The sequence below is a fragment of the Emydura macquarii genome, unplaced genomic scaffold, assembly GCF_026122565.2.
Source record: "Emydura macquarii macquarii isolate MOO-44397 ecotype Brisbane River unplaced genomic scaffold, CSIRO-AGI_Emac_v2 contig_1604, whole genome shotgun sequence".
Lineage (NCBI taxonomy): Eukaryota > Metazoa > Chordata > Testudines > Chelidae > Emydura > Emydura macquarii.
The window spans coordinates 54115-124676 of record NW_027131741.1 but is presented as its reverse complement, the minus strand read 5'-3'; the positions used below and the strand labels follow the sequence as shown (position 1 = coordinate 124676).

The 70562-nt window shown below is 47.0% G+C and overlaps 5 protein-coding genes and 3 non-coding genes across 9 annotated transcripts; 1 reads left to right on the top strand and 7 right to left on the bottom strand.

The window, feature by feature from the left end:
* Positions 1-4587: 4587 nt before the first annotated feature.
* Positions 4588-5508, bottom strand: LOC137157850 (olfactory receptor 51G2-like). The gene has a single exon (XM_067555287.1). It carries the CDS (start codon positions 5506-5508, stop codon positions 4588-4590), a length of 921 nt encoding a protein of 306 aa, XP_067411388.1.
* An 8018-nt stretch (positions 5509-13526) lies between these two features.
* On the bottom strand, positions 13527-14486 carry LOC137157849 (olfactory receptor 51G2-like). The gene has a single exon (XM_067555286.1). The coding sequence runs from the start codon at positions 14484-14486 to the stop codon at positions 13527-13529; it is 960 nt and encodes a 319-aa protein (XP_067411387.1).
* A 5627-nt stretch (positions 14487-20113) lies between these two features.
* LOC137157861 (olfactory receptor 52B2-like) lies at positions 20114-25573 on the bottom strand. Of its 2 annotated transcripts, none has more exons than XM_067555299.1 (2): positions 22055-22969; positions 20114-20122 (listed from the first exon to the last, which is right to left on the bottom strand). In XM_067555299.1, the coding sequence occupies exons 1-2, from the start codon at positions 22967-22969 to the stop codon at positions 20114-20116; spliced, it is 924 nt and encodes a 307-aa protein (XP_067411400.1). The 2 variants fall into 2 exon arrangements, with proteins under 2 accessions (XP_067411400.1, XP_067411398.1); XM_067555297.1 differs by lacking the exon at positions 20114-20122 and adding an exon at positions 25555-25573 and having other exon boundaries at positions 22019-22962.
* A 15660-nt stretch (positions 25574-41233) lies between these two features.
* RPS11 (ribosomal protein S11) lies at positions 41234-46328 on the bottom strand. The gene is made up of 5 exons (XM_067555293.1): positions 46202-46328; positions 45494-45625; positions 44694-44769; positions 43009-43138; positions 41234-41405 (listed from the first exon to the last, which is right to left on the bottom strand). Exons 1-5 carry the CDS (start codon positions 46214-46216, stop codon positions 41282-41284), a joined length of 477 nt encoding a protein of 158 aa, XP_067411394.1. The 5' UTR covers positions 46217-46328; the 3' UTR covers positions 41234-41281.
* Positions 42392-42486, bottom strand: LOC137157867 (small nucleolar RNA SNORD35). Its single transcript, XR_010921249.1, has one exon. It is a non-coding gene; the product is annotated as a small nucleolar RNA SNORD35 (small nucleolar RNA).
* On the bottom strand, positions 44169-44259 carry LOC137157868 (small nucleolar RNA SNORD35). Its single transcript, XR_010921250.1, has one exon. It is a non-coding gene; the product is annotated as a small nucleolar RNA SNORD35 (small nucleolar RNA).
* LOC137157869 (small nucleolar RNA SNORD35) lies at positions 44942-45035 on the bottom strand. The gene has a single exon (XR_010921251.1). It is a non-coding gene; the product is annotated as a small nucleolar RNA SNORD35 (small nucleolar RNA).
* A 16865-nt stretch (positions 46329-63193) lies between the features above and the next one.
* LOC137157860 (olfactory receptor 52P1-like) lies at positions 63194-64132 on the top strand. Its single transcript, XM_067555296.1, has one exon. It carries the CDS (start codon positions 63194-63196, stop codon positions 64130-64132), a length of 939 nt encoding a protein of 312 aa, XP_067411397.1.
* Positions 64133-70562: the final 6430 nt, after the last annotated feature.

Sequence of the window (70562 nt, the reverse complement as noted above, 5' to 3'; positions counted from 1 at the left end):
ATGCCTCGGGAAGCTGCAGAAAGCTCATGGAGTGCATATCACCCTTACAGAAGTCACAGTGCACTCTCCCATTGGCGGGGAACCACAGGCAGGTTATTCAGTGTTTGCCACTCTCCCGGTACTTGCACCATTTCCTTGTAAGTGTTTGGTGCTAGCGACTGTCAGTCAGGCTACCGGTCCAGATCGATCACAGTTCAGGTGTGGTATGGCAATTCCTATGTTCCTTGTTACCAGACACAGCCCCAGGCAGATATCTGGTACTCATGATAGGAAGCACTATTTCAGAAGTGCCATGGGGAGCTAAGAAGACAAACTGACTTTCCCTGGGACTTGTGTTCCACACTCATGGAAGGGCTTCTGAAAATTCCAGCCTACATGGGTGAAGTTTGCACCACTGGGCCCTTAGATTGCAAGCTGAGGAAACCTGTCTTCCAGGTGTTTGATCCCTATATAATGTAACTAAAAATGACGATAATAGAATTTTGTATTTTTCATTGTTTACAGATTAAACATTTAAAGCAGCTAAGACTTGTTAAGACGGCCAATTAATGTAACTGAAAGAGATGCAATAGGATCAACTCACTTACCAAAGCCACTAAAAACAGGAATAGATGATGAACTCTCTCCGGCTTCTGAGAAAGCAGATCTTGAACACTCTGGGCAGTAACATTCCCTCGTTCTGGCAGGCACACGGCCTGGAGGTGTTTATAGTACACCAGGTAAAAGCTCTTGAGGATCATGTAATCAGTTGGGAATCGCCTGGGATTGCACTTTTTCTGAATATCCCCCCCAACACACACGCACACATTTTATCTCTGCCAGCACAAATGGAAAATATGTAAAAGGCAAACGATCTGAAGTATTTCTACATATAACTCAGTTTAAACAGCTGCAGCTTCCAGGATTAAGAGGTAACCCAGAACACAAGCTGTTCTGGAATGTGCAGCAATAGTCCATTGCAGAGCTGTTGTAGATTGTGTCCCTGCAGTGGGTCAGTGGATTGGCCCTCACTTGTCTAGGTCAGGATTTGACTCTGAATTTTTTTTCTCAGAGAGAATGTAGTTCTTTTAAAGGAGTGAGACTGAGAGACCTGGGGATGTCTGTGTTTATTGAGCCAAAATTCCACAAAAGCGCACTGTCATAGAATCATAGAACCATAGGACTGGAAGGGACCTGGAGAGGTCATCTTGTCCTGTCCCCTGATTTAAGGCGGGACTAAGTATTATCTAAACCATTCCTGAAAGGTGTTTGTCTAACCTGCTCTTAAAAGTCTCCAATGATGGATATTCCACAACCTCTCCAGGCAATTTATTCCAGTGCCTAACTACCCTGACAGTTAGGAAGTTTTTCCAAATGTCCAACCTAAACCATTTTTGCTGCAATTTAAGCCCACTGCTTCTTGTCCTACCCACAGAGGTTAATGAGAACTATTTTGCTCCCTCATCCGTTGTCCCTGGAATATGCACCATACAAGGTGATGGTTGGGCATGAAATTACTCTCCTGGTAGAATAGCTGGGTGGGACAGATGTGATTGAAGGATTTGATAATCCCAGTGTGTACCTGACACAGCTGGCTGGAGTTCTCAGTACTTCCAGTCAAGCCGTAAAGCACCACTAGAGGTGGGGCATCCAGAGACAGCTGGGACCTACACTTTGCTATACCAAGATGGGGAGCTGGTTTGGGTCATGGATCACAGAAGGCAGAGAGGTTTGAGGGTGAGGTTGCAATAGAAGGACAACAGTCTGGTCAACTGAGTGTCAGAAGTGCTCTGTGAACTGCCCCCTACGGTGGGTGGAGACAGTTTATCCTACATGACAGGCTAAAGCCCTACATGGGTTCTGACCCAACCGAACAACTGACCGACTTGCCACAACAGGACCAGGGTAATAGTTGAGAAAATCCATTCAGAGAAGAAGGCAAGTCCCAGAGCATCGAAGAGGACATGGCCGAGTACAGTGCCGATGTTCTCTCCATTGAGCAGGGACAAGCCCTGCTATGGTATATCCAGGTGTGAACTGATCAGAGGGAATTGAGTCAGGCAATGAGACAGAACTGCAGAAGGTTACCCCGCCAACAGAACCGGAGCACCTAGAGCAGAGCCAGGACAGGAAAGGAAGTCACTGAGTGTGGGCTAGGATCGTCATACAAGCCAGCAAAACCCAAGGAGCTCAGCACTGAAAGGGACCCTGAGACCACAGAGGGAGCACATGATCCCCCGCTGGCACTAAAACTTCACATGGATTGGTGCCAGTTGTAAGGACACGTCCTTTTTCAGATGCCATGACAGTGAGGTGGACGGGCTAAGCAGAAAGCCACTTTTGCCACCAACCCCCTTCATGCTCACCTGTGACCCTCTGGGGTGGATATGTTAGGTGTCTCTGTCTGATTGCATCTCTTCCACCCCAGTGGGTCACAGAAGGATCACTGGTCTTTAAGGCACATTCATGTACTGCCAGGTATAGCGTTGTGTTCTCAGATGTTGTATGCGCAGTACAATACAGTTTAGCATTCCATTCCATCTCCCCCTTTGTTTTACATTTCTACTCTTTACCTAAGCAAGGTCTGAGTGTGCAGTGGCCCTCCACCGCTCAGCCAGCTCAAAGAGGGGCACTTTCTTTGCATGGGCTCTTTATTTGCATGAGTTCAACTAGATGCTCAGCATGATTGTGCTGTATCTGCATACCACACGTAGGTGCTGAGCATGATGGGCAATGGTCAGTCTGGCTGGTATGGGGGTTACAAATCACTGTAGTTTTAAGTGCAGGGGTAATGAAATGTTGTCTCCCCATTGTATAAGTAAAAGGCAGCAAAACTGTGCTTAGCCTGTTCTGATGAAAGATTCACTCTCATCTGAACAGAACTCAAACAAGGAGGCATTTGGATGCCAGAGACTGTGAAAACAAGAGGGGGAGGGTTGCCTTGCCTTGCCTTGCCTTGCCTTGCCTTGCCTTGCCTTGCCTTGCCTTGCCTTGCCTTGCCTTGCCTTGCCTTGCCTTGCCTTGCCTTGCCTTGCCTTGCCTTGCCGAGTCTGTAACAGCCCTGACTAAGGCCTGGATTGACTATCTTCTTCCATTGTTAAAAGGCAGATTTAAAGGTTTATCCTGGAGTCTTTTGTTTTGTTAAAAAGCCGCAACAGTACTCCTGTATTAGCAGAGGCTGTTTCCCATGAACTGACAGCTGAAACTCACTGCAAGCTGAAATTCCCTAGTGCTGGGAAGCCTCAAGAGACAGATAGCCAGTGGTTGAGGCTCACAGGTGGTAGAGGGGGGCTGGTGGTGCCAAGCAACTGAATGGTGCACAGTGCAAATACGACAGTGAGTAGGGCAAAAGAAAGCCAGATCGGAGAGGTGAAGGACACACTCCATGTACCCTGGGGTGGGTGGGTCCTGCTCATTGGGTTTATGAATTCTGTTTGCAAATGAATTTATGAATTCTGTTTTCTCAAATCAGTGCTGTGTTACTTCCTTCTTCTACACTCAGACTCTGTGCTTTCAAGAGGGGAAGTGTTGCCTTTTTGGGGGCGCCTAGGGGATATTGTGTGATTTCCAGGTGCCTGGGTGGGTGCTCGAGCCCGTTTGGTGTCGTATCATTGACAGAAACCAGTAGATATAGAACCCGGCCCTTGATGCTGCTGACTCTGTCTGGCAGACAGTTTACATTTACAGAAATTGACTAAACGTACACTATTACAATGTCTTTAACATTCCGTACATATCAGTGTGTTAAGTGTCTAAGAATTGTACTGTTTTTCTAATTACACAGTTCAAACAAGTAACAACTTGGCCATCTGGCTATCCATTAGTTGCAACAACCATCTCTGGTCAGTCAGGGATCTTTGCGTCTTCTTCTTCTTGTTCTGTATCTGCCATCTGTAGCATTTGCTCTATTGGCTTTTCATTCTGAGGAACAAATAGTCCATGTCGATGGTTTCTGCTGAGCTCTCCAGGGTTGGCCTTAATCTCATATGGTCTGAGCGATTAATTCTTTTTCCTGACAACAGCTGGAGTTCTCCATATTTTTTCTCCATACTGTTTAACCCAAACACAGTCACCAGGTTCTAGATCCGGCAGTTCACTATCTGAGCGATGTCTATTTTAAACGTGTTTGTAAGATCTTTTTGCCGTTTTATCAGATTTGACTACTCTTTTCATGTCTGGTCATATGATCAAAATCATATTTAGTGCAGAATAACTCAAATTCTGCTGCAGTGAAATGTGTCCGTTGTTGGTCACTAGTGGTTCTGGAATAGCAAAATGAGCAAAGGTGCATTTCAGATTCCCTGTAACACTGTGACAGGTTCTGTCTTTCAAGTATATTATTTGTATAAATCTGGAAAAATAGTGAATTACAAGCATGTAATGATGTCCTCTGAATTTCCATAAATCTGTTGCTAGTCTCTTCCAAAGTCTGTCTGGTAGAGGTGTCATTATCTGCATGGTTGAGCATTGTCCCTTGAGGTTACTTTTACTGTATCTCCTTTCAAAACTCCAGTCTCTTCAAATACCCTGAGTTTGTTCATGCTTCTCACCAGCCCATCATGCCTCTCACATTGCTGCTGAGAGAATTGTTGGTGTTTGATCCTTTCATCACATCCTCATAGTGGAATTGTTTTGGTGGAAGATCTTCCTTATCTGTTTACGAATCTCTTTGGTTTTTATGCTGTATATAATGGGATTTACCACAGGGGGGAGGAGGTAGCTGAGATAAGACAGAAAAATTTGACTCTCTGGAAGAGTCTTTTTTTTGACCCTGTGAATCACAGACAAACTGAGCAGTGAGATATAGAAAAGCAGAGTGACACAGATGTGTGAGACACAAGTGTTTAGAGCCTTGAGACGCTGCTCCCAGGTTGTGATACTCAGCACAGTCTTAAGGATCATGATGTAAGACAAGACAATAAGTCCCGAGTCTAAACCCAGAGTAGAAAGAATAATAAACAAACCATAGCTGCTATTAGGAGCAATGTCTGCGGAGGCCATTTTCATTACATCTGGATGCAAACAGTACGAATAAGAGAGAGTCCGGATCCTGCAGTAGGGCAACCTCTTTAGAAGAATGACAGCCGGGACATGCAGACCGACACCCCTGATTATTATCGCCAGCCCTATGTTTCCTATCTTTTCATGGGTTAAAATTGAGGCATATCTCAGTGGGTGGCGTATTGCAACAAAGCGGTCAAATGCCATAGCTAACAGTACAGAGGATTCCATGATGGAGAAAGAGTGAATAAATAACAGTTGGGAAAGGCAAGCATCAATGGCAATTTCTCTGTTGTTCAACAGGAAGACGCTGAACATTGTTGGCAAGGTGGAAGCAGCTAAGCCGAGATCGGTGACAGACAACATAGAAAGGAACAAGTACATGGGTTGATGGAGATTCCGCTGTGTCTTTATCACAAAGAGTATCAGACAGTTTCCTAAAATTGCAATGAGGTACAAGGAACAGAAAGGGATGGAGAACCAAGGGCCGTCAGCTTCATGCCCTGGGATGCCTGCCAGAAGGAACATTGAAAGACTGAGGTTGGTTTCACTGCAGGTTGGCATGATGTGATGGGGAGGTCCTGCTGAGTTTAATAAATAACAATCCCTACAAATAAAAGCAACACTATTAAAAACATGTGGCATCAATGATTCTTATTCAAGGTCTATTGACATGAATAGCAAGGAGCACATGTATCCTCATTTAACAGAGGGAAAACTAAAGCACAGAACAGTTCAGCAACTTTTGCCAGGTCACACAGGAGGTCAGTGATAGAATTCAGGTCTCCAGGCTTTCAGCTGGTTTCACTAGACCTCCATCTCCTGTAGATGGAACTTGGCATATGAAGACATGTATGAACTCAAAATATTAAATGGAGCATAAGAGAAGCAGATTGCACCTGAACCAAAAGAGTAGATCAGAACACCACTGCACTCTGGAATAAGGTTTCAGTCTGGATCCAGATCTCAACTATTTTGCTGGGGTCCATCTTCAAAAATTAAATTGTTGTTGCCTGATTTTAGGTGCTACATAATTTTAATAATGATTTATATTGAATGGTTTTATAAGCTTACAAATTGATCTGATCAGAAGATAATAAGGTTCTTGTCCCAGAATCAAGCTACACAGAGTTTTGCTGGGACACTCGTAATGTATGATAAGGATACTCCCACGGAGAACCAAAATATAGCCTTAAAGACTTTTATTGAGGCAAAGTAGAATAATAATCAAATGGATAATAATCATTCAGAATTACAAAGGCAATACTATTATTCAAGAGACACACGTGCTGTGATATACTATAAATTTTTTGAATTAATATACTAATGCCCTTCCTGGATAACCTGGTGGTAAGAGACAAAAGTCCAACCTTTCCCCTGTATGTTGATGTCCAGCTTCTTCAATTCTCAAGTGGGAGGTGGAAAGCTTCGAAACTGCTTAAGAGCTAAGAGCTATAGAAAGACTGTAACACTAGGACTGAGATAATACCAAAAAGAAAAGGCATAAGACACGGTAGGTTGCCCCTCTTATAACCTGTACACTACGTGTTCTTCTTCCATGTCTGAACTTAGCTTCCTCGCCCACAAAATATCAGTGTTCACTTATTCTATAGGCTGGCAAGTTAGTGTGTATTAATGACATATCCATCTCCTTTCTGGAGAGTTCGCTCATTCTCAACTCTGTTACATCTGGACTAACCATGTTCTTGTAGGTTACCTGTTAAATTATAGAGGGCATGAGCTGAGGTACCCCCTATCTTAATGCCTCCTGACTTATCTAGGGTAAAGGTTATAACCATAGATGTACTTTATCCTTTAGCTTATCATCACTTACCTAAGCTAAAGTCTCTGAACATCTGTATGCTAACTTGCCTTACTACATTATACAGGACATGGCCTATAGGTATCTTGCCTTACAGCCAAAATTCTTTTAATATTTATCTATAAACTATTATAATAAAAATCAATTAAATACATAAGAAACAACAATTTCATAGAAAAAAAATATATATGCAAGCAAGCAGGCTAGTCTTATGGGCTACATGGCTTAGATATTTTATAATCCTATGAAAGGAGAACATTTATGTTCATGGTGAATGGCCTGTGGGATGAAAAATGTTCATGCAAACTACTCAGTGATGCCTTCCAGTGACTTCTACAAAGCCATGCAACGCTGGGTCAGAGCAGTGGACAAAATCCATCTCTACTGTGTTTTATTACAGCCTTCTCCTTTTGTTGTAGATGATGTTATTTTTTGAGGAGAAGAGGACCAAAAGAAAATGCGCTGTTGAAGCCTGAGAATCTCAGCTGTGTATTATCTTCACCATGCTTGACTCCCATTGACATCCATTGGCCAAACTGCTCCTTACCCAGGCATAACCCTTACCGAAATTCAGTTTTTTTGGTGCAAAGATAAAGATCTAATTTGTCCCACTCTAGGTATTCCAGCAAACACTCCGGGATGCACTCTATCCTACACAAGCTCAATGCCTTGGGAAGCTGCAGGAAGCTCATGGAGTGCATGTCACCCTTACAGAGGCCACAGCGCACTCTCCCATTGGCAAAAACCCCAGGCAGTTATTCAGGGTTTTTCACTCTCCTGTCAGTTGCGCCATTTCCTTGTAAGTGTCTGGTGCTAGGGACTGTCTGTCAGGCTACTGGTCTAGACCGATCACAGTTCAGGGGTGGTATGGCAATTCCTATGTTCCTTGTTACGAGACACAGCCCCAGGCAGGTAACTGGTATTCATAGCAGGGAGCACTATTTCAGAAGTGCCATGGGGAGCTAAGAACACAAACTGACTTTCCCTGGGACTTGTGTTCAGCACTCAGGGAAGGGCTTTTGCAAATGCCAGCCTACATGGGTGAGGTTTGCAACAATAGGCCCTTAGATTGCAAGCTGAGCAAACCTGCCTTCCAGGTGTTTGATCCCTATATAATGTAACTAAAAATTAAAATAATAAAAATTTGTATTTTTCATTGTTTACGGATTAAACTTTTAAGGCAGCTGAGACGAGTTAAGACGGCCAATTACTGTAACTGAAAGAGATGCAGTACGATCAACTCACTTACCAAAGCCACTAAAAGCAGGAATAGATGATGAACAGTCTCTGGCTGCTGAGAAAGCAGAGCTTGAACACTCTGGGCAGTAACATTCCCTCGTTCTGGCAGGCACATGGTGTGGAGGTGTTTATAGTACACCAGGTAAAAGCTCTTGTGGATCATGTAATCAGTTGGGAATCGCCTGGGATGGCACTTTTTTTGACCATCCCCCCCCCCCCCCCCAACACACACACACACACACACGCACACATTTTATCTCTGCCAGCACAAATGGAAAATATGTAAGCGGCAAAAGATCTGAGGTATTTCTACATATAACTCAGTTTAAACAGGTGCAGCTTCCAGGATCAAGAGGTAACCCAGAACATAAGGTGTTCTGTAATGTGCAGCAATAGTCCATTGCAGAGCTGTTGTAGATTGTGTCCCTGCAGTGGGTCAGTGCATCGGCCCTCACTTGTCTAGGTCAGGATTTGACCCTGAATTTTTTTTCTCAAAGAGAATGTAGTTCTTGTGAAAGATGCCAGACTGAGAGACCTGGGGATGTCTGTGCTTTATTGAGCCAAAATTCCACAAAAGCGCACTGTCATAGAATCATAGAACCATAGGACTGGAAGGGACCTGGAGAGGTCATCTTGTCCTGTCCCCTGACTTAAGGCGGGACTAAGTGTTATCTAGACCATTACTGACAGGTGTTTGTCTAACCTGCTCTTAAAAGTCTCCAATGATGGATATTCCTTAACCTCCCTAGGCAATTTATCGCACTTAACTACCCTGACAGTTAGGAAGTTTTTCCAAATGTCCAACCTAAACCATTTTTGCTGCAATTTAAGCCCACTGCTTCTTGTCCTACCCACAGAGGTTAATGAGAACTATTTTGCTCCCTCATCTGTTGTCCCTGGAATATGCACCATACAAGGTGATGGTTGGGCATGAAATTACTCTCCTGGTAGAATAGCTGGGTGGGACAGATGTGATAGAAGGATTTGTTAATCCCACAGAGTTCCTGACACAGCTGGCAGCCATTCTCAGCACTTCCAGTCAAGCAGTAAAGCACCACCAGAGGTGGGGCATCCAGATATATTAGGGCCCTACACTTTGCTATACCAAGATAGGGATCACAGAAAGCAGGGAGATTTGAGGTCGAGGTTGCAATAGAAGGACAACAACCTGGTCAACTGAGTGTCAGAAGTGCTCTGTGAACTGTCCCCTGCGTTGGGTGGGGACAGTTTTGTCCTACATGACAGGCTAAAGCTCTACGTGGGTCCTGACCCAACTGAAAACTGACTGAGTTGCAATAGCAGGACTAGGGCAATGGTTGAGAATATGCCAGTTAGAGAAGAAGTCAGGCCCAGAGCATCAAAGAGGACATGGCCGAAGACGGTGCCAATGTTCTCCCCATCGAGCAGGGATAAGCCCTGCTATGGTATATCGAGGTGTGACCTGATCAGAGGGAATTGAGTCAGGCAATGAGACAGAACTGCAGGAGGTTACCCCACCAACAGAACCGGAGCACCTAGAGCAGAGCCAGGACAGGAAAGGAAATCACTGAGTCTGGGCTAAGATGGGCGAATAAATCAGCAAAACCCAAGGAGCTCAGACCTGAAAGGGATCCTGAGACCACAGAGAGAGCACATGGCCCCCTGCTGGCACCAAGACTTCACTTGGACTGGTGCTGGTTTTAAGGACACGTCCTTTTTCAGACAGCAGGGCAATGAGATGGATGGGTTACGCAGAAAGCCACCTTTGCCACCAACCCCCTTCATGCTCACCTGCAACACTCTGGGGTGGACATGTTAGGTGTCTCTGTCTAATTGCATCTCTTTCACCCCAAAAGGACACAGGAGGATCAGTTGTATTTAAGGCACTTTCATGTACAGCCACGTATATCCGTTGAGTTCTCTGATGTTGTATGCGCAGTACAATACAGTTTAGCATTCTATTCCATCTCTCCCTTTGTTTTACATTTCTACTCTTTACCTAAGCAAGGTCTGAGTGTCCAGTGGCCCTCCCCTACTCAGCCAGCTCCTAAGGGGGGGCCACTTTGTTTGCATGGGCTCTTTATTTGTTTGAGTTCAACTAGGTGCTCAGCATGATTGCGCTGTATCTGCACAAGCACAGCTATGTGCTGAGCTTGGTGGGCAATGGTCAGTCTGGCTAGTATGGGGGTTACAAATCACTGTAGTGTTAATTGCAGGGGTAATGAAATGTTGTCTCCCCATTGTATAAATAAATGGCAGCAAAACTGTGCTTAGACTGTTCTGATGAAAGATTCACTCTCATCTGAACAGAATTCAAACAAGGAGGCATTCGGATGCCAGAGACTGTAAAAGCAAGTCAGAGAGAGGAGTTGGGGGTCTTCCTGCTGAGTCTATAACAGCCCTGACTAAGGGCTGCCCTGGAGTGGGTGGGTTTTGCTCATTGGGTTTATGAAATCTCTGCACTGTTTTCTCGAATCAGTGCTGTGTTACTTCCTTCTTCTACACTCAGACTCTGTGCTTTCAAGAGGGGAAGTATTGCCCTGTGGGGGTGACTAGGGGATACTGTGTGATTTCCAGGTAACTGGGTGGGGACTCGAGCTGGTTTGGTGTTGTATCATTGACAGAAATCCCTAGATATAGAACCCAGCCCTTGCCGCTGCTGACTCTGTCTGTCAGAAAGTTTACATTTACAGAAATTGACTAAATGTACACTATTACAGTGTCTTTAACATTCAGTACATATCAGTGTGTTAAGTGTCTATGAATCATACTGTTTTTCTGATTACACAATCCAAACACGTAACAACTTGGCCATCTGGCTATCCATTAGTTGCAAAGACCGACTAGGTTCAGTCTGGAGTCTTTGATTCTTCTTCTTCTGTATCTGCCATCAGTAGTGTTTGCTCTATTGACTTTTCATTCTGAGGAACAAATAGTCGATGTTGATGTTTTCTGCTGAGCTCTCCAGGGTTGCCCTTGATCACATATGATCTGAGCGATTAGATCTATTTTCTGACAACAGCTGGAGTTCTCCATTCTTTTTCTCCCTCCTGTTTAACCCAAACACAGTCACCAGGTTCTAGATCCGGCAGTTCTCTACCTGAGCGACGTCTGTTTTAAAAGTGTTTGTAAGATCTTTTTGCCGTTTTATCAGATTTGACTGCTCTCTTCATGTCTGGCCTCTTTGGAGAGAATTCTTTTCCAAAATCAGACCCGTAGTCCTGAGTTGTTTTCCCACCGGGAGGTGTGCTGGACTGTATCCAGTGGCTGCTCTTGGTGTTGATCTGTAGCTTAGAAAACCAGAAAGAATGGATCTTTCTGCTCTAGGATTTTCTTGGCTGTCTGTACAGCTCTCTCAGCCTCTCCATTCACTTGTGTGTAATCTGGGCTGCTACTGATATGGTCAAAATCATATTTAGTTCAGAATGACTCAGATTCTGCTGGAGTGAAATGTGGGCCGTTGTCTGCATTAGCTCAAGGCCAGAAGAAGGGTTGGACTTGAGGGGCCAGTGAGGAGGGATTTTCTTTGTGTACTGGAAAGGGAGCTGAAGAATGAGATGCTGCAAAGTTCTTCTCAATCCCTGGGTCTGAGTAAATTGTTGCAAGATGGCCAGTGGGAGAAAAAGTAGGCAGCTGGCCTGCAAAGCTTCCCCCTACCACCAGGGCAGATGTTCGAGGGTCTCTGCCTAGGACAGCCAGATCTCAGCTGGTGTGAAGTGGCGTCCTGCACTGCAGTCAATGCAGCTATGCCAGCTTGACCCAGCTGAGGATTCAGCCCCAAATTTACCCCTCTAGCATCCTTACAGCCCCCAGCAGTGCACATGCCCAGTGTGGGGGCTGGGCAGGCTCACTAGTCACCACTATTACCCAGCACTGACAGTGACCAGGAAGACTATTTTTTCAGCTAATTCTGGCCACCAGGATGTGAGCATTTACTCTGGACGTCGGCCCTTCCTGCTGTTATGTAAACCTTTTTCCCTTTGTGACGAGACCATTGCGCTGCCCTCAGCGTGGGGCAACACAGTTGATCCATTCAGCAGCTGATGCCGGTGTGCGATGCAGTGCCTCGTTGGCTAAGCAGCATATGTGGCGCTGAGCAACTAACCTCAGTGATGTGAAATCTGCTCCAGCTGCCCATTGGCTTCTGGCTGGAATTTAAGATATTGGTATTGAGCGATGGAGGAGCTGGTATCTATGAGATCATCTGCCTTTCTCTCTCACCCCAGGCGATACTCTCCTTGCAACCGGAACAAAAGCTGGACCCCCTCTGTTTCAAAGTTGGGGGGCTAGTGGTAGGATGTAGGGACCATCGGCTTTGGAACCTAGATCCCCCCCTCCATTGCAAAGGAGCTGGAACATGGCTGGGTACCTGGCCCATTATCTCCAGCACTTCGAGATATGACTAATTCCTAGACAGGCACCCCCGAGAGAGACAGAGTGTGCATTATTAGTTATTTGATAGTCAACCAGCCAGTGATCAGAAGCTATGGCATGTGAGGTTATAAGACCAATCATTCACCAAATACTTTTGTCTAACAAAAGGTCATGACATGGGCAAACCTTGACTTTGTTTGTTTGTCTTTGTCCCTTATAGGTTGGTTTGCAAACAAACAAAGGGGAATATTTGCCAGAGAAATATTTGGAGCTAGTTATTCACCTAGCCTTGCAGGAATGGGCTCTCAATGGAAAGATAAAACAACACAGATCCAAAATTATCCGGGTGATCAGGGAAAGGCTGGAAAAGACGGCTGCAATGGACATATGACAGTGGCACCTTCAGTGGGTCTTTCTAAGAAAGTTGAGGCAGGAACTGCTAGCTGGAATTCAGTGATCTGTTATATGGAAGGTTAGATTAGATCATTACAACTGTCCCTTCTGGCCTTAAAATCTATAAAGAGGACTATGGCAGACTGTACGCAACAGTTAAAAAAAAGGCTTCGTGGTATGCAGATTTTATGAAAGAAGGGCACATTAAGGAAGCATTTCAACAAATAAGTGAATACTAATAACAATTATTTACAATTAAGTGTAAGGAAACTATGCTGAAAAGTTACATTTTATTACGGAAGCGCCAGTAGCAAAGCCTTAGATAAAGGTGAGTCAAGTTTTCCACTTAGAGCAGGGATTCAACTTCTGTAGGTAAGAAAAATACAATACATCCTCAACCAGAACTACAACACTTACTCTCTGAGTGCAGAAGTTGTTTTCAGAGAATTTACAAGTTAATCTGCTAATTACTTTACGAATGAATACACATAATCTTCCTGCCTTAAAACTCCTTCTTTCTTACATGAATGCCATTGAACACCCCTAAGTTCCTGTACAAAACAGGATACTTTATTCATGAAGGAGGAACTCTACGGGCACATGACTACAGTTTTGCTGAGCGGGATATTTGGCCATTCTTTTTTTAGAGTGAAAACTAATATCTTTCCTTTTGGGAGGCACTTGAACATCATTGGCCATACAGGCTCCCAGATACATTAGATAGGTCAACTCAGTGCCCTCAGCGGATCCTCATAGTGGAATTGTTTTGGTGGAAGATCTTCCTTATCTGTTTACGAATCTCTTTGGTTTTTATGCTGTATACAATGGGATTTAGCACAGGAGGGAGGAGGAAGTGGAGATAAGACAGAAAAATTTGACTCTCAGGAAGAGTCTTTTCTTTGAACCTGTGAATCATAGACAAACTGATCAGTGAGATGTAGAAAAGCAGGGTGGCACAGATGTGTGAGACACAGGTGTTCAGAGCCGTGAGACGCTGTTCCCAGGTTGTGATACTCAGCACAGTCTTAAGGATCATGATGTAAGATAAGACAATAAGTCCTGAGTCTAAACCCAGAGTAGAAAGAACAATAAACAAACCATAGATGCTATTAGGAGCAATGTCTGCGGAGGCCATCTTCATTACATCTGGATGCAAACAGTACGAATAAGAAAGAGTCCGGATCCTGCAGTAGGGCAACCTCTTTAGAAGAATGACAGCCGGGATATGCAGACCGACACCCCTGATTATTATTGCCAGCCCTATGTTTCCTATCCTTGCACTGGTTAAAATCGAAGCATATCTCAGCGGGTGGCGTATTGCAACAAAGCGGTCAAATGCCATGGCTAACAGTACAGCGGATTCCATGATGGAGAAAGAGTGAATAAACAACAGTTGGGAAAGGCAGGCGTCAATGATAATTTCTCTGTTGTTCAACAGGAAGACGCTGAACATTGTTGGCAAGGTGGAAGCAGCTAAGCCGAGATCGGTGACCGACAACATAGAAAGGAACAAGTACATGGGTTGATGGAGATTCCGCTGTGTCTTTATCACAAAGAGTATCAGACAGTTTCCTAAAATTGCAATGAGGTACAAGGAACAGAAAGGGATGGAGAACCAAGAGCCGTCAGCTTCGTGTCCTGGAATGCCTGCCAGAAGGAACGTTGAGAGACTGAGGTTGGTTTCATTGCAGGTTGGCATGGTGCGATGGGGAGGTCCTGCTGAGTTTACTAAATAACAATCCCTACAAATAAAAGCAGCATCATTAAAAACATGTGGCATCATGACAGAAAATATGGCCCTTCCTGCCACTGCTCTTCAGACAAGTTTCGGTCAGTCCCTAGGTTAAAAAGCCTTGTGGTACTCAACGCTTCCCATTTCAGTCATAAAACTCCATTTCTAATAATATTCTGTTCTTAGATGGAGCTTTGCATTCATAAATCTCAAAGAGCGTTATAGAAGAGCATAAGGGTCAGCGATTCTGATTCAAGGTCCATTGACACTAATAAGATGCAGGACATGTATCCTCATTTCACAGAGGGGAAACTAAAGCACAGAACAGTTAAGCAACTTATGCAAGTTCACACAGGAGATCAGTGATAGAATTCAGGTCTCCAGGCTTTCAGCTGGCTGCACTAGACCTCCATCTCCTCCAGATGGAACTTAGCCTATGAAGAATTGTATAAATTGTATGAATTGTATTAAATGGAACATCAGAAAAGCAGAATGGACCTGAACCAAAAGAGTGGATCAGAACACCCCTGCACTCTGGAACAAGGTTTCAGTCTGGATCCAGATCTCAACGGTTTTGTGCGTGTGCATCTTAAAAAATTAAATGGTTGTTGCCTGATTTTAGGTGCTTCATAATTTTAATAATGATGTATATTGAATGGTTTTATCAGCTCATCAGTTGATCTGATCAGAAGATAAAAAGGTTCTTGTCGCAGAATCAGCTTACACAGACTTTTGTTGGAACCCTTGGGATGAATGACAAGGACACTCCCACTGAGAACCAATATATAGCCTTAAAAACTTTTATTGAGGTAAATAGGATAATAAACAAACGGATAATAATCAATCAGAATTACAACGGCAATACTATTACTCTAGAGTCACACGTGGTGTGATATACTATAAAACTTTCAGATTAATATACTAATGCCCTTCCTGGATAACCTGGTGGTAAGAGACAAACGTCCATCCTCACCCCTGTTTACTGATGTCCACGTTCCTCAATTCTCTAGTGGGAGATGGAAAGCTTAGAAACGTCTTCAGAGCTAAGAGCTAGAGAAAGATTGTAACACTAGGACTGAGATAATACTGAAGAGACAAGACGTAAGATGGAAGGTTGCCCCTCTTATAACCTGAACACGACTTGCCCTTCTTCCACGTCTGAACTTAGCTTCCTTGCCCACAAAATATCAGGGTTCACTTATTCGATAGGCTGGTGAGTTCATGTGTATGAACTACATATCCATCTCTTTTCCAGAGAGCTCGTTCATTCTCACCATTCTGGATTAACCAGTTCTTGTGGGATACCTGCTAAGTTATTCAGGGCATGAGCTGAGGTACCCCCCATCTCAATGCCTCCTGAATTATCTACGGTAAAAGTTATAACCATAGATGTACTTTATTCTTCAGGTCATCATCACTTACCTAAGCTAAGGGCTGTGAACATCTGTATGACAGAAGAACAATTCTGTTCATGGTGAACGTCCTGTGGGCTAAGAAATGTTCATGGAAACTACTCAATGATGTGTTCCAGTGACTTGTCCAAAGCCACACAAGGCCGTGGCAGGGCAGCGGACAAAATCCAGCTCTACTGTGTTTTATCAGCAGGCTTCCCCTTTTGTTGTACATGATGTTATTATTGGATGGGGAATGGACCAAAAGAAAAGGAGCCGTTGAAACCTATGAATCTCAGCTGTGTATTGTCTTCACTCTAGATGCATCTTTTGCTCTGACTGGGTGAAATTCACGCCAGTGCAAAGAGCCAGCACATGGCCTGTGCACCACCTACATTCCGCAACCTGGAATTTAGCCATGTGCATAAGTTTACTGTGAAAATACCCTGTCCTCAGTGATGTGCCTGACTCCTAGTGACATCCTCTGGCCAAACTGCTCCTTACCCTCCAGGAGGAATTCCATCTCAGACAAGCTCACTGTCTCGGGAAGCTGCAGGAAGCTCATGGAGTGCATGTCACCCTGACAGAGGTCACAGCGCACTCTCCCCTTGACTAAAACCACAGGCAGGTTATTCAGTGTTTGCCACTCTCCCGGTACTGGCACCATTTCCTTGTAAGTGTTTTGTGCTAGCGACTGTCAGTCAGGCTACCAATCCAGACCGATCACAGTTCAGGGGTGGTATGGCAATTCCTATGTTCCTTCTTACCAGACACAGCCCCAGGCAGGTAACTGGTACTCATGGTAGGAAGCGCTATTTTCAGTAGTGCCATGGGGAGCTAAGAACACAAACTAACTTTCCCTGGGACATGTGTTCAGCACTCAGGGAAGGGATTTTGCAAATGTCACCCTACATGGGTGAAGTTTGCACCACTGGGCCCTTAGATAGCAAGCTGAGGAAACCTGTCTTCCAGGTGTTTGATCCCTATATAACGTAACTAAAAATTAAAATAATAAAAATTTGTATTTTTCATTGTTTACAGATTAAACATTTAAAGCAGCTAAGACTAGTTAAGACGGCCAATTAATGTAACTGAAAGAGATGCAGTACGATCAACTCACTTACCAAAGCCACTAAAACAGGAATAGATGATGAACAGTCTCTGGCTGCTGAGAAAGCAGAGCTTGAACACTCTGGGCAGTAACATTCCCTCGTTCTGGCAGGCAGATGGCGTGGAGGTGTTTATAGTACACCAGGTAAAAGCTCTTGAGGATCATGTAATCAGTTGGGAATCGCCTGGGATCGCACTTTTTCTGACCATCCCCCCCCCCCCACACACACACACGCACACATTTTATCTGCCAGCACAAATGGAAAATATGTAAAAGGCAAACGATCTGAAGTATTTCTACATATAACTCAGTTTAAACAGGTGCAGCTTCCAGGATTAAGAGGTAACCCAGAACACAAGCTGTTCTGGAATGTGCAGCAATAGTCCATTGCAGAGCTGTTGTAGATTGTGTCCCTGCAGTGGGTCAGTGGATTGGCCCTCACTTGTCTAGGTCAGGATTTGACCCTGAATTTTTTTTCTCAGAGAGAATGTAGTTCTTTTAAAGGAGTGAGACTGAGAGACCTGGAGATGTCTGTGCTTTATTGAGCCAAAATTCCACAAAAGCACACTGTCATAGAATCATAGGATTGTAGGACTGGAAGGGACCTGGAGAGGTCATCTTGTCCTGTTTCCTGATTTAAGGCAGGACTAAATGTTATTTAGACCATTCCTGACAGGTGTTTATCTAACCTGCTCTCACAACCTTTCTAGGCAATTTATTACAGCGCTTAACTACCCTGACAGTTAGGAAGTTTTTCCAAATGTCCAACCTAAACCATCCTTGCTGCAATTTAACCCCATTGCTTCTTGTCCTTCCCACAGAGGTTAATGAGAACGATTTTTCTCCCTCCTCCTTGTAACAACCTTTTATGTACGTGGAAAACGTTATCATGTTCCCCCCTCAGTCTTCTCTTCTCCAGACTAAACAAAACCAATTTTTGCAATCTTCCTACGGAGGTCCTGTTTTCTAGACTTTTAATCATTTTTGTTGCTCTTCTCTGGACTTTCTCCAATTTGTCCACATCGTTCCTGAAATGTGGCATTCAGAACTGGACGGTACTCCAGCTGAGGCCTAATCAGCACATATCATCCTCCCAGAGGGGACAAATCCGCCCCTCTTTCACACAATCCGCCCCTCCATATCACCCAGCCTGAGGGGGCAAAGGGGTCCGACACCCCCGTCTCTGCCCCCCCTCTATATCCAGTCCTCCTCCAAAAGGGATATGTCACAAGTGCACTGGCTCTTAACGCTATATCTGCACTGCAATTAGACACTTGCAGCTGGCCTTGGCCAGCTGACTCTGGCTCACAGGGCTCAGCTAAGGAGCTGTTTAATTGCGGTGTAGACGTTTTGGCTCAGCCCAAGCTCTGGGATTTTCCCACATCACAGGAGCCTAGGGCCCAGGCTGCAGTCCAAGCCCAAACGTACACACTGCAATTAAATGCCCCCTTAACCCCACGAGCCTGAGTCAGCTGGCCCTGGCCAGCCGCGGGGTCTCATTGCACTGCAGACACACCTTGAGAGGAGCTGGGCTCAGCCCTGCCCGTGAGCTAGCAGCTATCCCTCTGCTGGTCCTGATCTGACAACTGAGTTATTCTCATTAGTGATCTCAGCGGCGAGGGGTCCGAGAGGATACACAGGGAGACAGGAAAGTTCGGTCAGAGGACCCAGGAGAGAGTAGGAAGGGGAAGTCCCTCTCCCTGGGGAGGGCTGGGGGAAGGCAGGCTTGAGCAAACTCCAAGGAGCAGGTCAGGTTTCTGGGCCCGGAGACAGTGCCAGTGAGAAACAGGGAGATCCCTGCCCAAGTCCCCAGGGAGGGGAGGCATAGGGGAAAGTGTAGGAAAGAAGCAACATAGAAACATTTGGAAGGGCCTGGGAGCAGGAGCAAAGAAGTGAAAAGTTCCTTCTTGCCCAAGAGGGGCAGAATTATTGGTTGAAATATTTGTTTGGATCGTCAGTTGAATTTTCATTACCCCAGAAGGGGATTGAATTGGGAAAGTAGCTGGAGGAGTAAGCCACTGAAGACATGGTCAGGCCATTGCAGGGCTGAGGGAACGGTCAAAAGTGGATTGCAACACCGCGCTTTGATGCCACAGAGGGACATTACCGCGGTTAGTAAATCGCTCAGTTTTCCACAAGCCCATGTTGATTTGCATTAATGAATTCATCTTCCTTTAATTGCTTACTAATGGAGTCCTATAGCAGCCACCCAATTAGTTTGCCCCAGATCAGTTTCAAGCTGATAGGGCTATAATTACCTGCTCATCCCAGCTACCCTTTTCCAATATTGACACAACATTTGCTTTCTTCCAGTCTTTTGGAACTTCCCCAGCCTTCCAAGAGTTATTGAAAGTAAACATAAATGGTCCAGAGAGCTCCTCAACCAGACTCCTCTTAAAACTCTTGAATGCAAGTTATATGGACCTAGTGATTTAAAAATTCTCTAATTTAGTAGTTCCTATTTAACACCCTCCTTAGTTACTGTTGGAATGGAAAGTGTCTCATCATCATCATAGGATATGAATACATCATTTCACTTTTTCCCAAATACAGAACTGAAATATTTACTGAATATTCCTGCCTTTTCTGCATTGTTATTGACAGTTCGATTATTTCCATCTAGTAATGGACCAGTACCATTGCTGGATTACTTTTGTTCCTAGCATACTTAAAATACTAATTTTCCTTAACTTTGCAAACCATAGACTTCTCCCCATGTCCTTTTTCTTCCCTTATCAATTTTCTACATCTCTTAGCTTCTGATACATATTGGAGGACAAACAAGATACCAGAGCTCTGTAAAAGAGCAAATATAGTACCTATCTGTAAAAAAGGGAACTAAGAACAACGTGAGGAATTATAAACCTATCAGGCTAACTTTGACGCCTGGAAAGATGATATAGCAAATAATTAAACAATCAATTTGTAAGCCTCTAGAAGATAATAAATTGATAAGTAACAGTCAGCAAAGATTAATCAAGAACAAATCATGTCAAACCAACCTAGGATCCTTCTTTGACAGGGTAATTTTGGGTAGGGGGGCAGCAGTAGATGTGATATATCTCAACTTTAATAAGGCTTTTGATACTATATCACATAACCTTCTCATAAACAAATTAGCGAAGTATAGTCTAGAGGGACCTACTATAAAATAGGTGCACAACTAATTGCAATATCATATTCATAGAGTAGTTAGTGGTCCACAGTCTAGCTGAAAGACTACATTGAGTAGGGTTCCATAGGGATCTATTCTGGATCCAGTTCTGTTCAGTATCTTCCTATATGATTTAAGCAATGGCATAGAGAGTGCACTAAAAATTTGTGAATGATATCAAGCTGGGAGGGGTTGCAAGCACTTTAGAGTACAGGATTAAAATTCAAAATGATCTTGATAAATTGGAGAAATGGTCTAAAACAAATAGGATGAAATTCCAGAAGGACAAATGCAAAATATTACCCGTAGGAAGGAATAATTAATTGCACAAATACAAAATGGGAAGTGACTGCCTGGGAAAAAGTACAGCAGGAAATGATCTGGGGTTTATAGTGGATCACAAACTAAATATAAGTTTACAGTGTAACAGTGAACATCATTCTGGGACATAATAGCAGGAGTGTTGGAAGCAAGGCACGAAAAGTAATTCTTCCATTCTACTCGATGCTGACTAAGCCTCAACTGGTCCATTTCTAGGTACCACAGTTCGGGAAAGATGTGGACAACTTGGAGAAAGTCCAGAGGAGAACAGCAAAAATGATTAAAGGTCTAGAAAACATGACCTCTAAGGAAAGATTGCAAAAATTGGGTTGTTGAGTCTGGAGAAGACTGAAGGGGAACAAGATAACAGTTGTTCTCCCTATCCACTGAGGACAGGACAAGAAGTAATGGAACAAAATTGCATCAAGGCAAATTTAGATTAGACATTAGGAAAAACTTCCTAACTGGCAGGGTAGTTAAGCACTGTAACAAATTACCTTGGGAGGCTGTGAAATCTCCATCATTGGAAGTTTTTAAGAACTGGTTAGACAAACACCTGTCAGGGATGGTCTAGAATCTAATTCCTAGTCATTTTTCTGGAATAGATGACCTATCCAAGTCCCTTCCAGTCCTACATTTCTATAATTTATTATTATCAGCTTCCCTTTTATTCCACTTGTTACATATATTTGGGGTGGGGATTTTTATAGTTATTTTCACTTCCCCTCTAAGCCAAGCTTGCTTTTATGCTGCTGTGGCTTTCTTTCTTGATTTTCGGATGGTGAGTTTTTGGTCATCTCTGGGTGTTGAGTAATAGGATATTTTAGCCTCATCAATAATTCATTTCATGTATTCCAAGTAAATATTTACAATTTGTGCATTTTTCCCCATCACCTTTAAAAATGTATTTTTCTTCCCAGAAACAGAAAGTTCACACTCCGAGCCAGAATCTCAGCTAGTGTAAATCAGCATAGTTCTATTGACTTAAATGGAGTAATGCTGACGTTCCCTGACTAAAGGATTTCTAGATTTTAAGGCCAGAACGTATTGATATGTTAATCTAGTCTGACCTCCTCCATCATACTGGTCACAGAATTTCACCCAGTAATTCCTGAATCCAGTCCAACAATTGGCTTTGTCCAAGGCCATAGTTAGGAAAGCAAGTCCAAGATACAAGAGTAAAAGACACAACCCAACACTGAGTTCAGGATGGCCGAATCTGGGTAAAAATGTATGTCTCAGAAATACAGTAATGGCCACATCTTCAGCTGGTGCCTATCAGCGAAGCTCCACTGACATTAACGGAGCAATGCCGGTTGTTTCTCTTTGTTTTCCAAATCCATACTTTAGTCTTAGGAGAGTCTCACAATTCCTCTGATCAGCAAATGCTCCGCAGTGGAACCTGAGATGAGGAAGAGACCACATTATCTAAAATAATGTTCCCATTTCCTGAAGGACCTCCCTGGAGCGGATGATTTCCATCAGATTTATTTCTAAGGGGATAGCATCCCAGTCACGGCATTCAGCACCACTGCCGTGCCTTGAAGAACACGTGGACCATCCTTTCCCAAATTAGCTTTGTTTTCACTGCATAGACTATGGGGTTTAACATGGGTGGAAGGAGCACGTAGAGATTGGCCAGTAGGATGTGAATGTGATGGGGGACATTGTGGCCAAACCGGTGTGTGAAAAATGTGAAGAACGCTGGCACATAAAACATGACTATGACACAGATGTGAGAGCTGCAGGTTCCAATAGCTTTGAGCCGGGCTTCCTTGGATGGGATCCTAAAAACAGCCCGCAGGATGAGAACATAAGACACAGCAATTAGCACAACATCTAACCCTGGCGATAAAAGAGTTGTAGTAAAACCATACCAGATGTTGACAGCTATATCAGCACAGGCCAGTCGGGCTATTCCCATGTGCTCACAGTAAGTGTGAGGCATAATGTTGTTTCCACAGTACGGTAACCTCTGAAGGAGAAAAATTGTTGGAAACATTACACAAATACTTCTAGCTAGAGCTGCCAGCCCTATTTTTGCTATCACTGAATGTGTTAGTATAGTCGTGTATCTCAGGGGATCACATATGGCAATATACCGGTCAAACGCCATGGCCAGCAGGATTGTTGACTCAGAAATAAAACTAATATGTGTAAAGAACATCTGGGTAAGGCAGGCATTGAAAGAGATTTCCTTGGAATGTGACCAGAGTATGCTCAGAGTTTTGGGCACCGTAGAGGAAGACAATATTAGATCAGACACAGCTAGCATGGCAAGCAGAAGATACATGGGCTCATGGAGGCTTCGCTCCATTATGATGACAAATAATAAGGTGAAGTTTCCAAAAAGCGTGATGATGTACATCAAGCTGAATGGGATGGAGATCCAGATGTGCTGCTCCTCCATGCCTGGGATGCCAATCAGGAAGAATGAGGCAGGATGAAAACTGGTTTGATTGAGAGCTGACATGATGTAATGAGGCTTTCCGTCTGAATTCACCCAGGGTTTCCTTCCCTGTAGACAAAGAAATAATCATAAGCCATCAATAATGAGATGTACTTTGGATTTCTATTGCACCTTTCCGCTGGGGATCCCACAGTGATTTACAAATATCATTGAACTAGGATTCACAACCAACATCTGAGTTGAGGAACCATCCTTATACACATTCTCACTAAATAAAGTAATAAAGGCAATAAACATAAGTGCAAGAAAATTCCTATACCTGAGGCATACTTTTTAGGAGACAAATCTGAAGAACTGTCCCAAATTGAGATGGCATTAGAGGAGGTTTTGGAACAAATGGATATATTAAACAGTAATAAGTCACCAGGAGCACAGGGTATCCACCCAAGAGTTCTGAAAGAACTCAAATGTGAAATTACAGAACTACTAACTGTAGCATGTAACCCATCATTTAAATCAGCTTCTGGACCAGATGACTGGAAGAAAGCTAAAGTGATGCCATTTTTTTAAGAAGGCTCCAGAGGTAATCCCAGCAATTACAGGCCAGTAAGCCTGACTTCAGTACCAGGCATATAGGTTGTAACTATAGTAAAGAACAGAATTATTAGACACACAGATGAGTACAATTTGTTGGGGAAGAGTCAACATGGTTTTTTAAAGGGAAATCATGCCTCACCAATCTACTAGAATTCTTTGAGGAGGTCAACAAGCTTGTGGACAAGGGAGATCAAGTGGATATAGACTTTGACAAGGTCCCTCACCAAAGACTGTTAAGGAAAGTAAGCTGTCATTGGATAAGAGGGAACATCTCTCCTGGATCTGTAACTGGTTAAAAGATAGGAAACAAAGGGTAGGAATAAATTATCAGTTTTCAGAATGGAGAGAGGTAAATAGTGGTGTCCACCAAGGGTCTGTCCTAGGACCAGTGCTGTTCAGTATATTCATAAATGATCTGGAAAAAGGGGTAAACAGTGAGGGGGCAAAATTTGCAGACGATACAAAACTACTCAAGATAGTTAAGTCCAAAGCAGACTGTAAAGAATTACAAAGGGATCCCACAAAACTGTGTGACTGGACAACAAAATGGTAAATTAAATTCATTGTTGATAAAAGCAAAGTAACGCACAGTGGAAAACATAATCCCAACTATAGATATAAAATGATGGGGTCTAAATTAGCTTTTAGCACCCAAGAAAGAGATCTTAGAGTCATCGAGGATAGTTCTCTGAAAACATCCACTCCATGTACAAGGGCTCTCAAAAAAGCTAACAGAAAGTGGGGAATCCTTAGGAAAGGGAAAGATAATAAGACAGAAAATATCGTATTGCCTCGCTATAAATCCACGTCACGCCCACATCTTGAATACTGCATGCAGATCTGGTCACCTCCATCTCCAAAAAGATATATTAGAATTGGAAAAAGTACAAAAAAGGGCTACTAAAATGATTAGTCATCTCTTATTAATCTTTCCTCATATGGAAGCTTTTCCATACTCCTAAAGGGGGATATGGTAGAGGTCTATAAAATCATGACTGGTGTGGAGAAAGTAAATAAGTAAGTGTTATTTACTTCTTCTCCTAACACAAAAACTAGGGGTCACCAAATGAAATTAATAGACAGCAGGTTTTAAATGAACAAAAGAAAGTATTTTTTCACACAATGCACAGTCAACTTGTGAAACTCCTTGCCAGAGGATGTTGTGAAAGCCAGGATTATAACGGGGTTCAAAGAAGAACTAGGTAAGTTCCTGGAGGATAGGTCCATCAATGGCTATTAGCCAGGATAGGCAGGGATTGCTGTTTGTCAGAGGCTGGGAATGATTAATGGGATGGATCACTTGATAAGTACCTGTTCTGTTCATTCCCTCTGAAGCACCTGGCATTGGACACTGTTGAAAGACAGGACACTGGGCTAGATGGACTGTTGGTCTCATCCAGTATGGCCACTCTTATGTTCTTATTTTACAGATTGGGAAATTGAAGTACAGAGTGTAGTAGAAAGCGAGAGCCTGGGACAGGAAGCCTGGTATAAAAGGCCTAGTGTAAGACCTATGGGCCAAACAGAATCAAGTCCTGCTAATATAAAGCTGAGTGAGCAAGAGTCAGGACAGTTCAGGCCCTGCCATGTGACAAAGCAGAGGCCTGCTTGCAGGTTCACTGTCTGACACATGAATTTGGCAAGAACAGTGCAATAACACCAGCACTCCTAACCACTAAGTTTTCACACAAACATTCCAGAAGGGTCGCGCCAGGACACCCCGATACAAGGTTACGGTGTAAGAACACTCCCCGAAGATAGTCAGGGGCACACTGACACCTCTTAAAGATAAGATCAGGGTGATGGTTAGAGATGTTTTAATTGAAGCAACGGGTACAAGGAAAAGGGTGGTAATTAACCACGTCAGAGGGGCAACATGTAACCTGTTTGTATCAGTGTATAAAGAGGGGTTCTAGAGGGGGTGTCTTTGTCTGACCTGGGGTGGATGGAAAGTCCCACCATTCACTGAGCCAAGCCCATTGCAATGAGCACACATGTGTTAGTGTGCCTGTAACCATTGAGCCAGGGCATTAGATCTGTGCTTCCTTGACATGAAACCTGGCCGAACATCCTCGCTACAGAACCAAATCTGTGGTCTTATTGGGCAGTGTATTGGAGGGCTGCTGTGCTGGCTATCTGCGCAGAGGCGGCACAGCACACAGAGGGAACACATACACACACGCAGCCAACAACTGACTACACAGAGAAGATAACACTTGCCAAGTGCACACAGCAAGTCAGTGCTAAAGCTCCGAATAGCACTCAGGGGTCCTGACACACCGCCCCCTGCTCTAAGCACAGCTGCTGTTATGAATTTGTTTTATAGTACCCAAATGTCTGCTTGGCAGGTGGCAGAAGATTATTACATAATAGTGGCTCATTGGGACCAACTGCTATTTATTATGCATAACATGTTAATTCCATTGTTACCTATTTATCCACCCACACACCCGCTTCTGCCTCGGTTTTTGGCTGTGTCTCCGTCTCTTATGTCTTTGTCGCAGAACGTAAGCCCTTTGAGGCTGGCACTGCGTCTGAGCAGAGCCCAGCGCAGGGGAGCCCTGATCACGGGTGGGAGGGGCTGGAACAATGTGGATAGTGGGGGTGTCGAGAGCCATTGAACCAAACTCTAAAGCCTCTATATGATGGAAACCAAATTCCCTATGTTTGCAGCTCTAGTGTCATGCACATAATGACAACGATGCAAGGCTCTTTATAGTACATGTAGTAGACAAGGGCCTGCACTAAAGAGAGTGCAATCTCAGGCATTAATCCTGTAAAGACCACAAATAGAGGGGAAAATAGGTGAACTTTAAAGGCCCAGTTCAGGAGTCGCGGTGTAAGGCAGTGTCAGTCTGGTGCGATGTGTAAGTTACACCCCTCATGCAAAGGGAGCAGGTAAAGGATCAGCATTTACCCACCCACAGATTGTGCAGCCTGGCACATCCATTCATGGGTCGGGGCTTGAACAACAACCTACTGTCTAGACAGCTGACTGGGGGTTGATGTTACTGCCCTGACAGAGTGCTTTACAGCACCTTACACACCACTGGTACAGACAGTCCTACCTTTAGCTGTATCCACCCTTTGCATTTCATAACTTCCTGCATCGCCTCTGAATGTGCGCAGCTGACCATGCCTGTATATCACACCGGCTAAATGTGTGTTATGTTCCCCTCTAGTGGCCGGGCCACTGGAAGATAAAAGCCAACTATTGCTGCCACCTAAAGGAGTTACTTCTTCAGCTTAGATGGTAACTGTTCTGATGACCTAGGCAGGGAGTTGTTACACCTATTTTCCTTGAACCCACACTCCAGTCCTTTTCGGCCTGTTGCACTGAAAGAAATATCCCATTCCCTGCACTGGGAACTTTATATTGAGGATGAAAAAACAGATTATGTGGTCATATTATATGGTAACACTCTTTCCATTTCACTAGTATCTCAAGAGGACATTAAACAGCAGCTACTAAAGACAGAAATTTTTAAATCAACAGATCCAGATGATTTGCAATCGAGAGTTTTAAAAGAGCTGGCTGAGGAGTTCACTAAACTGTTAATATTGATTTTCAAGATGCCTTGGAACACCAAGGAATTTCCAGAAGACTGGAAGGAAGCTGATGTTCTGACAATATTTTAAAAGGGTAAATGGGATAACTGGGTAATTATAGATAATGGAGCAGCTGAGATGGGTTTCAATTAATAAAGGAAGTTAAAGTAATTAATGCAGATCAACACGGGTTTATAGAAAAGAGATTCTGTCAAACTAACTTGCTATCTTGTTTTGAGTTTGGTTGATAAAGCTAACAGTGTTGACACAATATACTTAGACTTCTGTAAGTTATTTGGCTTGATACTGCATGACACTAATTAAAATACTAGAAAGCTATAAAATTAAAATGGCACACATCAAGTGGGTTAAAACCTGGTTAACAAACAGGTTTCAATATGTAATGTAGATGGGAATCATCATCAAATGGGTGTGTTTCTGGTGGAATCTCACAGGGATCAGTTCTTGTCCCTGTGCTATTTAATATTTTTATCAATGACCTGAAAGAGACTGTAAAATCATCACTGAGAAAGTTGGCAGATGATAAAAAGATTGGGAGAGTGGGAAATAACGAAGAGGACAGGTCAATGACACAGACTGATTTGGATCACTTGGTAAGCTGAGTGGAGGCAAACAATATGGGTTATAATATGACTAAATGTAAATGTATACAATGAGTAACAAAGAATGCTGGTCATACATACAGGCTGGGGGACTCTATGCTGCGAAGAAGTGACTCTGAAAAAGAGTTGGGGGTCATGGTGGATAAGCAGCTGAACATGAGCTTGAGGTAACACCGTGTGGCCAAACAGACAAATTAAATTCTTGGATGCATAAATGGAGAAGTAGAGTAAGAGCAGAGAGGTTATTTTACTTCTGTATTGGGCACTGGTTTAGCCACTGTTGGAATACTGTGTCCAGTTCCGGTGTCCACAATTCAAGAAGGTCAGTAAATTGGAGAGGGGTCAGAGCAGAGCCCGAGAATGATGAAAGGATCAGACAATTGTCCTTCTAGTGACAAACTTCAGGGGCTCCATCTATTTTGCTGAACAAAGACAGGTTAAGGGGTGACTCGATCACAGTCTGTAAGTACCTACATGGGGAATGAAGATTTAATAATGGGCTCTTCAGTCTAGCAGAGGAAGGTAAAATATGATCCACTGGCTGGAAGTTGAAGCTAGACAAACTTGGACTGGAAATAAGGTGTCGATTTTTAGTGGTGAGCATAATTAACCATTGGAACAACTTGCCAAGGGTTGTGGTAGATTCTCCATCACTGAGAATTATTAAAATCAAGATTGGAAGTTTTTCTAAATGCTCTGCTATTGCGGGGCAGGTCTCTGGCCTGTTATTGTGGTGGGCTGGGTTAAACCACAATATTGTGGGGGGCTGAGTTAAAATCTCGTTCAAGATAATATGTGAACACACCCTTCATTTAAGATAGTTGTGGGGCCACACCCAGGGTGATGGAACAATGTGTATAGTGGGAGTGCTAAGATCCAGTGAACCAAACTGTAATCCCTGTATATGATGGAAATAACTTCAAAACAGGGGCTGCGGGACCCCCCTCCCCCCCACTCCAGCAACCCTAGCTAACCCTAACCTAAGAACATAAGAATGGCCAGACTGGGTCAGAGCAAGGGTCCATCCAGTATCCTATCTTCCGACAGTGGCCAATGCCAGGTGCTTCAGAGGGAATAAACAGAACAGGTAATTATCAAGTGATCCAACCCGTCACCCATTCCCAGCCTCTGACAAACAGCAATCCCTGACCATCCTGGCTAACAGCCATTGATGGACCTATCCTCCAGGAATTTATCTAGTTCTTCTTTGAACCCCGTTATAATCCTGGCCTTCACAACGTCCTCTGGCAAGGAGTTCCACAGGTTGACTGTGCATTGTGTGAAGAAATACTTCCTTTTGTTCGTTTTAAACCTGCTGCCTATTCATTTCATTGGGTGACCCCTAGTTCTTGTGTTATGAGGAAAAAATAACACTTCCTTATTTACTTTCTCCACACCAGTCATGATTTTATAGATCTCTATTAAAGTTCCAGCATCTATGGCCACCTGTAATCAATGGCCATTAGAATCTGCCCAGGAACTGGTACCATGTGCACAGGAGGTTCCACTGGATATTGTGTCCAGCTGTGTGTGTGGGGGGGAGAGTACAAAAGGGGGGACCAAGAGGTGGGAATGAAAGAACACACAGAAACTGGGGACGGACAACAATATAGAGTTAGAGAGAAAAAGCAAGGAAGCCAGGCACAGGACCCTGTGAGCTTAGTGTGAGCCTGGAAGAAGCTAGAGAGAGATCTTTTGCGGTCTGCTGGCTAAAGTGGCCTGGGGCTGTATGAAGAAACTGCTCTTTTGGTTTTTGCCTCCTTCTGTGGTCAGAGATTGCATCAAAGGGAAATATCAGGCTCTGTCAGTTTCTGGTTTGAACTGGAACTTCTCGCAGTCCCAGAATGTGACTAGCTGCTCCAGTCAAAAAGGGGGAAACGTTAATAATCAGCCTGGGTGCTCTTCAGAGCAGGGACTGTGTTCTCTCTCCTGTGTGTTTGTACAGCACAAGGCCCATCAGGGCACTTGTCCCACCTGGCACCTTCGGGGGTTGCTGTCGTATAAATATTAAATAATGATGAGCAGAACTGAGTCTGTCAGGTCAGAGAACGGCTGTATGTCTCAGGCAGTGACGCTGTATTATACACCCTGCTTGGGCAAGTGTCTGCATCTCCCAAGGGCATTTCCCCTGCATCAGCGGATCCCCTGTCTCTCACTCTGGCATTCAGCAGCATTTAGTGGGCTGAAAGTGGCTAGAGAGCTGCTCTGGACCCAAATGTTTCATGCAAAAGACTCACCTGGCTCCTGCCCCAGCCGGGGATGAGGAATCTCTGCCTGCGATCCAGGCGGGGAGCGGCAGGTCACGGGGAATCTGCACTGACCAGTGCTGAGACACAGGGATATTTATAGTGCAGCCTTGGGAGTCCCAGTGGATGGCTCAGAGCCAGCAGGGAGCACCAGGGTCTTGCTGATTTTAACCCTGATTTAGCTGGTGAAGTGTAGCAGCAAATTAACTCTGTTTGAGCCTGAACTGCCTTTTGACAACCCGCCTGGCATCAAGACACCTTCTAATGTTATCATAACTTGCAGGTGGTGTTGTGATTGGCAGTCAAAAGGTACCCGGTTCTAGTCACAGGTCCCCAGGTGTGTATGTGTGAATGTGTCTGTTATCTGCCGCACATGGTTTTGTTACCATGGACTTGTTGGTCTGAAAGTTCAGCTGGAACATGAACGTTGTTAGGACTCTTTCTGTCGTGAGATGAGAGAAGAAAATCCAATGGAAACACAGGGTGGGAAATGAAGAACTGGGGGGCTGGGCTGCACGAGAAACAAATAGAGAGATTGTGCAAAAGGGGCAGAGAGAAATTCTAACGAGAAATGAAAGAAGCCCAAACCTGGATTCCTAATGTTAGGCATCTAAATCCAGTAAAAGTGGCCTGGTTGCTCTTAGCGAGAACGTTATGCGTCTTGCTTTCTCAAACTAAATCAGAACATGATGGGTTTAAATTTTCAGGAAACAAAGTTTCAAAATTAGATTTGCCCAAAGAATGAAGCTGTTCACAAAGCCTTGAACTCCTGGCAGTTTGTCCATTCCGAGCTCATATCAGCAGTAAAACACTCTAACCGCTGTGTAAATGTTTAGCAGAACAGGATTCTGCATGGAGGGGTTGAATCACAGAATCATAAGGACCTCAAGAGGTCCACTAGTCCAGCCCCTGCACTGAGACCAGGAAAACCTAGATCATCCCTAGACAGGTGTTTTTCCAGTCTGGTCTTAAAGACCTCCATTGATGGGGATTCCACAACCTCCCTTGGAAGCCTATTCCAGTTCTTACCTGCCCTTACAGTTAGGTTTATCCTAATACCTAACCTAAATCTCCCCTGCAGTAGATTAAGCTGATTATTATCTGTCCCACCGTTAGTGGGCATGGAAAACAACTGATCGCCATTCTCTTTATAACAGCCCTTCACATATTTGAAGACTGTTACTTCATCCCATCTCAGTCCTCTTTTCTAAAGACTAAACATGCCCCAGTGTTTTTAACCTGTCTTCATAGGTCAGGTTGTTTAAAACTTTTATCATTGTGGTTACTCTGCTCTGGACTCTCTCCAGTTTGTCCAAATCTTTCTGAAAGCATGGTTTCCAAAAATAGACACAATACTCTGGGTGAGGACTCACTAGTTCCGAACAGAGTGGGACAATGGCCTCCCTTCTTACATACAACCCTCCTGCTAATTCACCCCAGAATTATATTAGCCTATTTTGCCACTAATTATTAACTGATATTTAATTTGTGATCCATTATAACCTCCTGATCCTTTTCTGAAGTACGACTGCCTAGCCAGTTATTCCCCATTTGTAGCTGTGCATTTGATTCTTTTCCTTCCCAAGTGTAGTACTTAGCCTCTGTTTTTACTGAATATCATTTTGTAGATTTCAGACCAATTCTGTAATTCGTCAAGGTCATTTTGAATTCTAAATCTGTCCTCCAAAGTGCTTGCAACCCCTCCCAGCTTGGTGTCATCCACACATTCTAGGAGCATAGCCTCCACTCCATTATCCAAGTCACAAATGCAAACGCTGATGATATTGGACCCAAGACAGATCCCTGTGGGACCCCAATAGCTATGTCCTCCCAGTTTGACAGTGAACCGTTGATAACTAGTCTTTGAGTACAGTCTCTCATTAGTGGTGCAGCCACCTTAGAGTAATTTCATCTCGAGCTCATTTCCCTAGTTTGTTATATTCCCAAATGACATTCTCATAAGCAAACTCCTCGCCAAAATCAAGATCTATGATGTCTACTGCTGCCCCTTTTCCAGTAGGCCAATAAGAAGGAAATTAGGTTGCTCTGACATGATTTGTTTTTGACAAATCCATGTTGGTTATTCATTATAACCCTATTATCCTCCAGGTGCTTACAAACTGATTCTTCAATACGTCATTCCAGCATCTTCCTTGTGCTGTCAGACATTCGGATGTTCTTAATGGCTGAGTTATCACAGCCAGATTACAAATGCATACAGTGCACAGCAGATGGAGCTGCTGCGCCAAAATGATCACTTTTGGATGGTTTGGGTTAAAAATCACACTGGCATTTGAATGGAGGGGTAAAGAAATGTTGCTACCCTTATTGTATGAATAAAGGGCAGCAGAACTGTGCTTAGCCTGCCCTGCTTGAGGGGGGTCGCCTCCAGCTGAACCTCGCTTGCTAAGCAAGAGGTAAATATGCCAAATCCCAGTGCCAAATCACCTCCCCACTTGCCTTAGTCAGTGTGGACTCTGCTTAAATAACCAGTCACCAATAGTCCTTGTTGTCTGCCAGTGTTGCAGCACAATGGTGCAATAGATGTAATAGAGCCAGGACATGGATTAGAACCTCTGTCAGCGCACAGGGGGCTTTCTGGCACTGCTCAGTCCAGACCACCTTGTCTGGCTTCCTCTTATTATGTCACTCAGTGATGGGGGGCGGCTACGGAGCTGAAGTGAGTTACAAACCTCCGGTAGTACCCGCCATCCTGATAAAGGCCTGGACATGGTTCTTAGTCTGGGGGATCGGCCAGTCTCTGATCGCCTCCACCTTGGCCGGCTCTGGCTTTCGGCGGCTGTTCTCTACCTTGTATCCCAGGTATGTAACCTCAGTCATCCTCACCTTACACTTCTCTGCCTTCACTGTCAGCCCTGCCTCCTTCCAGCATCCCAGCACCCTATTCTCCTGGGACACAGGAGACCTGTGGCAGATCTGGCTAAAGACACAGATATCATGGATGTACGCCAGGATGAAGCTCTCCATCCCGCTCAGTAACTGGTCCACGAGGTGCTGGAAGGTGGCAGGCACCCCTGTGAGGCCGAAAGGCAGGACCAGGAACTCAAAGAGCTCTATGGGGTGATGAAGGCAGATTTCTGTCTAGCACCTGGGTCTAAGGGCACCTGCCAATAGCCCTCGGTGAGATCCATAGTGGTGCGGTAACCAGCTCCCCCAGCTTATCTAGAATCTCATCCGTTCAAGGCATGAGGTAGGCATTGGACACAGTGATGGCGTTCAGCTTCCGATAGTCCGCACAGAACCGGATCGTCCTGTCTCTCTTGGGGACCAGCACTACTGGAGAGGCCCATGGGCTGGTGGATGGCTGGATCACCCCCAGGGCCAGCATATCTTGGACCCCTTTCTTCAGATCTTGGGCTGTTTTCCCAGTGACTCTGGAAGGGGAACACCTGATGGGAGGATTTTCTCCCATCTCTACCCAGTGGACAGTCAGGTCGGTGAGCCCCAGCCGGCTGGAGAACAGTGGCTGATAAGAGCCCAGCACCGCTCTGATCTCTGCCTGCTGGGCCAGGGTTAGCTGGTCAGAGAGGGGAATTGATTCCAGTGGGAGGCCGGCTTGGGTCTCAGGAAAGAGACCCACCAGGAGATCTCCCCGCTTCTCCTCCCACTGGCCACACACTGCCAGCACCAGCCCCTCCCTGTTGAAGTACGGCTTCATCATGTTGACATGATATACCCAGTGGCCGTGCGCCGAGTTAGACAGTTCCCCCACATAGTTCACCTCACTCAGCTGTTTGACGACCTTACAGGGTCCATCCCAGGCGGCCTGGAGCTTATTTCTCTGCACCGGGATGAGAACCATCACCTGGTCCCCGGTGCCGTAGGAGTGGGCACGCACGGTGTGATCATACCAGACCTTCTGCTTCCTTTGGGCCTGGCTAAGTTCTCCCTGGCCAAGCCCATGAGTGGAAAGCTAGTACATACTCCATCACTGATTCCCCCTCGGGAGAGGCCTTCCCCTTCTATTCATTCCTCACCAAGTCCAGGGGTCCCCTCATTCGTCTCCTGTACATCAACTCGAAGGGGGAGAACCCTGTGGATTCCTGGGGCATTTCCCTGTAGGCGAACAGCAGGTGGGGCAGGTACTTGACTATAAAAGTCTTCAGCATCATCTTCAGGGTCCCGTTGAACCTCTCCAGCAGCCCATTGGACTGAGGGTGACAGGCTGAGGCCCAGGTGTGCCGGACCCTGCACTTCTCCCACATGCACCGAAGCAGGGCTGAGGTGAAATTGGACCCTTGTAAGGACCTCCCGGCTGAAACCCAACCCTGCTGAAAATGGCCAGCAGGGATCTGCCACAGTGCCAGCCTCTGTAGAGGACAGAACCACAGCCTGTGGGTAGCGAGTAGCGAAATCTACCCCCACCAGAACGTATTTCTTCCCCGACCAGGGGCCCTTACTGAGGGGCCCCACTATGTCTATTGCCACCTTCTGGAAAGGTTCCTCTATGATGGGCAGGGGTCTCAGGGCTGCTTGTCCTGGGCCTGCCCTACCCTCTGGCAGGGGTCACAGGACCGGCAGTTCAGTTCGTCAAGGATCCCCGGCCAGTAAAAGTTCTGCAGCAGCCTCTGTCTGGTGCACTGGATCCCCTGGTGCCCCAAGAGAGGGTCATCATGGGCCAGGTACAATCGCCTGTGGCAGTACTTCTGGGGGACCACCAGCTGCCTCCTGATCCCCCACGGTTCTACCTCCCTGGGGGAGCCCATTCCCGGTACAGGAACCCTTCTCCCCAGGAATCTTTCCCTACAGTCTCCCCCAAGGGGTTTCAGAGCCCCGTGGCCAGCAAGTTCCCTCAGCTTCACTAATGAGGGGTCCCGCCGCAGCTCGGTCTGGAATTTGGTTGCTGGGGATGGGGGTGGAACCATCCCGATGTGTAGAAAGAACAGCAAATATGGTAGGCGTCCAGCTTGGCTTAACAAAGATGTCCTTGGCGAACTTAAACACAAAAAAGAAGCTTACAAGAAGTGGAAGCTTGGTCAGATGACTAGGGAGGATTATATAAACACTGCTCGAACATGCAGGAATGAAATCAGGAAGGCCAAAGCACAACTGGAGTTGCAGCTAGCAAGGGACGTGAAGGGGAACAAGATGGGTTTCTACAGGCATGTTGCCAACAAGAGGAAGATTAGGGAAAGTGTGGGTCCCTTGGAGAATGAGGGAGGCGACCTAGTGATGGAGGATGTGGAGAAAGCTGAGGTACTCAATGTCTTTTTTTGCCTCTGTCTTCACAGACAAGATCAGCTCCCAGACTACTGTACTGGGTGGCACAGAATGGGAAGGAGGCGAACATCCCGCAGTGCTGAAGGAACAGGTCCAAGACTATTTAGAAGGATTGGACATACACAAGTCCATGGGGCAGGATGCAATGCACCCGAGGGTGCTGAGGGAGTTGGCTGAGGTGATTTCAGAGCCATTGGCTATTATCTTTCAAAGCTCGTGGCAACAGGGGGAGGTCCCTGAGGACTGGAAAAAATCTAATATAGTGCCCATCTTCAAAAAAGGGAGGAAAGAGGATCCAGGGAACTACAGACCGGTCAGCCTCACTTCAATCCCTGGAAAAATCATGGAGCAGGTCCTTAAGGAATCCATTTTAAGGCACTTGGAAGAGAGGAAGGTGATCAGAAACAGTCAACACGGATTCACCAAGGGAAAGTCATGCCTGACCAACCTGATTGCTTTCTATGAAGAGGTGACTGGCTCTGTGGATGTAGGGAAGGCGGTGGATGTGATATACCTTGACTTTAGCAAAGCTTTTGATACTGTCTCTCACAGTATTCTTATCAGCAAGTTAAAGAAGTATGGGTTGGATGAATGGACTATAAAATGGATAGAGAACTGGCTAGAGCATAGGGCTCCATGAGTAGTGATCAATGGCTCCATGTCTAGCTGGCAACCGGTCACAAGCGGAGTTCCCCAGGGGTCGGTCCTGGGGCCGGTTTTCTTCAACATCTTCATTAATGATCTGGAGGATGGGGTGGATTGCACCCTCAGCAAGTTTGCGGATGACACTAAGCTGGGGGGAGTGGTAGATACCCTGGAAGGTAGGAATAGGATACAGAGTGACCTAAACAAACTGGAGGATTGGGCCAAAAGAAATCTAATGAGGTTCAACAAAGAAAAGTGCAGAGTCCTCCACTTAGGAAGGAAGAATCCCATGCACAGCTATAGACTGGGGACCGACGAGCTGGGCAGCAGCTCTGCAGAAAAGGACCTGGGGGTAACAGTGGATAAAAAGCTGGAGATGAGTCAGCAGTGTGCCCTGGTTGTCAAGAAGGCTAATAGTATATTGGGCTGCATTAGGAGGAGCATTGCCAGCAGGTCGCAGGAAGTGATTATTCCCCTTTATTCGGCATTGGTGAGGCCGCATTTAGAATATTGTATCCAGTTTTGGGACCCCCACTCCAAAAAGGATGTAGACAAGTTGGAGAGAGTCCAGCGGAGGGCAACAAAAATGATTAGGGGGCTGGAGCACAGGACTTATGAGGAGAGGCTGAGGGAACTGGGCTTGTTTAGTCTGCAAAAGAGAAGAATGAGGGGGATTTGATAGCAGCCTTTAACTACCTGAAAGGGGGCTCCAGGGAGAATGGAGCTAGGCTGTTCTCGGTGGTGGCAGATGACAGAACAAGGAGCAACGGTCTCAAGTTGAAGTTGGGGAGGTCTAGGTTGGACATTAGGAAAAAGTTTTTCACTAGGAGGGTGGTGAAGCACTGGAATGGGTTACCTAGGGAGGTGGTGGAATCTCCCTCTTTAGAGGTTTTTAAGCTGCGGCTTGACAAAGCCCTGGCTGGGATGATATAGCTGAAGTTAGTCCTGCTTTGAGCAGGGGGTTGGACTAGATGACCTCCTGAGGTCCCTTCCAACTCCAATATTCTATGATTCTATTCACCGCCCTTGGCCGTGTCTGGGTCCCAGCCCCGCTAAGCTCTGCCCCTGGTAGCTCCTGTCCTGCTGGGGCAGGGTCCCCCACACCGTGCTGGGGGATCTCACCAGCTCTAGCTATGGGCAAGGTGCTCTGGGGTTCCCCTGGCCACTCCTCCAGATTACTCCCCATCAGCACCGTGGCTGGTAACTGATCGTGCACCCCCATCTCCTGGGGGCCCTCCTGGGCCCCCCACCTCAGATGTACCCTCATCACAGGTACCATAACTGGGGGTGGGGGCACCAACACCACCCTCAGGGTTAGGTAGATATCGGGCACTATCCGGCCCAGGCCTCACCACCTCAGGCAGGGCCAGCATCACCTCAGTGCCCGTGTCCCAGACCCCCTGGACCTTCCTTCCATCCACCTTGATGGGGACAAGGTGGCGCTGGCTCTTTCGGGGCGGCCCCACGCTCACCTGGCAGATGGAGAGCTCTGAGGCGGGGGCCCCATGCTCCCCTGGTGAGCCGGTCTGGCAGCCTCCCAGGGCATTCTGAGGCACTGAGATCTGACGGGGGGTGGATGAAAGTAGCTAGACAAGGTAGATGCTCTTTGGCTGGGGACGATGTGTGTGGGAAGCTTGCTCAATGCAAGGTCTTGATCCATCCATCATGGACCAACAGGACTTTAGGGTGGCTGGCTCTTCTCATTAGCACGAAACTGACCTTTAAAGGTGAGCATGTAAATATTTATCCTCCTGGATGTGATAGGTACAAAGAACGTTACAGATCTTTTTGTGCATTGGTGGATAAGGTTTTCTTTTGCCGTCCGAGTGTGACTGAAATGTTTGAACTGAGCCTGTCCGAGCTTGTCTGACAGTCCCCCCCTTAGTACAGGATCATAGATATGTAGGGCGGGAAGAGATCTCCAGATGGCATCTTGTCTATCTCCTTTGATGAGGCAGGACTAAATATGACTAGACCAACCCTGACAGATGTTTGACTGACCTTCCTAAAAACCTCCCGTGATGGGGATCCCATAACCTCCCTCGGTTACCTCTTCCAATAGGAAAGGTTTTCATAACATCTAACCTAAAGCTCCCTTACTGCAATTAAGCTGATTCCTTCTTGCCCTAACCTTGGTGGACCTGCAGAACAAGTGTCACATCATCCATACAACAACCTTTTAGATGTTGGAAGATTGTTACCATATCCCCCTGCAATCTCCTCTAGACTACCCAGGCCCAGTTTTTTCAACCTTTCCTCATAGCTCCTAGCGCCTAAAACTCTTATCATTTTGTTGCTCTCCGTGGATGTTTCAGCTGGAAAACCTATACCAGGACTCATCTCGTCTATTTCCCAGAAGCCAGGGAAAGATGGATCCTCCACGGCTTTGCCCATCCTAATTTTAAGTATTTGTAGCAATGGGGAGTTTCCTTGGGAGCAGCAGAAGATCCGTGACAGCGTGAGCAGCTTTGTCAACCATGCAAGAAGATGGTTTCAAAGCATTAAAGCCTCGGTCTCCAATGACAACAGGCATCTGGGAACACGTACACAATGACACATCCTGCCCAATGGCCCCAGGCAAGGAGATCCTTAATATCTCCTTGCTGCATAACGGAGGTATCTTTGCGGGTGCAGATGTCAGCTGAGAAGCCCAGCTGGGCTGGCGGCTTTCGGCTGGGCAGTATCTGCACCCAGAGATGTCACCCTTGGATATTCCACACTAGGCCTCATGATGCACACAGTACATAGAACTGTAGGACTGAAAGGGACCTCAGGAGGGCCACTCCAGCCCCCTGCACTCATGGCCACCCCGACAGGTGTTTGTCTAACCTGCTCTTAAAAATCTCCAATGATGGAGATACCACAACCTCCCTAGGCAATTTATTCCAGTGCTTAACCACCCTGACAGTTAGCAAGTTTTTCCTAATGTCCAATCTAAACCATCCTTGCTGCAGTTTAAGCCCATTGCTTCTTGTCCTACTCACAGAGATTAATGAGAACAATTTTTCTCCCTCCTCCTTGTAACAACCTTTTATGTACTTGAAAGCTGTTATCACGTCCCCTCTCTCTTCTCTTCTCCAGACTCCTATTTCGCTAGTGATCCACTCTTGACCGCCACAGTGAGACCCGTTGCTGCTGGGTGCAGACGCCCCTCTCCCTGTTCATGCTGCCCCCAGAGACATCAAAGACAACTGTACAGGGTGGTCAGCCAGAAGTGCTATCACTGGATGCTGAGGAACAGAGGCAGGCACAGGGCTCTAGCCCAGCCAAACTCCCCTCACTGCGAAAACAATGTGAGAGTGAGCACTGCTGGGCACTGCCTCTTTCACCTGTGCCGGCGTCGGGTCTGTTCTGATAATTGGGCTACAGATTTACCCTGGGGTGACTCAACTGTGAAAAGTGAACACTCATAAAACGTCACAATAAATCATGATGGGAAAAGGTGCAAAAGGGAGACAGAGGGACTGAATGAGTCTAAACGAAAAGGCCTCTTGATGTAGTTCAAGGGGCGTGTTAGGATCATGTCTGGCAAACAGGAGAAGTGGGGGACGGGAAATCAATAAAGCAAAACTGGTCTAACAGAAATTAGACCTTATCCGTGCGCAAAATAATAAAGGTGCCGGCTATTGCACCCCTCTCCCTTTCAGGGTTCCTTAACATGGCCCTGCATTTGTGCTCCCAATAGCCCTTTCTATTTTTTTAACACCTTGGACTCTTTGGGCCCATATGATCCCGCTAAAGTAATACATCTGGTGCGCACTCATTCCCTTTTCTCTTCCCACACATCTGACTCCAGGGTTTGGCTCTGACAGGAGAAGCTTATGAGGGAGCTTGTTTATATTCCTGGCCCCTCCCCCAGCATTCCTTATCAATGGGTATGCCCCCCCACACTCCTCTTTCTAGCACTGTGTCTGGGTGCATGTGGATAGACGGGCTCCACTAACAGGAGCCAAACTGGGTTTAAGGTGACCACAGCGCAGGCTCTTTATCTGTGAGCGACCCACATGTTCCTCACCCCAACTCAGCCCTCAGGCCTTTTAGCCATGCAACCCAAACCACTTTCAGCTTCACTTGACGGTGACCATCTCCCCTTGCAGCAAACTCTTTGTAATTAGACCTTCTGGCTGCTGTGGGGCTCCAGGCAGGCCGGGAAGAAAAAAGGGAGCCAGGGTGGGAAACTCACAGGCACTGCAATGCTGAGCAGCCTGGCACCTAGCAAAGTCACAGGAACACCACAGATTCACAGAGCCACATCCAGCCCCTCATGCAATCCACAAACCAGACTAGACAGGGAGACATCTCACCTAGCCCATGGAAAATGCTCCCAGGGGTGTGTGCAAGACCATGCACCTCTCAGAGGAGCACACCTAAATCCAAGGACGCTCCTGTTTTGCAAGACACCCGTGGGAACCTCCCTCCTCGAGTGGGTACCCACCTCTTCAGGAAATGAGCTAGATGCCGGTCTCATGCTCCACAAAATGGCAAGGACCTTTCAGTCCAGTGACAGCATCCACCTAGGATGTGGGAAAGCCAGCTTTAATTCCCAGCTCAGCCTGATGGGGAGAGAGGATTTGAATAGGGCCCCCCACTCCCCAAAGCACTATCCCTGAGCCCTAGGATATTTGATGGGGGCTCCCTCCTCACTCTTGGTGAAGCTGTTCCCCTATGGGCAGATGACAACTGGAGCAGGGGGACTGGGCCCCAGTCTGCCAACCCCTGCTCTGGAGGCATTCCCTCTCACCCCCCAACTAAATATTTATCCACAGAACAATCATGGGACTAGAGAAAGAGAAAATAGAGGCTAGAGCATGCAGGGGGGCTGTGATCATCACTGAGTGCAGTGCTGCCTTTCAGCCCAGGCTGAAGATTGCCCTGTTTGACCTAAAGCATCCAAATTCCCTCTAAAAACCTGGGTTTTTTTGTTTTTTTTTTTTAATAGAAATGTTGCTCTTGTTCAGACTTTCTTGAAAGTCTTGAACTAGCAGGGCTAGGCCAGGAAGAAATGACGCCTGATTGAAAAAGGAAGTCAATTTACATTGAAAGGCTGTTGAAAATTCATTTCACTCAGACACAACATACACACTTGGGAGAAGAGTCTCATTAAAAAATGGAACACAGCCCCTCTTGTTATACAGGCTGAGAAATCTCCCTGCATTGTTCAGCTGGCTTGTACACCATGGAGCAATCTCTGTATGAAAAGAGGAGTCTTACAGCAAAGACAGGGAAGCCAAAAACAGTTCATGCCTTCTTTGTACATGCGTAGCCCTCCTCCCTCCCCCTTTGGGACATTTAGAATTACCAATCTCAGCACTGAGATGTGAAGAGAGTAACATGACCACGTAGCACTCCTGGAGATACTCTATGAACTGGAGCAGGCCCACTATCCTTTGCTAGAGTCCTACAGTCATTTCAGATGACAAACCAAACAGGTTTTTACAAAAGCTTTATTCATCCTGATCATCCATTTGTCGCCTTTAAAACTTCTGGAACTGCTTCTTGGTGCCAGCAGCCTTTGTGACCTTGAGGACATTGAATCGGACTGTCTTGCTGAGGGGACGGCATTCCCCCACAGTAACGATATCCCCAATCTGGACATCCCTGGAAAAAAGCACAACTGCTTTAAGTTCACTACAAAAGCAGCAGATTCTTGGTTACCATCAATTTGTTTCTGCAGCACAAATGTACCAGCACAGCACTGAAGAGACAAAATGCAACTGAGCAAGACAACACTGAGAAACAGGTCTCGTGTACCTAAAGTATTTAAGGCACCTTCTGCTGCTGTTTAAGTGCCAAACAGGTAGCATTTGCTTTCAGTAAGTGAGAGGTCCTCCCTCCACTTCCAAACCAGGGGTGTCTAGCATTTGGCTTTAGCATGTATGGAAAGCAAGTTCCAAGATATAAGACAGATAGCACACAAAGTTCCCACCAGGGAATGTTAATCAGGGTTAAAACAAGTGCTTGCGGACACGTCACCCCTGCAAAGATTAGGTGCTTTCCTTGCAATTTTCAGATACTCGGGAAAATTTCTTGCTTGGTTCCCCATCACTGGAATTTGGACTGAAATGTTAATCCAGGACATCTTAGAGTCCTTGGAATGAGTGTCCACACAGGGATCAGTGTAGTGTTAAGCTACAGCACCCTCTCTCTGCTCCGACTACATTTATCTTAGCATGTCATTTTAGAGGTTGACTATATTCTGCTATAGTACCTTTCCTCCAAGGATCTCCAAGAGCTTTATAATTATTTATGAAGTTTTACAATCTCCAGGGAGGCAGGCAAGTATCCCCATGTTACAAAGGAATACGGAACAGAGATGAAGAGACTTACTCAAGATGGAAGAATAACACCAGGAAATAGCATAAAGACTGAGTCCCCATTCTTGGTAAGTTCCCCAATCTTAAGCACTACAAGAAGACTTCTTCCCAGGAAACGTGTAAAAACTTCGATGTTTACTAAATGGACACAGGTCACACAGAGACAAGCTCACTTTATAAACTTCCCGACACATACAGGCTCTGACAGTTTGCCAGAGAGTACCTGCACAGAGAAGCATTTGAAACTAGGGGCAGCCAGACCAGAACATGTTTTATGGTTCAGCATTGCCAGACTGGCATTTTCAGCAGTCCCCCTTCACCAGTGGGGGCTCTGCAGACCATCGTGAGTTTAGACATCATCACCAGCAAACAGGCTCTAGGTCAGGAGCAGGAAAAGCACAGCCCATATATCTTTACAGTGTGGATCCACTTCATTTACCTTTCTAGAGAAAAGTGCAGTCATCATCTACAATTCTGGGTATCAGATGCTCTTTTGATCTGAACAGCTTCCTGTTTGGGTTGAGACTTACGTAGTATTTAGCACTTGCAGCACATCTCAACTTCAAAGCATTGACATACTTTAACCTTAACACCAACCTAGCGAGACAGGTAAGTCATTCCCATTTTACACATGGGAAAACAGAGGCAGAAGATAGCCACTTGCCAGTCATATCAGAATGGATTAGTACAGATATCCAGACTCCTCATCTTGTGCCCAGATGACATCACTGCGTTCTGGGGCCTGTAGTCCTCAGGACTCTTATCTGGTTAGTGAATGGTACAGATTGGCTATGTCAAGTATGACCAATGCTCAGAGTAGAGGTGCTGTGCTCTTCCCTTCAAATCACTGCTAGACAGGGCAGCCCCAGTACTGCTCCTGTGCTCACCTGAAGCAGGGGGAGAGGTGCACAGACATGTTCTTGTGGCGTTTCTCAAAACGGTTGTACTTGCGGATATAGTGCAAGTAATCCCTCCGGATGACGATGGTACGCTGCATCTTCATCTTGGTAACCACACCTACAGGGATAAAGAGGGAGAGAAGTGTTGAGCACGCCTCATTTTGGTGTTTAAGCAGAAGCTGCTATTTCACAGAGGCCTGGTCTAAGAAGTTATTCCAGTATAGTTATGTAGCTTTTTTTTTTTTTAAAACCAACACAGCTTTGCTGGTATAAGCTCCAGTGCGGACACGTACCAGTATCACTGTGCTTATGCCAGTATATCTTTGCTTGTTCAGGGAACTGGTATCACTGCATCCATAATAGAAAGGCTTTTCCAGCTTAGCTTTACAAGTATAACTACACTGGCAAAAGCCTCCTAGTATAGATAAGGCCTGAGATTTCCTCAAAAAAGCTCAGGTCTGGAGAGTGGGACTCAGACAATATAGTATTTGAATGCAGGAGACTTTCAAGGTTGCGTTTTCCCATTATGTTACCATTAAGCTATTTTAATCAATGATTTATAGAGAAGTCCATCCAGTACAATATAGTGCACTTCATTCCCTACAAAGCTTAAACACCAACCTTGATTGTATAGATTGGAGACAAATGAAAAGACTTGCCTCCCCTGGCTCCGCTCAAAGACATACATTGAACTGGGATTATTGAGAACATGACCCCTGATTTAACCAGTAGCCCATCCTCCCTCCAAGCACTACAGTACCAGTTTTACAAGGCTGAAAGTCCTGCTTCATGCATTAACATAGGTACTACAATCCCTCTATCCTACCCTGCATTACATTCAGATGATGGCAGCTGTCTAATTAGTTATTCCTTATTCTTGGAAAGGACTGGTTCTCTCTCTCTAATCCACTGTAGATTAGAAATCGATTACTCAGTACTTAACCTTCAAAGGATGGTTTCAGGTAATTCTGGGCAACATTACCAAGTCTGCTGCCTCCGCATGCATTTTTAAAAAGCAACACGTCCCCCTGAAATTGATCTCTTCATTATCTGGGTCAAAACAGTTCTATTTCCGTGTAAAGAGCTTCCCCTGAGCTAAGAAGTGGCAGTTCTCTCTGGAAGGGCACTGCCCACCTCTCAGGTCCTTTTGCCAGGCATCAGCAAAGCCGTTTGGCAGTGTCGTCAAAGTCCCTTCACCACGAGACTTGGAAGACCATCGTGAGAATGGCATCATTTGCAGCTCAGGACCACAGTAGCAGTGAAAAGGAGAGATAGATTAATTTCAGGTAGGCAGCGTACAAATCCTAAGGGAGGCATCTGGTGTCTTGGGATCCAAGCTCCTAAAAAGTGGGATGCACATTAAAGGCAAGCTACGTCTACCACCTTTAACAATGATTGCTGTATGCTGGGGTTGGTAGTTCCAGCAGACTCAGACTCAAGGACAACTGCAATCTGCCCTACTCTATGCAAGGTTCAAACAGCAGGCTGTTTTCAATTAATTAGATCACGTGCCAAAATTTTGTTCACCTGATGGATTCAGAACCTACGACAGCTCTACTCACACAGGCCTGCAAAGCCCATTCCCTACAGGGTGTTCATGTAACCAAAAGGTTTTGAAATGTAGCCAAAGTAACAATTCCACCCAAAGAACAGAAGCATTTCTTAGGCCTTACCTGACAGGATACGACCACGAATAGAGACGTTCCCAGTGAAAGGGCATTTCTTGTCAATGTAACTACCCTCAATGGCCTAAAAACAGAGAAACCTGACATCAGTGCTTTGGAGCCAAGCAGGTAGTGAGGACTGCAGAAATACATCTATCAAAAACACTTGTAACCACCCAAATTCACTTTCTGGGATGCAACAACAGGACTGGAAATGTAAATCTCAGAGACATTGCGGCCTTTACCCCTGTCTGTATGAACTGACATCAGCAAGGCCACTTGGCAACTGTCGTCAAAGCCCCTTCACCAGTGGGACTTGGAAGACCATCGTGAGAACAAACATCACATGTCAGCAAGGAAAAGAGCCACCTTGAAATCTGCAGAAATTGCTTTTCATAACCACCTGGGTTATTCACTGGCTGTTAAACCTGCTATTTTGACAGAAATATTCTGGTCCTTTGACAACCTGGGGCTGAATTGATGATCTCTATACCACTGGATTTTATTCTTGCCCACACATAACACTATTTCTATAGTGACCCTTTGATGAAGCTATTAAAAGGCTTTACAAGTGTTCTTAAAGCTCCAACCTCTCTTCCTCACCTGTATGAAGAGCAAGTTAATGAGTCAGGCCAAAGGAATCCCTGGCTGCTGGGATGATGAGCTGTGGCTGGCCCTGCTTTCTGCAGGGGAGTGGAGGAGATGCCTCCTGAGGTCCCTTCCAACCCTCACCTTCAATGATTTTTTGAACAGAGCTAGGAGCAGCCAGGGCTGGGCCCACTCTGGTCTTCACACACACACACTCCTACCTCTTTGGGGGTCTTGAAGCCCAGGCCGATGTTCTTGTAGTAACGGGGCAGTTTCTCTTTGCCGCCCTCTCCCAGAAGCACCCGCTTCTTGTTCTGGAAGATGGTCGGCTGCTTCTGGTAGGCCCTCTCCGTCTGCTCGGGAAAGACAGGCAGAGCGGAGTTCAGATGAAGACCGTCACCCCAACAACAGACCCGGCGGGCAGAACCGGGGTGCGGGGAGGGGGGGCGGGGCACGCAGAGCCGGACAGCGCCACGCACAGACACCGCACACGGGGGTGGGATGCGAGCTGCGCTCCGAGCGCAGGGCCACGCCGGGAAAGGCCAGGGCAGGGCCGCGGCGCTCGCTGGGGCGCGCACAGGGCCCAGAGGCCAGCAGAGCTGGGCCGGCTGCAGAGCCCTTCCGCCCCGCCAGCGGGGCGCGGCCGTGCGGGGCTGTCCAGAGAGCGAGCCCGGGACCCGGCGAGAGCAGCCCCCGGGCCGGGCCGGGCCGGGCCGGAGCTCATCGCCGCCGCCCGGGGAAGCCGAGCCCGGTCCCGGGGGTGGGGGGGATGCGCGCTACTCGACACCCCGGGGAGGGAGCGGGGGTCCTGCCCGAGGCGCACAGACCGGCCCCTTGCCCCGCCCGCAGAGCCGGGTCCCCGCCCGGGCCTCCCGCCCCCAGAACCGAGCCCCGGGGCCCGGCCCCGCCGCCCGCAGGGAGCCGCCGACCTGCGTGTCCGCCATCTTGCGCCGCGCGAGGCAAAAAGGGGCTGGCGCCGGCTCGCGGGGCCGCTTATCCGCTGCGCCGGAAGTGACCTCATGGCGCAGCACGCACACAGGGCGGGAGCGAGCGAGAGTCGGGCGGGGGAGGAGGGGGGGGAAGCGTTCGATCCGCCTGGGCTAGGAGCCAGGGGGCGGGGCCTGAGCGGAGGGGCGGGGCTGATTTAGAAACGCGGCGGGCGTGCCACGCCCCTTTCTCTGGAACGTGCGCGAGGAACGATGCTAGCCCATTACCCCGCCCCTCCCGCTCTGGCCGCCATTGCCCTGTGGGGATGGCCCCGCCCTCCGTCCCCTCCCGGCCGCCATCGCTCTGTGGGGATAGCCCCGCCCTCCGTCACCTCCCGGCCGCCATCGCTCTGTGGGGATGGCCCCGTCCTCCGTCCCTTCCCGGCCCGGCGCGTAGCCGTTGCCTTGTGGGGATGAGAGCCCGGCTTCCGTCAGCAGCTGTGCTTTGGGGACGGAACCCGCCCGCCATTGACGTGTGCAGATGGGACTCAGCCTCCGTCGACAGCCATCGCTCTGTGGGGATAGCCCCTCACTCCTTCCCGGCAGCCATCGCTCTGTGGGGAGAGGCCAGTGGGGGAGGTGTCATTGCTGGGGGGGCCCAGAGGGGTTTGCTCTCGGGGAGCAGAGGTGGGGGTGGCCCCAGCACAGCCTGTGTGGGGGGAGCTGAGGGGGCAGCCAGAGAGACCCTGGGCAGGGGCTAGGTGTATTTTTACCTCACCCTTTCCAGTCAGTCGGGGGCTGTGGGGGGGCCCGTGACAGGACATGTGACTGGCCCTCCACCCGCTCTGCAGCCAGTCCCCTGTCTCAAGGGGAAGAGAGCCAGGACTGAACCGAGCATCCAGCCAGGGGGTCCCGGCTTGGGTTGGGTTCTCCATCACTGGCCGGTTCGGTGCCATGAGTGGACGTTGTTCTAAAACATCTGCTCCGCTTCCGACAGCAACGACCACAGCGACGTCCTCCAGCCCAGGTTACACAGGAGGTCAGGCCAGCTGATCAAAATGGGCCCATCTGGCTTTATAATCTATTGATCCAGCCTCCCCCCTCCCCACCACACACGCCCCAAACTCCCTGGATCTGTTTTCCCCAGGGACAGAAATTAGAGGTGTGGAGTTCAAATTTACAGGGAGGCGGGGGGTAAGACCGTGCGGGCAAAGGCAGGCTGTACGTTTTCGTTGGCACGGCGATGCGGCACTAATTCTCGGCCCCACATTTTAAACGTCTTAAAAGACCAACAAATGTCCGCATTTGGATTTGTGATGGTTTATTGCTGTTTATAAATCGTCCTTTGAAATGATTAGTTCGGCCAAAGTGGCCAAAACGAATGTGCTGACATTGTCATAACTAACACAATAGCGTGAGGGAGATAGTGGTGAGGCCACATGCAGAGTGTTGTGTCCAGTTTTGGGCCACCACGACAGAAAGGATGTGGACAAATTGGAGAGAGTCCAGTGGAGGGCAAAAAAAATGATTAGGGGGCTGGAGAACATGACTTATGAGGAGAGGCTGAGGGAACAAGGCTTGTTTAGTCTGCAAATTAGAAGAATGAGGGGGGGATTTGGTAGCAGCCTTCAACTATATAAACTCTTCAGGAAGGTATAAACTGTTCAGGAAGGACAGGCAGGGGCGAAAGGGTGGAGGAGTTGCACTGTATGTAAGAGAGCACTATGACTGCTCTGAGCTCCAGTATGAAACTGGAGATAAGGCAGTTGAGTGTCTCTGGGTTAAGCTTAGAAGCAAGAACAATAAGCATGATGTCGTGGTGGATGTCTGTTACAGACCACCAGACCAGGAGGATGAGGTAGATGAGGCTTTCTTTACTCAACTAGGGAAAGTTTCCAGTTCACAGGACCTGATTCTCATGGGAGACTTCAATTACCCTGACATCTGCTGGAAGAGCAATACAGCAGAGCACAAACAATCCAGGAAGTTTTTCGAGGGTGTCGCAGACAATTTCCTGGTGCAAGTGCTGGAACAACCAACTAGGGGCCGTGCTTCTCTTGACCTGCTGCTCACAAACAGGGAAGATTTGGTAGGGGAAGTAGAAGTGGGTGGCAACCTAGGCAGCAGTGACCATGAGATGGTTGAGTTCAGGATCCTGACAAAAGGAAGAAAGGAGAACAGCAGGATACGGACCATGGACTTCAGAAAAGCAGACTTTGACTCTCTTAGGGAACTGATGGGCAGGATTCCCTGGGAGGCTAATATGAGGGGGAAAGGAACCCAAGAGAGCTGGCTGTATTTTAAAGAGACCTTATTGAGTGCACAGGAGCAAACCATCCCGATGTGCAGAAAGAATAGCAAATATGGTAGGCGTCCAGCTTGGCTTAACAAAGATGTCCGTGGCAAACTTAAACACAAAAAAGAAGCTTACAAGAAGTGGAAGCTTGGTCAGATGACTAGAGAGGAGTATAAAAACAGTGCTCGAACATGCAGGAATGAAATCAGGAAGGCCAAAGCGCAGTTGGAGTTGCAGCTAGCAAGGGACGTGAAGGGGAACAAGAAGGGTTTCTACAGGCATGTTGCCAACAAGAGGAAGATTAGGGAAAGTGTGGGCCCCTTAGGGAATGAGGGAGGCGACCTAGTGATGGAGGATGTGGAGAAAGCTGAGGTACTGAATGCCTTTTTTGTCTCTGCCTTCACAGACAAGATCAGCTCCCAGACTACTGTACTGGGTGGCACAGAATGGGAAGGAGGCGAACATCCCACAGTGCTGAAGGAACAGGTCCAAGACTATTTAGAAGGATTGGACATACACATGTCCATGGGGCCGGATGCGATGCACCCGAGGGTGCTGAGGGAGTTGGCTGAGGTGATTTCAGAGCCATTGGCTATTATCTTTGAAAGCTCGTGGCAATGGGGAGGTCCCTGAGGACTGGAAAAAAGCAAATATAGTGCCCGTCTTCAAAAAAGGGAGGAAAGAGGATCCAGGGAACTACAGACCGGTCAGCCTCACTTCAATACCTGGAAAAATCATGGAGCAGGTCCTTAAGGAATCCATTTTAAGGCACTTGGAAGAGAGGAGGGTGATCAGGAACAGTCAACACGGATTCACCAAGGGGAAGTCATGCCTGACCAACCTGATTGCTTTCTATGATGAGGTGACTGGCTCTGTGAATGTAGGGAAGGCGGTGGATGTGATATACCTTGACTTTAGTAAAGCTTTTGATACTGTCTCTCACAGTATTCTTATCAGCAAGTTAAAGAAGTATGGGTTGGATGAATGGACTATAAAATGGATAGAGAACTGGCTAGAGCATAGGGCTCAACGAGTAGTGATCAAAGGCTCCGTGTCTAGCTGGCAACGTCACAAGCGGAGTTCCCCAGGGGTCGGTCCTGGGGCCGGTTTTGTTCAACATCTTTATTAATGATCTGGAGGATGGGGTAAATTGCACCCTCAGCAAGTTTGCGGACGATACTAAGCTGGGGGGAGTGGTAGATACCCTGGAAGGTAGGGATAGGATACACAGTGACCTAAACAAACTGGAGGATTGGGCCAAAAGAAATCTAATGAGGTTCAACAAAGAAAAGTGCAGAGTCCTCCACTTAGGAAGGAAGAATCCCATGCACAGCTATAGACTGGGGACCAACGAGCTAGGCAGCAGCTCTGCAGAAAAGGACCTGGGGGTAACAGTGGATAAAAAGCTGGATATGAGTCAGCAGTGTGCCCTGGTTGCCAAGAAGGCTAATAGAATATTGGGCTGCATTAGGAGGGGCATTGCCAGCAGGACACGGGAAGTGATTATTCCTCTCTATTCTGCATTGGTGAGGCCGCATTTAGAATATTGTGTCCAGTTTTGGGCCCCCCACTACAAAAAGGATGTGGACAAGTTAGAGAGAGTCCAGCGGAGGGCAACAAAAATGATTAGGGGGCTGGAGCACAGGATTTATGAGGAGAGGCTGAGGGAACTGGGCTTGTTTAGTCTGCAAAAGAGAAGAATGAGGGGGGATTTGATAGTGGCCTTTAACTACCTGAAAGGGGGTTCCAGGGAGGATGGGGCTAGGCTGTTCTCGGTGGTGGCAGATGACAGAACAAGGAGCAACGGTCTCAAGTTGCAAGGCGGGAGGTCTAGGTTGGACATTAGGAAAAAGTTTTTCACTAGGAGGGTGGTGAAGTACTTGAATGGGTTGCCTAGAGAGGTGGTGGAATCTGCATCTTTAGAGGTTTTCAAGCTGCGGCTTGACAAAGCCCTGGCTGGGATGATATAGCTGAAGTTAGTCCTGCTTTGAGCAGGGGGTTGGACTAGATGAGGTCCCTTCCAACTCTAATATTCTATGATTCTATACCTGAAAGGGGATTCCAGGGGGGATGGAGCTAGGCTGTTCTCAGTGGTGGCAGATGACAGAACGAGTAGCAATGGTCTCAAGTTGCAGTGGGGGAGGGCTAGGTTGGATATTATGAAAAACTTTTTCACAAGAAGATTGGTGAAGCACTGGAATGGGTTACATATGGAGGTGGTGGAAACTCCATCCTTAGAGGTTTTTAAGGTGTGGCTTGACAAAACCCTGGCTGGGATGATTTAGTTGGGGTTGTCCTGCTTTGAGCAGGAGTTTGGACTGGATGACCTCCTGCAGTCATTTCCAAACCTAATATTCTATGATTCTATGATTTTGGGGCATAGGTGCTGTGCTAGCTGCTGGAACTGCTTCTGCTGCCAGTGTAAATAATAAGCATATGGATAAAGTGGGAAAGGCGAAGACAGTGCGTGTAGGGTTTCAAGGTCTTCTGCACATCCTGTCCCAAATGTCTGTGAAGGAGTGTTGTGACCTTCTTTTGAGGTAATTCCAGAAGAGGATGAGACAGTTCTATGAATATACACACCCATTCTTAATTTAGGTAGGATCAGATTAGAAGGGTGAACTATTGGCATGCTTCAGGGCATAAATTGAACACCAGCTGGGGTCAGGAAGGAATCTTGCTCCCTCTCCATGGCATAGTGTTGCACAATTTGATACATGACAACTGCTTGAGGTCCTCTTCTGAAATATTCAACATAGGGTACTTTGAAAGGCAGAATACCAGCTCAAATGGGTCAATGGTCTGATCGAGGATGGAAAATTCCTATGTTCTTAATGTTTAATGCTTGCTGTCTTTGAGTGGTCAGTAACCTCCTCTGTACAGATCATTTATAAAGATGGGAAAAGAAAACACCCATCAGCCTGATTTTCTGAGGTGATGAACAAATGCCACTCCCAATAGGAAATGCTCAGTTCCTCTGAAAAACAGGCCAATAGTCTATATAACCAAATTACAAAGGATGAAACGATACTTCAGATGATGAGACAGGAAGTATGCTGCATCAGTGAGAAACCATGATTACTGATTAAAGCCTGGGAGTCAGGAGTTCTGGTTTCTATTCCTGGCTCTGCCACAGATTCACTGGGGGAACTGAGGTAAAGCACATCCACATTTCTGACTCAGTTTCTCTGGGATGTGGTGAGAAGCGCTTTGAGATCGTAGGAAGGATAGAGCTAAAGAAGGGACATAGTGTTGTTATTAAATATTTATCTGTTTAGGGAAACACCCAAACTCTTGGATTCAAGGATAGATTTTCCTCACTAACCGGAGTCAGTTAGTGATAATAATACATTCATATGAAATCAGAAATCTGCACCTACCTCCTCATTTTAGTGCAACACTCAGTGGCATTTTCCGGATTTTTGAAATAACAAAAATAGCTACCTCTCATCTAGGTCTCAAAGTGCTTTACGAAAGAGGTAATATCAGTGTCAGCACAACTCAGGGTGCGAAGAATCCAAAGTGATAATGAATGACGTTGATTTAACTCATAAGGTGATTTACATACTTTTAGATTTGATTTAGAAAAATATATAGAGAGAGGCCCCTTCACCTGCCACTGAAATGCAGCCACCTCTTGGGTGGAAAGCGGTGTTTTTAACAATGCACAGCAACACTACACAGTAATTTTACAACAGAAAAGGAAGAATACTGTGTTTGGGCTTAAGTTGCTTTACACACTTTTAGATTTGTTTTAGAAAATAGTTCAATAGAATCAAAGTCAATACAGAGAAATGCACGGTACTATACTTAGGAAGGAAAATTAAAATGCACAGCTATAAAGTGAGGAATAATTGACTAGGTGGTAGTACAGCTGAAGGGGATCCAGGGGTTATAGTGGATATTTCCTACAATTCAGTTGTTCCCCGCCTTCCCACACTCCCTCCCCGTCCCACTTCAGAGTCCCTACTCATGAGCAATTTCTAATCCAGGAAGTGCAAATACCCTGTGACAGAGTGGAGGGTGGTAAGCCCCTCGGCTGCCTCTGTCACCCCTAACCCAGTGGGCTAGGCTGAAGCAGTGCAGGTCAGTGAAGCCAAGAACTGAAAAGGGAGCAGGCAAAGCTGACTGCACTGATTAGGCTAAGCCAGAGTCCTGACTCAAGAGGCAAGGGGGAAACAGCTGGCTACCTGGCCAGGGAGGGTATAAAGACCAGCTCAGGAAGCCAGGAGGGGGGAGGTGTGGCCAAGCAGGGTGGGGAGGCCTGTGAGTCAGTCTGCCTGCTGGCCAGGAGGGGCTAGCAATCTTGAGCCTCTGAGCCCCTACAGTGCCCGGGGCAGGGACTGGGGAACTGATTGTGTGCACTGTATATAAACAAGCATGGGTGACTGCAATGCAGACGGCTGTGAGTCCTTTATACAAGGTGGAAGAACCCCGAGGGCCAGGAGGGCCTGACCACGCAATGTGCTACATGCCCCTAAAAGTGGGAGCAATAAAGAAGGTTCTCTGGAGCTAAGGGGTAAGGCTTTCTACTCCCATTATTTCCTAATCCCGAAAGCCAAGACTGATCTCAGACTCATCCTGGACCTGCAAAACCTCAACAGGTTCATGAAGAAGTTAAAGTTCCTCATGGTCTCCTTGGCCTCCATCATCTCTTCTCTGAATCCAAGGGAATGTATGCTGCTTTCGACTTGAAGGATGTGTACTTTCACATCTCAGTCCTTCAAAGTCACATAAGAGTCCTCCAATTCATAGTGAAATACAGTCACTACCAGTTTACTGTCCTCCCCTTCAGTCTGTCAGCAGCTCCTCATGTATTTACCAAGTGCATGGCAGTCATTGTGGCTTTTCTGAGGAAACAAAGGGTCCAGGAGGGCAAATGTGTGTTGGTTCTTACAGGCAACATAACAGCAATCTTCTAAAATAAACAGACGGTAGAGCACGCTCCTCTCCCTTGTGCCAGAAAGCCCTCCCCAAGTGAGAATTCTGTGTGACCCACCTCAATCCATCTTGAGCTTCTCGTTTTCTGGGGACAAAGAACGAACTACCGGATCATCCCAGCAGATCTTTCTCCAACCATGAATGGTCCATTCACCCAGACACTGTGAAGAACATATTCTAAAGGTGGGGAGTTCCCCATACAGGCTTGTTCGCAAAAAGGCACAACAGGAAGTGTCTGCAGTTCTACACCTTTCTGAACTAGAGCCCGGGCTCGTTGCAGGTGTATTCCTTCTCCCTTGGAAGGACCATCTTTTCTATGTGTTCCCGCCCATTCCACTCATACACAGAGTTCTGCTGAACATCAGAAGGGAAGGAACTTGCACAATCCTGATAGCCCAGCCTAACCTCGTCAAACATTGGTTCACCACCCATCTGGATCTTTCCATGGAGACTCCAATCAGGCTGCCCCTGGTTCCAGATCTGATTACCCAGGACCACGGTCGCCTGCATCACCTGAACCTGGAGTTCCTGCATCTCACGGCCTGGAAGCTCCATGGCTGAACTCCTTAGAGTTGACAGGCTATGGACCCACTAGAGAGCTCCTTCTAGGGAGTAGAAAACCACCCAGTAGAGTGATATACCTGGTAAAATGGAAGAAGTTCTTGATTGGGCCTATGCATAGAGGTGTTTTGCCCCTGCAGTTATCTAACATTTATCCTGGACTGCTTACTACACCTAAAGTAACAGCAGCTATTGGTGTCTGTAGGACGGGCTCCTGCCCGGTCCAGTCCTGACGGCCCTTCCGCGGGCCCAGGCTCAGAGGAAGGCCACTGCGCCTTCCTAATCAATAGGGGAATGTTAGTTTGAAAGTCTCTCGCCCCAGCCCCCAGGCAGGGCGGGCGAGCGAGGAGTCTCTTGCCCCGGCCCCCAGGCAGGGCGGGCGAGCAAGAAGCAGTGAGCTCGAGTTCAGCGGGCGGTAGAGGCGATTTCCCTTTTGGGGGTTGGCAAGGATCGGGGAGAGGGGAGGGGGACGCAGGCCCACCCAACTCCACTGCGTCCCAGCCCAGGGCCCTAGCAGTGGCACGGGTGTTGCCACTCAGTCGGCGGGGCTCCTGCCGCAACACGCCGACTGGGCGTTACCCCTAATACAGCCACGCCTCTGGCTGTCCCTGGGCTCCTTCCTCCCCTGGTTCCCCGGTACCTGAGTCCGTCGGTTCTTCTGGGTCGTCGGGGTACACCGCACGGGGTAGGCCAGTCAGTCCTTCTGCGTCCACGGGGGGCAGACTGGGAAGCTCCTCAGCGAGGGGCAGCTCCTCCAGATCACAGGGCTGGGGGTACGGTTCAGCCTCCGGCAACTTCTCCAGGTCGGATCCTGCCTCCAGGGGTTGGGCGTCTGGCAGCTCCTCCAGGTCCAGACCGGCTTCTGGGCGGAACTCCCAGCTCTCCGGTTCAGGGGGCTCGTCCCAGCCGCTGCGGGCCTGAGGCTGGGCCCAGCGCTTTGGGCCTGTAGGCCTCGGCCAGTCCAGGGGGCCCGGAGGCCCAACCCAGGCCTTAGAGGCAGGTCGCCGGGGTCGCCCCGGGGGCCGGAAGAGGGTTACCTGAGGCGGAGGTCTGGCGTGGTTCGGCCCCTTGCTGCAGCTGGCGAGGCAGTGCATCTGTCTCCGCCGGCAGCCTTCTTTCTTCTGAGCTGCAGGGCCTGCTCTTTATGGCTGCCGCCCTCCCTAGGGCTCCGCCCCCCTGCTGCTGGGTTGGCCGCCCGGCAGGACCTGTCGGGGCCCAGTGGCCTGGTTGCCGGGCAGACTGGGCTGCCGGCAAGTCTAGAGTCTGATTGGGTGCCTGCAGCCCTTCCGCGGGCCCAGGTTCAGAGGAAGGCCACTGCGCCTTCCTACAGTGTCATTGAGCAGAGTCCACCTGAGTGCTATTTTGACTTGCTATCCGTGGGTCAACGGCCGATCTGTCGTCACCAACTCAGTTGCCAGCCATTTTCTCAAGGGCCTGGACAGGCTGTACTCTCAAATGTGCCAGCAGATCCTAGTATGGGATCTCACTCTAGTACTGTCAAGGCTCATGGGGCCCCCAGCTGAGCCCCTGGTGAGGTACTCTCATTTCTATTTCCCCTGGAATGTGGCCTTCCTGATAGCCCATCACTCTGGGCCAGAAGGGTCTTGGAGATGAGGGCCCTCACTTCAGAGCCCACACACACTATCTTCTTTAAGGACAGGATCCAGCTGCATTCTCACCTAGGCTTCCTTCGAAAGGTGGTCTTACAATTCCGCATGAACCAGCACATGTTCCTTCCAGTATTTTACCCAAAACCACATACCAAGAGCCAAGAGGAGATATTTCACTCCCTGGACATCAGGCATGCTCTTGCCTTCTATATCAAAAAGACAAAACCATTTAGAAAGACCACTCAACTGTTTGTGACAACAGTGGAACGACCTGGCGAAGGTACCAGCACATTGGACAAGGGCACAAACTTCATCAAAAGCATTATTGGCACAGGTCCCGATCCAAGACATCTGCAACGTGGTCTTCAATCCACACCTTTGCATCAGATTGCAATCTCACTCGGCAAGCCTGAGACGATGCCGTGTTTGGCAGAGCAGTACAGCAGTCTATGTGCCAAAGAACACCGATTCCTCCTCCTGCACAATGGCTTGGGACTCACCTACACTGGAATCGACATGAGCAAGAATTGGAAGAAGAAAAAACAGTTCCTAAGCGTTTGTCACTGTGGTTCTTCGAGTTGTGTAGCTCATGTCCATTCCAAAAAACCCCGCTTACTCCTCCATTGAAGTCTGGTGGCAAGAAGGAACTGAGTGGGCGGAAGCTCGGCATGGTCCGATATACCAGCGCCATGAGAGCGTGACTCCAGGGAATAAACCTGACTTGATGGATCCCACTAGGGGAAAAACATTCTGCTGGCGATGAGTATGGCACGCGTACACCTAGATTGGAATGGACATGAGCCACACATCTTGAAGGACAACATTTACGAAAGGTTAGGAACTGGGTTTTTTTGCGGTGCTGGACGATATGTGCTTCCCCAAAGCCATATTTTATGGACAATTGAAAATAGGAGCACAAATGCTGAGAAGCCAATAATAATGACACAAGGAAACTCTCAAAGCTGTAGACTAAATAAAGTTCCCACAAGACTGGATTGGGGATATTAGCAGGAGTTGTGGGGACCCTGGAGGAGGAGAATAGGGGCTCAGGATGCTTCCTGCACTGACGGGGAGGAACGCATGGTGTGGGGGGCAGAGTGTGCAGTATCCAGATCACAGTGGAGCAGAGTCCTAAAATAGGCAGGAATGTTGCTTGAGATAAAAAGGCTAATAACATATTAGGGTGCATTAGTAGGAGCATTGCCAGCAGATCATGGGAAGTGATTATTCCCCTCTATTTGGCATTGGTGAGGCCGCATTTGGAGTATTGTGTCCAGTGTTGGGCCCCCCCCTACAAAAAGGATGTGGACAATTGGGAGAGAGTCCAGCGGAGGGCAACAAAAATGGTTAGGGGGCTGGAGCACAAGACTTATGAGGAGAGGCTGAGGGAACTGGGCTTGTTTAGTCTGCAAAAGAGAAGAATGAGGGGAGATTTGAAAGCAGCCTTTAAGTACCTGAAAGGGTGTTCCAGGGAGGATGGAGCTAGGCTGTTCTCAATGGTGGCAGGTGACAGAACAAGGAGCAATGGTCTCAAATTGCAGGGGGGGAGATCTAGGTTGGACATTAGGAACAAGTTTTTCACTAGGAGGGTGGTGAAGCACTGGAATGGGTTACCTAGAGAGGTGGTGGAACCTCCACCTTTAGAGGTTTTTAAGCTGCAGCTTGACAAAACCCTCGCTGGGATTATTTAGCTGAGGTTAGTCCTGGTTTGAGCAGGGGGTTGGACTAGATGACCTCCTGAGGTCCCTTCCAACTCTATGATTCTATGAAATGCTTTGCCACTGGTAGGACACAAGGGCAGCAGTCAGCAGAGTCCCATTAAATGTGTACGGACAATGGGAATCTCACTCGCCTCTGAACATCTCCCTCCATGCTCCACAACCGAATGTCAGTCTGTGCAGCTACTCTAGCTGGGATAAAGAGACAAAGGCCATCAGTCCACAGGCTTCAGGGCACGTGCTGATCCCTGAACGGGGCTCAGGAAGCTGCCCTTCCCCATGGCAGCATATTGCACTCGGAGGGGTTTATGACTAAGATGGGGCAATCTGTGCTGCCTTCTGTCAGAGAGGCTAGCGGATGGGAGGGACTGTTACTCAGTGTGAAAATCCTATGTTTGAAACAAGGATGCACAAGAGCCTGTCCACGTGCACGTCATAGTCTCAGGGATTTAGCACAGGGCTCATCAGCCGGGAGTAGCAGCAGATGCTCAGGTTCTATGACAATGAGCAGAAGCACAGAAATGCTGATAGATAAATGAGCAAGTCCAGCCCTTGGCTCTTCTTTTCTCTCTATTCTTTTAGCAGTGCAGGACAACTCTAGCAAGTCTGCAAGCCTCATTTTGGCCTGACAATCTGAGCCTCTGTTATTGGTGAATCATTTCTTCTCTCCTGGGAGAGTCTCTTAGGTTGAAATTCTCAAGGGTCTATTTTCTGCACTTCCTGCTGCTCTCGGAGTCTGGGGATTTGTCCCCGAGTCCTGGCCTACGTCAGAGTCTGCAGGGACTGTATGGGGGAATCATAAAGGTCCCTGTCCAGCATTGCAAGTGTCAGACGTGAGATTCGTACACTGATTCTCAGGTCTCTGCTGCACTGGATTTCGGTGAGTGGCCTGTTTCTGCAATAAAGTTAGGGCTAAGGGCTCGGGAAGGGTTCAAATCAAGAACAATCTGGGCAGGAATTCTCCAGGATAGAGATTAAGGATTTATTGTAAATAGTTTAGACAAATATTTGTTTTTAAAACCATTTCCTTGTCTGTTACTGTGTCTTTCTGTCTGTCTCAGTATCTCCCTTTTTTGGTGTGTTTGTTTTTTTTTCTCTTGTTCGCTCAAATTTTCAAATTCAGCAACTTTACTGCCAGGTTAAGACGTGTAGCTAGAACCTCTTCACTGGGTACGTGCGATACCTGAGATTTCAGAACAGGAATGGGTCACACAGGGTTTTACAGACTAGCCAGATTCTTTTCTCACATTCTCCTTTCAGTGGCTGACTCCAGGTTGACACTGGCATCATTGAGAGCAAAATCAGAGCCTCTGTGTTTTGAATCCCCATCTTTCATGCTTGGTCTCAGGACGCCACATAAACAGGGGATCTTCCTTCAGACTCTCTCAGCACCTTAACAGAATAGCTCTTGCTGCTGCAGGGCCTAAAGCCAGGATCTTCACACCACAGAGTCTAAAGCTCATCACTAAGTGTGAAATCTTCGTCCCATTTATATTAATGGCAAAACTCCCGTCAGGGCCATGATTTCACCCTAAACCGACCACAAATGCACGTTTAGGGACTTAAACAAAAGGCCTGATTTTTACTAGCCATGATCCTCCAGTGACTTCAACTGGAGTTGTCCTACGGCCTCTAAGGATGAGTGAGCTCCTCTGGTCCAGAGAAGAACTGACGGGAGAGTAGCTGAAATCTTAAACTCACAGTTTAGAGGTTCAAAACAATTAGGGTGACAATTTCTTTTGGCCGGGAGGCTGCTCTCTCTGTTCCCCTGCGTCTCTGGTTCTGTAGAGGACGAGAAGCACCAAAAGGCAGTAAAAATAAAAGCATGTTTTTGACTCAGAGGAAACCAAGCAGTGTTGGAAATCCCACTGGGGGAGATCCAGGCACGCACAGTGTGGGTGTGGTGGAGGATGTGCAGTATCCAGATTGCAGTGGCGCAGAGTCCTGAAACGGTGAAATAGGGAATGGACATCCTGACTAATTGACACACCAAAGAGATGTAACTAGGCCTCCTGCAATCTCCCGAGTAAGGGGGTGTCTCAGGCTGTAATGTAATGTGGACAGACTGTAGTAGATTATCTCTGACACCTTCCTCCATCCAGCCCATCCCTCCTCCTGTGACCAACCGCACAAAAGCCTCATAGCAACTTCAGCAACTTCCAGCATGCAAAAACATCAGGAAGTTGTGTCTGGGTTTCCAGCTGGCGGGAATACGGTAAAGCTTTGTGTTGTTTTGAGGAAGAGTTACTTGCGCTGGTTCCTTTTAGTGTCCATGTCCTCTCTCCCCTTCCCTCGGGTCTGTCCCTCTCCTCTTCCCTGCACACACTGAGCTGCTGCTGGGGTTCCCTTTATCAACTGACAGCCTGTGCAGGCTGCTTTTCCATCCCCGTTTTCCCTGGTGCAGCCAAATACAGAATTGAACCCAGGCTGTGTAGATATTTGTACGAGCTGTCACTCTGTGGTGTGTCCGGCACCTGGTGTAGGTCCTGGGTGAGTGGTATCATTGTGTGGCAGGGCTGGCGATTGTGGGGGCAGGGAGTGGGGGGCACAGACAGGCGGACAGCACTGGGATGGTGGGGGTGAGAGGAGGCTGTACATGGACAAGTGGGTGGCGTTGGGGGAGGTGCAGTGAGGGAGTGGGGGGTACACAACAGACGGGCAGTACTGCTGAAATTCAATTTTTCTTCTGATTGTTGGTCCCAGGCCAGTGCTGGGAGCTTTCCTGGCCCCGAGTGTGTCTGGGCAGGTCTCAGGGCTTCTTTCTCCTGCCGAGCCATAGAATTGCATTTCTCAAGGTGCAAATTTTATGGGGTAACATCAGTATTTTTCTTATCTTAAATGTTCTTTCATGCAGTGGCTCACGGGAAGCCTCACACCTGTGAAGAACACGCCTAGAGTGTCATTTTCAAAGCTTCAAAGTCACATGAGACTTTTTTCCTGTGGGGCTAAATTCAGCACTGTCATGAGTAAAAGAAAAAAGCCTTCAGTTAGGCTCAGGCACCAGCTTGCAGACAAAATGCCTCCAACTGACTCCTGTATGTGCTGCAGAGACGTGTTCGCAGAGCCCCAGGCCAGAAGTCACCATTGTGATCATCTAGTCTGATCTGTATAGCACAGGCCAGAGACCTGCCCCCAAGGAATTCCTAGAGCAGAGCTTATAGAAAAACATATAACCTTGTTTTAGAAATTCTCAGTGATGGAGAATCTGCCATGAGCCTTGGTAAATTGCTGCAATGGTTAATTTTTCTCTGTTTTTGAAGTGTATATCTTATTTACAGTCAGAATTCGTCTAGCTTCAACGTCCAGGCATTGGATGGTGTTAGACCTTTCTATGCTAACCTGAAAAGCCCATTATTCAATATTTGTTCCCTGTGTGGGGACTTGTGGACTGTTATCAAGTCACTCCTTCACCACCTCTCTTACACTAAATAGATTGAGCTCTTTGAATCTATCACTGAAAGGCAGGATTTCTAACCTTTAAACATTCTTGTGAATCTTCTCTTACCCCTCTTCAGTGTATCAACATCCAACCTTAATTCTGGACACCAGAACTGGACACATTATTTCAGCATCAGTTGCACCAGTGCCAAAGAAAGAGGTAAAAAACTTTTCTCCCTCTACTTGAGATTCCCTTGTTTATCATACTAAGATCGTGTTAACTCTTTTGGCCACAGGGTCATGCAGGGAGCTCATGTTTAGCTAATTACCCCTTCACGCCTCCCAAATCTTGTTCTGAATCACTGCTTCCCACAAGAGAGTACCGCAACGTGTATCGCCTACCTTCTTTGTTCTTAGGACACATATCCTTTGCTTCGACCTAGTTTACTCACAAGTCCTGATTGCTGTGAATCAGTGACCCGTCCTATTAATTATTTATGATCCCCCAATTTTTTTTGACATCTGCAAACGTTATCAGTATTCAACCCTGAGAAGGGGAAGCAGTTGGATTGCCGACGGGTATATCTGCTTACACTTGTCAGTTAACAAGGCAGAATAACCAAATCACTGTACTTCTTTTGTCTCAGAGAAAGGCAGATGTCTTTAAGAATGTGTCTCACCAAAAGAAACAAGGGAAGTAACAGAGCACAAAGTCCCAGCCTGGCATGATAATGTGTATTTCTATGGGGAAAACTTGGCTCATTTCCAAAACAGGAATTGCATTGTAGATCAAATCTATGGTTCGTCTAGTCAAATGTCCTTTCTCTGAAAGCCACTGCCCAGGAACTGCAGAAGAAGGTGTTGGGGGGATAACCTGACCGTTTTGAGGGTGTCACCTTAACATCTAATAGCTAGAAATTGGCTTGTGCCCTGAAACACTCAGGCGTACAGGCTTTCCAAGATATTTATTTAGCTGTATCTATTGTAAAGGAAAATTCTTACTATCCATGTAAATGTCCAAAAAACATTTCCGATTCTTCCTTAGCTCCTGCCCTCAACTTCATCTAGTGGCAATGAATTTCTCTGTCTAATGATGCACTGAGAGAAGAAAGCATTCATCTTGTAATCAGTTTTGGCTTTGCCATGTTTCGATTTAATTGAATGTCCTCTTGACCTTGTATTATGAGACAGGGAGCACATATTCTTCATATACCGGCTACCAGTCGGTATTTAATAGACTCTTCTTAAATCCCCTCTTTTTTCTCTCCTTTCTCAGGTAACAATCCCAGTTTTTTCAACCTCTTTCCCTAGGAGAGATTCCCCAGACCCTTGATCATTCTTGTTGCCCTTCACTGAACCACGCTAGTTCTGCAGTAGCTTCTTTGACAAGGGTGCTCAGTACTGCACAGAAAATTCCAGAGGAGGGTGAAGAATTGACTGATTGATCACATGGCATTGTATTTTCGGTATTATTCCCCATCTCACTCCTCCTGTGTCCCAATGTTTTGCTTAGTTTTTGTGAATACTTGCACTTTGAGCAGGGTTTCACAGATCTGTAAACCATTACACCAGGTCCCTGCCCTGAGTTCAGATAGTTAAGTGGAAACCTTGCAAAGTATTTAAGGAGTTCAAGTTTTTCCTTCTAGTAGGCATCTACGTTGCACTTATTGACATCAAACGTCATCTCCCGTCGTGCTCCTCATTCACCGGGCTTGGTTAGCTCCCTCTGAGAACACTCCTGGACTGGACTATGGCCTAACTAATTTGGTGCCATGTGGAAATCATAGAATCATAGAATATTAGGTTTGGAAGGGACCTCAGGAGGATGTCTTGTCCAAGCCCCTCCTCAAAGCAGGACCAACCCCAACAAAATCATCCCATCCAGGGCTTTGTCAAATAACACATTAAAAAACAGCAAGGGATGGAAATTCCAGCACCTCTCTAGGTAACCCATTCCAGTGTTTCACCACACTCCTAGTGAAAAACATTTTCCTAATATCCAACCTAGACCTGCCCCACTGAAACTTGCTTCCACTCCTGCTAGTTCTTTTATCTGCTGCCACTGAAAACAACCTAGCTCCATCCTCCCTGGAATGCCCTTTCAGTTAGTTGAAGGCTGCTATGAAATCCCCCCTCATTCTTCTCTTGTGAAGACTAAACAAGCCCCAATTCCCTCAGCCTATCCTCATAAGTCATGTGCCTCTGCCCCCTAATCATTTGTTGCCCTCCTCTGGGCTTTCTTCAATTTCTCCTCATTCTTCCTTTAATGGGGGGCTCAAAAGTGGACAGAAAACTCCAAATGTTGCCTCTGCATTGCTGAATAGAGGGGAATAATGTTGCTACCTCTCTGCTCATCCCTTTTTCTCAATTGTTGGAACTAGAAAATATTTACTGTGTTATTTGTAATCACGTATGTAACCCCCTCGCTGGGCATCTCTCACTTCACAGGAATCTGAGCATTTCAGATCGTCATTGGAGACTTCACCACCTCATGGAGGCCTTCAACCTTACCTCCTCCGGCCCATCAATGTTCATCCTAAACGGCATCCCAGGTATGGAAGCTGCCCACATCTGGATTTCCATTCCTTTCTCTACGTTCTACATCATCAGCTTGTTGGGAAATTTCATGGTTCTGTTTGTTGTCGCCAAAGAGGAGACCCTGCAGAAGCCCATGTACCTGCTGCTCTGCATGTTGGCACTCACAGAGATCGGTACATCTACCTGCGTCATGCCAAAGACATTGTGCATACTTTGGTTTGGTTTCAAAAGCATCACCATGGATGGCTGCCTCACCCAGATTTTCTTCCTTTATGTGTTTGCTGTTACGCACTCAGCCATCCTTGTGACAATGGCCTTCGATCGCTACATCGCCATATGTGACCCTCTGAGATACGCCACCATCCTCACCAACGCACGAATTGCTAAGCTAGGGCTAATGGGTTTGATACGAGCTGTTCTCTTGGTTCTGCCAGAGCCCCTGCTTCTGCAGAGGCTGCCATTCTGCGCCAACCACATTATCCCCCACACGTACTGTGAGCACATCGCTGTGGTGAAGATCTCGTGTGGGGATACCAGAATCAACCGGACGTATGGCCTGGTGATAACATTTGTGATCATCGGGTTAGACCTGACACTCATTGGCCTGTCTTACGGGCTGATCATCAGGGCTGTCCTCAGGATCTCCTCTAAGAAAGCCCACCAGAAAGCACTCAACACGTGCACAGCCCACATCTGTGTGCTACTGATGTCTTATACTCCCAGCCTCTTCTCCACCTTGACACACAGATTTGGTCAGGGCATCGCTGCCCATGTTCACATCCTCTTGGCCAACCTGTATCTCCTTGTGCCCCCCATGCTCAACCCCATCATTTATGGGGTCATAACCAAAGAGCTTCGTGACAAAGTGGGAAAATACACCTGCAGAATGTGATTGTCTGGGGTCACTGACTTTAATCCTGTGTGACAAGAGGGGGAAAGGATTTCTCCTTGTTAATCAAGGGTGCTTTGTCCCAATTTCGTTGAACTCAGCCTTGAGGAATTTTCCTGTTTCAGACGTTCCTCACACCTAATGTCTTATCACTCCATCACCAAGCACTGCCCTCTCCATTGCTAAGTTCTATCTCTCCAACCATCATCTGATCTCTTTCAGAATCACCTGTCGTTCCCCAGCCCCACACACCCTGTCACTCGGCCTTTGTGTGACTTCCCGACCACCAGCGCTCATGATTTCTTATATGCTCTCAGATCTATTTTCCATCACTATATATGTTGATTCTCACCATTTCTCACTCTTCTCCATCTTTGACTCTTTTGTCTCTTTTTCCCCTCTCTGCCATCACAAGGTCCCCAGTTCTGCCATCCACCAGGCCCCAACAATGTTTTTCAGTCCTGAGTCTTCCCAAATCCATCTCTCTGAATTCTTAACTTGGATTTTTCTCCTCTGCTTTGTCCCCCACAAAGCCATGAAACCTGCCCTCAATTATCAGTTTATTTTGGTACACATACTGCACACAGACTGGAGACAAAATAAATAAGTCTATTTCATAGAAAAATCCCAGATGCAAAGATAAAGGATGGAAGAATCCCATGCACTGCTACAGACTAGGAACCTACTGACTAGGCAGCAGTTTGGCAGAAAAGGACCTGATGAATATCGAGGAAAAGCGAACATAGATGAGTTACACAGAAAATAAACCAAGATGCAACCTCAGGCTTTCCAGTTCTGTTCTAGTCCAATTTCCTTTTCTAATGTAAGTTACCTGTTGTCTCTGAAGAGTTTCCCATGTGCCCTATGTCATCAAGGGGATTCAGTGTTTCCCAGACAGCACCCTGCTTAGACGCTGCAGAGTGGCATAGTCTGTGACATTCTGGGCATCACCTAGACCAGTAAAGGGACCTGTCACCACCTGCCTTGTGACGTTGGGGGCCTTAACACTGTGCTGTTGTGGCTCATGGCCCTGCACCGGTAACCAGCCCACAAGCGTCATGGTCTCACCCTGGCTTCCAGCAGCCGACTTACTCCTTGCAGGGTGATGTCAACAGCCTCTGCAAATCCATCCCCCCGAGTTCTCATCCAAGGGAAGTCCAGATGGGAGGGGAAACATTGTGGGGTTTCCTCCATTTGCTCCCATGCTGGTGGAATACATTATTTGAAGGACATTACTGCCCGGGAAGGAGTGGGAGTTTAAAGCAATCTGGCTGGAGGGGCAGGTCCTAAATTCAGGAGAGCTGGGAAAATCAACAAGGGGCGCTCTGGAGCTGCCAGGCTGCCATGATTCACCATTTTTTGTTTGAAACATCTGCCAACCCTCCGGGGGGGCACAACTACTAGGACTGGGGTTCATATTTTGAATTTGATTGTCCGTTCATAGCTTTGTGGCTAATGTGGAGCAACTCCTGCTGGGGCTTGTAGCACAGCTTGGATTAAATAAAAAAGCTGTGTCTCTAATAAAAAATGTCTTTTGTTATCTGATATAAAGACCAATGTGTTAATAACAGAAGCTGTTTCAATAACTAGCTTGGGCTGCTTTCGGGCTAGTTTTTAAGGGACTTTGAGCCATGGATGCAGTAGAAACCTGGCAACCGTGTGTAGGGCAAAGCTAATGAAAGATCAGCCGCTGGAGTGGAGCTGGGGGCAGAGCAGCAAGGCAGGGCCCAGCGCAGAGAGATGTTGCCAGACAAGAAGGCCTTGTAGGCTGGCCTTGAGTGGGCAGTGGGGGAGACGTGACCCCGATGGGGGCCAATGCTGAGGAGAAGAAACCACTGATAATACTGCAGCTTTCTGACACTAGGTGGCTTTCCATCGGTCCCTGTGTGAGCAGGGTTCTTGCTCAGTTTGACAAACTGACGCTACACTTTCAGACAGCCAAAGACAATGGAAGAAACTACTAGGCTGAACTTTTTTATCACACATTCAGTGACTCGGCTGGAGCCTGATTGCGTGTGGCCACCGCCAGAGCATGGCATCAGCATGGCATCAGCACAGCACAGCCAGGACATAGGAGCGGGGCATGGGACATGTAAGGGACAGACTGTGAAGTTTTCTTATGTCCCAGAGACTGTCGGTTGGAGGTCCCCATCCCCACAGGGCAGGGCTCCTTATTTCCTTAACCTTCCCCTTTTTTTCCTTGTTTTTCTTAGAGCTGCTGTTTAACAAGTTGTATGAGGTCTGAACTTAATGTAGTGATCAGCGGTCAGGGATGTGTCCGGTGAGGAGAGAGCCACCCTACCCCTGTCCAAAGTACCATGACATGGTTGTGGATTGAGCCCCCCAGGGATCTTGGCCAAGCCTTGTTGGTGTTACTGGGACCCCGCCACACAGGAGAGTGGCAGGGGTGCCCTCAAGAGCAGGTGGGCCTCTGGGGAAAAGGAGTGGGAGCGAGGACTCAGATCCTTTTTCTAGCCAACTCCACCAGGGGTAGTGTCTCAGCCAGGAAAGTTTCCCACAATAGCAGGGAGAGGATCTGGGGTTCTTTGCCATCAGCACCCCTGCACGTCACAGCCTAAGCCCTGGCTACTAGGCAGCACTCCACTGCCAACAGACACCGAGCGAGGGCCATCACAAGGTGAAAGACTTGCCAACTTAGAAAGATTTTTCCTACATGAACATGTTTTAAAGGAGTCTTGACAGAATAAATGCACAGCTTTGCAATCACTTTCATTACTTACAGGGAGCTGCTGATCTACTCACCATCGTTCAGCCAAATACGCTGAACGCTGCACTGCAAGTGACGAGGAGCTGTATGAAGGAGCTGAAAAACTGGCCAATCATTCAAACTGACATTTCTTCTGCTTCTCCTGGGCAGTTGCTTTCATTCAGATCTGTTTAAAGCAGCAGTTGCCAAACTACCAGAGGGGTGGGAGAGTGTAAAGGGAGGTGCAAGCTGTGTGGATTTCTATTTTTAAGAGCTCCAACTGCCATCCCCGGGCCACTGGGACTCATGCAGAAGGGATGTGCACACCTGGGTGGAGGGGATAAAGGAGAGACCCGGATACCCCGCCACCATGGGGCGATAGTGGGACTCCCCAGCAATATGGAGTGCTGGAGTGCTAGTCCCACGCAGGGCTCTCTTAGAAACTGTGGCATTTTAGTTTCTGATTCATACTGAGAAATTAGGGCACTCGGCTAGTTATCTTAGGTGCCTATACCTGAACACAAGAGGCCTGGGAAACAAGTGAAGGAATTGGAAGTCCTGGCACAGACAAGGAACTATGACGTGATTGGAATAACCAAGGCTTGGTGGGAGTTGGTCTTGATGGACCTCACCAGAATCTGAGACCTCATGGACTACCCCCGATGGGCTGCCTAGATACCATGGCACTCATCCAACACACAGAGCTGCCACTTTTTGTGTGCTCAACTTGTGCTCCAAGGGATGAAGCCTGTCTTGTCCCCTACATCTCGTCTGTATCCCTACTGGCCCCTAGCCTTTCTTTGGTCTTAAAATGGATGGCACCCACCTCTTACAGGCCAATGGTTCTCTTGGTGGGTCATTGGTGACTCGACCTTCTGGCCGAGCCACACACGCTGTCCCTCTTCCGGGGTACACAGACTCTCATTCTTTTCATGGTCCTGCTATGGGGCTGTAGCACTAAAGCTTCCTTCTTGGAGGCACTGCCTTCATCGATAACCCAACAGGGGCCCATCTCGGTTCTCTCAGTTGCGAAGGGTTTCAAGTTGTTCTGCCTCCTATAGCTCAGAGAAAAAGGTATGAGGCAATGCATGGAATTTGGAACATTATTACAGAGTGAAATTAAACTGCTTGAAAGAAAAAATGACCTTCCAGAGAAGGTAGATGAGAGAGAGAGAGAGCCAGGAAAGAAGAATTAACATGAGGCTTAGAGCTCTCCTTTTAGGTGGAGAGAGAGGTGAACCCATTCCATTTTGAAAGCATGCCTTCTCTACCTTCCTAAAGATGTGAGATGCCTCAGAAACACCTGTTGGTAGAGCTAAGAGCATTATATTCCCCCACCCCATACAAAGAGACGTGATACTAGCATTACGGTATTTTGAGCAAAGTAGGCAGATTTTGAGAAGAGCCAAAGAACATGGCAGTGAGTTTAGAAAGGCACAAAGTGCAGAACTTTCAAGGTTTAGCAGCTACAACTTCAAAGAGAAAGGTGCTGGATGAAGTCACAGCCTACCTTAGGGGACCTTGGATAAGAGATAGAAGTGGTTTCCTGGTTAGGCTTGTATTCATTCATCGAGGCCTGCAATACGGCATATGTGAGAAGAGTGAAGGGGTTAAAACCCTCATGATACTAAATCTAGGGCAGGGTCGCCTTGAACCCCAGAGGGAGTCACATGGAGGCCATGAGCCAAAATACAGATGTTAGATCTGAAGTAGTTTTCAGCCCAACCGAAACCAACAATAATTAACAGGCATGCATAACAAAACCTCAAGGACAATGGCTAGTGTAAATGCCTGATAACTCGAAGACCAGATACCCACTTAGTGATTCTGCCTTTCCATGAGAACAGCACATTCCGTACACTCCCACCCCTACCCCCCTTGTGGTATACCCTCTTATCTGTAAAGATTCCACCCATCCCCCCCCAAGGATAGTCAGAAATCCTGTTCTGTATCTGTCTTTATCACCCCTGTTCTTTCTGAAAAGAACAAGGTCTGTATTTGTAAGTAAATAGATAAAAGAAATGTAAACGAATTGTTTAAGTGAGAAAAAAACATATATAAGTGATCTTTGTAACACTATGAAGCCGAAGCTGATTTATCAGACTTCCCGGTATCGTGAATAAACCTCTTCAGTCCCATCTGTGATGCCTGATTCTTGGAGAAAAAATCCTTCCTGCTTTACACAGAGCAGCAAGAAATTAAACATAGAGGAGAAAAGCCAAGAAAGAGAATCGCTAAGACAACCATACCAAGGATGAGTCCAAAAGAGCAGATAGATAATACATTTTCAGCTATCTCCACCACCATGGAAAAAATATCAAAGAGTGTGTCTCTTAAAATGTACACCTCCAAATGCTATAGGAGGAGGGAGGGGTAAACGGTCAAATCAGAGCATAGGCCGTTTAATTTTCAGAGAGCTTAGTACAACTTTAAAAGAACTCTGAAGCCCATAGAAAGGTCATTACAGATTGGAATTAAAGCTTAAGCAGGAAGGGAAAGATACAACATGCCTGTGTTAATAACTAAAAGAGAGCAAAGTGGGGACGGGCCATAATTGTGACTTAAGTGAGGATATGAAGAAGTATCGCTGCTATTCTAAATGCAACTTCAGTATCGTCATAGAGAAATAATTGTGGAATTTATGGAAAAGCCATTCTACTTCCAAACAGAGGTGCCAGCAACAATATCCCAGCTCAGAACTATTGTCACCCTTGTCAGTCTCTGCCAGAAGTAGCTCTTGATCAACAGTTCCATCTACCAGGGCAGAGCAAAACAATGAATGCCCCAAAAAGAGAGAATTTGCTGGACTCTGCCACATGTGCAGTCTCTGACGGCCATTAAAGGTGTGATTCAAACTGAAGCTTTTCCACATTCACTGTATTGCTGGGGTTACTCTCCTGTGTAAATTCTCTGCCATCTAGAGCAGGAGATGAGGACGGGACTGTGAGGAGTAGCTGTGGATCCCGTGCTGGAAGGGAAAGCAACGCTGGCTCTGTTTGTTGTTTGTCTATAAGAGGGTCGTGTGGTAGGGGCTGTGCAACCCCTGAGTAAAACTGCTATTCCTGGCATGCCCGACCAGCAGCATGGATGTTTACAGGAGAGTCGGCGCAGACATGGCACATCAGAAAGAGCGGTCTGTCATCGCTGTGCAACTACAGCATTGAACACCCTGAAAGAGAGACGCAGTGAGTGGGGTGAGTGCCAGCCTAAACTTAAATGTCCCTCTCCCGTTTGATTTATTTTGCTGAATTTGATTTGTAGCAAACACCTTTGAGTTGGATAAAGAGACCTAAGAAGTGAACACTTTTGTTCAACATAGAATATTAGAGTTGGAAGGGACCTCAAGAGATCATTGAGTCCAATCCCCTGCTCAGGGTAGGTCAAACTAGAGGTGCTGGGGATTGAACCCAGACCCTCATACATGCAAAGTATGTGCGCAAACCACTGAGCTACCTAAAACTTCTTCAATAATGATCTGGAGGATGGGATGGATTGCACCCTCAGCAAGTTTGCAGATGACACTAAGCTGGGGGGAGTGGTAGATATCCTGGAAGGTAGGGATAGGATACAGAGTGACCTAGACAAATTGGAGGATTGGGCCAAAAGAAATCTTTTGAGTTCAACAAGGACAAGTGCAGAGTCCTGCACTTAGGACGGAAGAATCCCATGCACTGCTACACACTGGGGACTGACGGGCTATGCAGAATTTATTCAGAAAAGGACCTG

Bases quoted from the DNA above. Each gene is read 5' to 3' on its own strand.
- LOC137157860 (XM_067555296.1), top strand. From the start codon at position 63,194: ATGGAGGCCTTCAACCTTACCTCCTCCGGCCCATCAATGTTCATCCTA.
- RPS11 (XM_067555293.1), bottom strand. The intron at 44,770-45,493 runs GTAGGAGTGTGT...CTCTGTTTTTAG, and splicing joins GCTTCAAGACCCCCAAAGAG to GCCATTGAGGGTAGTTACAT. The intron at 43,139-44,693 runs GTAAGGCCTAAG...TTATCCCTGTAG, and splicing joins TCGTGGTCGTATCCTGTCAG to GTGTGGTTACCAAGATGAAG.
- LOC137157850 (XM_067555287.1), bottom strand. From the start codon at position 5,508: ATGTTCCTTCTGGCAGGCATCCCAGGGCATGAAGCTGACGGCCCTTGG.
- LOC137157849 (XM_067555286.1), bottom strand. From the start codon at position 14,486: ATGCCAACCTGCAATGAAACCAACCTCAGTCTCTCAACGTTCCTTCTG.